At 34.8% G+C, this 72,089-nt stretch overlaps 4 protein-coding genes and 1 long non-coding RNA gene across 8 annotated transcripts; 3 read left to right on the plus strand and 2 right to left on the minus strand.

Annotated features, from left to right (window-relative positions):
- Window positions 1-25,229: 25,229 nt before the first annotated feature.
- Window positions 25,230-28,203, minus strand: LOC148581535 (uncharacterized). Its single transcript, XR_015907654.1, has 2 exons — window positions 27,675-28,203; window positions 25,230-25,536 (listed from the first exon to the last, which is right to left on the minus strand). It is a non-coding gene; the product is annotated as an uncharacterized LOC148581535 (long non-coding RNA).
- Window positions 28,204-31,459: 3,256 nt separating this feature from the next.
- LOC107622942 (uncharacterized) lies at window positions 31,460-37,341 on the minus strand. 4 transcript variants are annotated; one of them, XM_088510006.1, is made up of 7 exons: window positions 37,144-37,341; window positions 35,478-35,571; window positions 35,321-35,404; window positions 34,161-34,229; window positions 33,126-33,410; window positions 32,933-33,040; window positions 31,460-32,173 (listed from the first exon to the last, which is right to left on the minus strand). In XM_088510006.1, the coding sequence occupies exons 3-7, from the start codon at window positions 35,387-35,389 to the stop codon at window positions 31,745-31,747; spliced, it is 960 nt and encodes a 319-aa protein (XP_088366132.1). In that variant the 5' UTR covers window positions 35,390-35,404; window positions 35,478-35,571; window positions 37,144-37,341; the 3' UTR covers window positions 31,460-31,744. The 4 variants fall into 4 exon arrangements, with proteins under 4 accessions (XP_088366132.1, XP_016180508.1, XP_020968885.1 ...); XM_016325022.3 differs by lacking the exon at window positions 35,478-35,571; XM_021113226.2 differs by lacking the exon at window positions 35,478-35,571 and having other exon boundaries at window positions 35,321-35,430.
- A 3,838-nt stretch (window positions 37,342-41,179) lies between these two features.
- LOC110268457 (glutathione S-transferase T2-like) lies at window positions 41,180-42,099 on the plus strand. Its single transcript, XM_021114638.1, has 2 exons — window positions 41,180-41,782; window positions 42,067-42,099. Exons 1-2 carry the CDS (start codon window positions 41,180-41,182, stop codon window positions 42,097-42,099), a joined length of 636 nt encoding a protein of 211 aa, XP_020970297.1.
- A 12,084-nt stretch (window positions 42,100-54,183) lies between these two features.
- LOC148581536 (uncharacterized) lies at window positions 54,184-54,792 on the plus strand. The gene is made up of 2 exons (XM_088492448.1): window positions 54,184-54,405; window positions 54,508-54,792. The coding sequence occupies exons 1-2, from the start codon at window positions 54,184-54,186 to the stop codon at window positions 54,790-54,792; spliced, it is 507 nt and encodes a 168-aa protein (XP_088348574.1).
- Window positions 54,793-54,831: 39 nt separating this feature from the next.
- Window positions 54,832-55,885, plus strand: LOC107620934 (uncharacterized). Its single transcript, XM_088492452.1, has 2 exons — window positions 54,832-55,472; window positions 55,831-55,885. The coding sequence occupies exons 1-2, from the start codon at window positions 54,832-54,834 to the stop codon at window positions 55,883-55,885; spliced, it is 696 nt and encodes a 231-aa protein (XP_088348578.1).
- Window positions 55,886-72,089: the final 16,204 nt, after the last annotated feature.

Consider the following 72,089-nt stretch of genomic DNA (forward strand, 5'->3'; position numbering starts at 1 on the left):
CTCGTCCAAATGGTGGCCTTAGTCTCTTCAAAATTTTGAAAAAGTATACATATGATATATGTGTTTAATAAAATATAAAATATTTAATCATTTTATATATAATTATTTTTAATAATATAATGAATTTAAATTTTAATTATTTTTTCACTAATATTATTATTTAACTAATTTAATATTATACACTCAAATTTTTATACTTTTTATATTAATTTCTACATACTCATCTCTATGAAATTTATATTTTTTGATAATCACATGGTTTATTTTAGATATTTTTTTTGTAAAATATATTAATTTTTCTTCTAAATTTATAGTGTTAAAAGAAAAAAATTTTAATTTATTTTTTATGATAATTTATTTCGACTATCGTTTTATTTTGAGAATTGTATCTTGTATGCTATACAACTATCGGTATTTTTGAGATAATTAATAATTTATGATTTGTTTTTAAATTTTTAAAATTTTTAAAAGAATTAATTTTAATTAAAAAAATATGTAACAACATCTTAACTAAATACAACATATATAAAAGTATTGGTGTCTTATAATTTTATAGTATATATATTATTGAATATTATGTTTCTTTTATGTAATTCTCACGTCAAAAACAAAATTACTAAAAAAATTCTATGATTTTTTTTATATATATTAATAAACTTAAAAAAAAAACAACTCAATAGTTAAATATCATGTATAAATTATTTTTATATAATAAAAAATAACAAAAATAATTAAAAAAATCGTACAAAATTTGATCCCTGCATATTAAAATTTATAGATTTGTTCTTGTCCACAATCACTCGTATTGACGTTCAAATTTAAAGGCTAAGTCGTTTTCCAAGACCCCAATTTCTTTGTTAACGATATGCATGTTACGTTGTTCTATATATACACGACCATATGGAGCAGATTCTAAATCATATGCTGAAAAAGAAAAATAGCTGGAGAGACATTGTATGAGAATTGAAGTAAAAGATGGAAAATAAATGGCTGGAATTAATTAAGGGCATGCGGCGTATAAGGAGAGGACCGAAAGTGCACTGCATATAATATAATGATACTAACATAGTGGGATGTTCAACTAACAACTCTCTATTTTAGTTTATTTTATTATTTTATTCTGGAACGACGACTTTTATTTCCTCATCATTTAATTTTGTGAAGACACTGCCATAGGGGGACTTTCACATCAGACCAACAAAAGAAAAGCTTCATCATGTAACTATATACAGAAAAGTTTAGGGTTACGAAACCCATATTTTCTCTTATTAAAGATAAGGTTTTCTTTTGTGGGGTCTAGCTAGCCATAGTGTAGAAAGTGGCTAGAAAAATTTGAAATGAAATGTAATGACAAACGTATTCCTGCACGGTAGTAATTCAGTGTGTGTTTGGATTACGGTTTGCAAACTGAGGTTTGTATAAAATTGATTTTGTAGAATTGATTTTGATCAAAAGTGAGTTAGTATTAACGTGGTTTATGTTTGGTAATTCTTATTCAAAATGGATTATAGTAAACTAAATATTGTTTGGATTACATTATTCAAAATCACTTTTAGATAAAAAATTACAAAAAAGGACATGAATTTAAATAATTATTTTATGTTATCTTATAATTTTATTTTAAATATTTAAATAAATTTTAATATTTTTTTAGTACTCTCAATATTTTTTAGTACTCTAATAGAATTAATAGAATTATAATACAAAGTAAAAAAAATATTCCATACAAAAAAGAAATAACAATAACAGTAAAAGAACTCATATAAAAAAACAGAAATTTTATAAAAAATAATAATATACATAAGAGAGTATTAGAAAAAAGTACTATAAAAAAACATAAACATATGAATAATGAAGGACATAATTGGTACATAGAACCTAAAGTTCAATTTAACGTGAAAAGGTGAACGGAAAAGCTAGAATTTTTAGCTTTTGGTAAACCTGGGTTGAAAGCAGAAATCACTTCTGCGTTTACAGCATAAAAATATTGCCAAACATAAAGATGAAGCTTTCAAGAAATTCAAACGAGCTTCTCTCTTCTCCAACGCAAATCCAAACACACCCTCAGTTGCTGACGAAAATGTTGTTGTGCACAGTAGCCAACAATATGAAAATGCGAAATTTTTTATATAGGAACATTTTATTTCGTTTCATTTGTACAAAGCTAGAGGAAGAACGAAAGAAAAACACGGTAATAGACTTTTCCATATAACATTAAGTTAAATGTTGAGAAAGATTTTTATCTAAAAGAAGTGTGAGTAGTATTATATTCAATATACATCGAAAATATTTTTGGATATAACTTTTATATTACTCTTTAGAATAGGAATAGATAGATACTTTGGAAGCACTACATGTAACTCATATCTGTATAAGAGTGTAAAAAAGATACGCTACAAGAGAGGCGTTACATTGCGGCGGTTTTTTATGATTGGCGGCGGTTTTAAATTGCTGCAAAATCAGACGCCGCGGCTCAGTTGACCGCCCTGATTATGGGCGCCAGGATTAGGTTTTGCGGCAACTAGATTAGCGGCGGTTTTAAACCGCCGCGATATACAAGTATTAGAATTTACCTATTTAGTTCATTTTTTACCGGCGGTTCGTAACTGCCGCAATGTAATTACATTTTTAATTTAGGACGGTTTGCGGCGGTATAAAACCGCCGCTAATTTTGCTGCAAATTATTTTTTTTCTTTTAAAAAATTGCTGATTTTTTTATTTAATTTTAAAGATAATTTTTTTGGCTTTTTTAGATTTTTTAATACTATAAATATATATATTTTTTATTTATTCACATCTTTTTTTCAACTGTAGATGTTGTCCTCAGTCTAATGGAATGAGTTTTACAACTTCATTTGCCAAAACATAAACTTCTCCAGAGCAAAATGAAACGATAAAATTATCACGATCTTGAATACTTTGCACAAATCCAACACTCTTTGGTCTAGCACCTTGCCACTCATAGATAGGAGCTGTGATAGTTCCAATAAATTTTACCCAGTCTCTCACTTCTAATCTAAATACAGCCAATGACAAACACATTTTAGTGGATAGAAGTCACATGGTAGAAAATAAATAGTTAAATACCAATACCCAATAAAAAGAAAATTAGCTGAAAATGATGTCTTATACTCATTGTAGGAGAAAGATGAACTCCTCTATTCATGAGTGTCTCCATCAGATCTTCAGATATCCATTCTTGGGGAAGGGCCTCCAAGATGTCACGTAGTGTCTTGCCATTGTCACAAAACATAACCCTCTCAGTCACAGTAGAGCATGAACATCTTAAATGAATTATCCACAATTGATAGATACTAAAAGCAAAGATCTGACAAACAGCTTCTACTAAGAAAAGATAAACTAACCAACAAATGAAAACTTTAAACAAAAAACAAAGATCTAAAAAAAATTATTTTACCCACAAAGATGATCTTCAAGTAGCTCTAGATTATTGGTTCCAAGTGGAATATCTTCCAACAATAAGAAATTCAATATATAACAAGTTATAAAGAGTTATTGGCTTTACCTATCAGATTATCTTAATAAAGTCAAAATGAAATTAAGATAGTCAAGCCCTTTTGTGAATGACACATATCACAGTAGGTAATGAATTGAATAATTAAAAAAGTATATTAATAAAATATATTTTTCAAGGAATCCTAGCATGGGTAGAAATGCTTTAAATGCTTTAAACCAGATAGAGTATTCTCAACCTCCTCGAATAAGGTTGTTTCATCATCTTGATCATTGAATCAAGCAAAGCCTCAAATTTCCAATTATGAATCAACCAACCAAGAAATGAAAAAGAGCAAATACAAGTACACAATACTCAACAGTGCCTAAAACTATAAACCACTAAACCCAACAAAATAGTTGACCTCAAACGGTCAAAACAAGGAGTACATATTGACACAGAACAATACACAAACATAGACAGGACATAACTTCAAATTTTTTTTTTGAAATTGGCTCATTATATATTAACATATAAAATTGTTTTGAAAAATGATATCAATATATGTTGATATTTTTACCTGCCTCATTGATGATCAAAACAAAGAGAGACAAATAAGTGCAAATGATACTTTATGGTTATTATATTTGTGTCATCAAATTTTGTATTACCTTGTCCTCTGTTGTTTGCAAGAAGTCACCATCATCTTGCCAATATTTCAAATAAATCAGGAAGGAATATTGTAAGCTATGAAGTTAACAGCTGAATGTTAATAAATCACAGGAATAGAAGATGTGAAAAATGGGGAGGCATGGAGGACATACTGATGATGAATCCAAAGGATTCCATTGATTGCATACAATATAATACATGCACATTTGATCAAGGATGATAATAATAAATTAAAGGCAAAATCATATGGATCACATTGGTCGAGATAACAAAGCATCACAGATATAAATAAAGAAGGCCAGATATGTTAATAAAGGAAGTTAAGTTTAAAATTACTAAATTATATTCGTAGATCACAGCCACAAAAATACATTCGATTCAGAAATGGAAGAAATAAAACTTTCAGCACAAGAATTAAAGGTACACGTAAGTAATTTATTTTCAGTTCTAAAATCATGAAAAATAAAATATAAGTGATACACACAGAAGACCTTTATTGTAAGAAAATTAAATTTAATAGTGAGAATAAAAAGAATACATATGGAGAATAAATCTAAATGCAATCTCACCTCTTCATCAGTAAATCCATGGATCGTATCTGCAACGCTCCAATAGGATGAAGAGGTTCGCCTGGTTTGAAGCGCAAGCGGTGGATGTCAAATAGGAGCAAGCCCTAGATTTGAAGTCCGCTGTTGGAGGGGAATTGATGGTGGATCTCAACGAGTAGGCGGAGTAGCTGAGAACAGATGTCGAATAAGGAGAGAACACAAATCGAGTGGAGATCACTGCCGCATCTGCAACACGAAGCTTCATTTTAATCTCTGACTACAACAAAGATAGGGACAAACAATCGCCACTCGCTAGATGGAGCAGGTGGCTCTCACAAAGATGGGTAGGTATCAGGTAGCTCTCATTTGATATGGAAAAGAAGAAGAATAGGGATTCACGCTGGATGTAAAAAGAAAAAATGGAAATTAGGGATTTTTTTTGTCTTTTATCTAACATAATAGATGATAAATCGGCAGTTTATTCCAAATCTGCCATAAATCGCATAATATACTAGCTGGGAAACTAAACCACTACAGCAGCCACCACAAAATTGCTAGATAGCAGCACTTTTTCAAATCGCCAAAAATTTTCGGCCGCTATCATCCGCTTCTATTGTAGTGATACTACGTAGTTATTTTGAATATAGAATTTTTTTTCAAAGTATTGGCATGTGATTTTTTTCCAGCTTTAAGATTTTCTAAGTTAAATATTAGAATAAGATACTATTCTTTTAATAGTTCTTGTGTAACTATTCATCGTACGTATACACATTGTTAAGTCGTTACTTGAGGTCGTTGGAGATAAAAAGAAGACTTTAGCTGTAGTCCGAGAAATGAGAATGTTGTTAGTAGAGCGGCAGCAGAGGTGGTATCTACAAAACTCCTTTGACTCCCAAGTTAGTATTTGATAACGAGGTAGAAAATGTTAGGGTAAGGTTGGTTACTTATAGGGAGGTCGACCCCTCCCCCATATTTCTGGCGTTCTATTGTGGGCCTTCTAGGGATCGTGAGCGTCTCACTATTCCTAGATTATCGCATCTCCTGTATTCATCATACTCTAAAAGCATTTGGTACAGAGGTCGATAGTTTTGCCAAGTGGCTAAGAGACTAGCCGGATGGTGAATATAGGGTCTGATCTTATATAATGGGGCAGTTTCAAACAATGCCCCTAATGCGAGAAGCTACAAGGATCGTGGTTGTCGCACTCGTAGATCATGCCGGCCCATTGGGTTATATAAGTGAGTCCTCTCTCCTAATGTTCCCGTAGGTTGGATTTTCTCACAGGAGTTCCATTGGTCTCGCACTTTCAATGGGATGTTATTGTCCCTCACGATTCTCAAGAACATCGTCTCGATTTACGTGCACATTAGTAGTGGGTTTTAAATGTATGTTGGAAAGTCGATTCTGTCCTTGTTCCTGCTCTTTCTTCTTACCAGTATTTATAGAAAACACAAGATCGCATTCTCACTTCTTTTGGATTTTCTCTTTTCCAATCTTCCTGCAATTCTGTTTCCATAATTGCTTTCGTGCATGACGTAGCACCCTTCATTGATCTATTTCCTTCTTCACCTCTGTGATTTCAAGTAAGCATTCTTTTTCTTTCTTTATGGATTTATTGCATTATCTTTCCTGCTTTCTAGTTCATTAGGGAGGAGCACTGTCTTTTAGGTGAACCTTTTTAGGATTAGAAGGTTGTCATTGCTACTTCATTGCATTAGATAGGTGATTTAGCATAGGGGTTGAAGTAGGATTTTTCTTATTTTATGTTGATTAGTAGAGGTGTTTGCGGTGCAATTTGGTTTAGTTATTTAAAAAAAAGTTATCCGATCTAATTTTATATTAATATTTCAGTTTGGTTTGGTTCAATTAATTTTAAAAAAAAATTGTCCTACTTATATCCGATGTCCTAATAAGAACAATTAAAGTGATGAAAGGTTCAATAACAACACAGGAAAAGTAAAAAACTAAATTCCTTTATTTTTCTAGCAAAAAACAGTCACATTTTGATGTTTTCTCTAGCAAAACAACTTTAAGCAAAAAAATTGAAATCAAAAGGGAAATATACAACAACATAGCACCAGCAAAAAAATCCTAAACAATCAAAACATAATTTGAAACACAGAATCATTAAAATAGACTTTTAAAAACCCTAAATAAATCTTCACTAATAATTTCAAAAAATAAAAGCAGAAGCCATCAATGAAGAAATAGAAGATCAATAATCAACAACAACAACAACAACCAGAAATAGAACCAACCTAACTCAGAGGATCTATTCTTAAGGAGTTCATGATGTAAACAGAGAGTGGCTGATTGTAGGGAGATCTTGTTATGCATGGAAGACGATGGCGTCTAGTCCGTGCTACTACTGTGGGTGGAAGACGATGGTGGCTATTGGTGCAAGGTGCCATGGACGAGGACGGAGAGAGAAGCGCCATGAGAAAGGGAGAGGAAGAGGAAAGGATCGCATCGCCGCTGGATGCAAGTCAGGGTTGGTGCTGTCTGGTGGCGTCAATAGCAGAGAAGAAGGAGGAGTATCGTTGCTTTGGAGGCTGAGAGAGGGAGAGGAGATTCCACACTATTGGAGACTAGGAGTGGGGTGTTTTTATTTGGGCTGGGCGCTGAGGGGTTGTTAATTTAGGGTTTTTACTAAACACCAGTTTAGTTTGGTTTGGTTAGGGTTTTTCCTATTAGAACCGACAATTAAATAGAACCACAAAAAAAAAACTGCAAAACATCTTTTTTTATTTTTTGATTTTTGTTATTTCGGTTGTAGAATTTTTTTGTTTGCTTCATCGCTTTTGTTTGGATTGGATCCATTTTGAACACCTCTATTGATTAAGGTCCTAGCAAGGCTAACAATGGTGTTCCCCATTGTAGGTATGGCGAGGCGAAGACCTGAGCCCATCCTTGCCTGCGGTCTGGTGTTTCCCACTCTAGGCGTCCCGAATTGGTACCACTAGTGTACATCTGACGTGACGAGAACACCATCCCGACTTACTGTAGAGGAAATCCAACAGCTCTGTGATAGCGGATTTTCTGTGAGGTTGGCCCCCGAGGAAGCACATTACAAGCTCTCCCTCCTCAATAGTCAGGAGTGAATTTGCTACTTAAACATGGAGGAACCACAAGTCCGTGATTGGCTCTGGGTTTACAAACCCATGTTTTTTGTGTTGGGGGTTTGATTTCCCTTCTCTAGTTTTGTGCAGTCCCTTTTAAATTGGTGCAAAGTTTTCCTTTCTCAACTACATCTGAATAGCTGGGCTGCTATTTGGTTATTCGTGTAACACCCTAATATTCAAATCCTTATGCTCGAGTCATAAGTCAATGATAATAAAGTGGTATGACTCTCAAAGTTGATTTTTAATATATAGTTATAAGTGTAATTGAAAGGAGTATTAATCGAGAAGTCTGAAAAGGAGTAAAATAAAATCGCGAAGTTGTAGCGCTCACGAATTGACAAAAGAATGTGAAGCGTGAACTGAGATGATATAAAGATAATTTCATCGAGAAGAATAAGATAAAACAAAATATAGATATATAACATAAATAATTAGCCACTAGTTGCGACCCGCGAAGTTTAGGCCAGCTAGGGTACAGTATAAACGCAGTTTGACAACCATATCTCCTAATCTCTCCCAAATGATACACAAGGGCCTCTATAGGCAAGTTTTCAAAAGGATTAAATATATAGCATGAGTTCTTTAAAAATGAAGGCGGAAAGAATTTAAGCAAAAGTAAATAAGAGTTCTTAGAGGTCTCCGCTGTCTTTCAGACAAACCATAGCTCACTGCTGAGCACCTGGACCTACATCTGAAAAACAACAGATATATACAGAATGAGAACCCCCCACCATGGGTTCCCAATACGGTAAAAGTGCCAAATAAATACAATGCATTGTAATAAAAACTCACTAAGCATCCTAAACTTCCTTTCACCAAATATTCATCCTATGTTCTCGCTAATCTAAAAATAGGCAACTGTCATAAAGGAATGCTAAATCTAATTCATCTTCCTCGTGCTTCCCAACTTTCTAACTCTCTAACAAATCTGAATCAAAATCATAAACAAAACCATCACTAGCTATTCTGTCTCAGCGATCCTATATCAATACCTCATATCCTCACCTGGAGCAAGTGAAATCACTTCACTGCGTCTACCCAGGGAGCTCAAATTACCTCATTCAATAATCATCATTTTAAATTAATCATATCATTATTCTATTTCAACAAGAACAGCCCTCAACGTCAGCCGACACCAGCATGAAGGACCTCTCAGTTGTACAAACACAAGCAATGCAGACAAGTAATACACAAGTAGATTCAAGTAAGGCAAATAGCACATAATCACATAGTATGGCATATACAATAAGGCAAACCAATACAAATAAGCAAACCCAAATAAATTAAACATATGCAAAATGATGAATGCCTGTCCTATGGCCGATGATATCATCTGTCGGTTACAAAGCTAACCCGATATGCCCTGGTAGCTAACCATTGGACAGTCCCTGCGAGCGCGCATCCCAAAGCTCAAAAATAAAAATAAAATACCCATGGGAGAGAGCTCATCCGGAAAGGTATAAGTGTCCGGCCACATCTTACGACGCAGGGTCAACAGAATCTCGGATCTCAACCTGGAATAAGTGGAGCCGACCCACTGCATCTACCCAAGAAAATTCGAAACTCAGATAATTTCACAAATCTCAATTCAAACTCGACTGGGAGCAAGTGGGGGCTAACCACTGCATCTACCCCAGGAATTTCAAACCAAACCCGGAGCAAGCGGAATCACTCCACTGCATCTACCCAGGCAAGTATATCTCACCACGTCCCGGAGCAAGTGGATCAATGCCACTGCATCTACCCTGGCAGGTGTATCACAATCAGGTTCATATTCAATATCAATCTCTTAATCGTTATCATTCTCATAATCATCATCATTCTCTTTATCAGTCTCATAATCATCATCATTCTCATTAACAATCTCATCATCATAATCACTCTCGCTAACAATCTCATAATCATCATCATTGTCATGATTCATGACATTCATCATTAATTCTCTTCTTATTTTATCCACGGAACTTACCAAGCTTAAGTCACCGTCCTCTAAACTCATAACCACAATTACCCCTTTTATTCTTTTACTATTCTCACCCTTGATTCAATACCTTAAAACTGAAAAAAAAGGTCTTAAATAAGTGTTACGGAAGGTTGCAAGCTTGTCAAGAAGGTAAAACAGTTAAATAAAAAGTTTTCTTTGAAAAACAGGGCAGTGTGTGATGAGCGGATATTTTATACGCTTTTTGACATCATTTTCATATAGTTTTTAGTAGTTTTTATTTAGTTTTTATTGAGTTTTTATAGGTTTTAGTATTAAATTTATATTTTTGGATTCTACTATGAGTTTTGTGTTTTTGGGCAATTTCAGATATTTTCTGGCTGAAATTAAGGAGTTGGAGCAGAAGCCTGATTCAGAGACAGAGAAAGCACTGCAGATGCTGTCTAGATCTGACCTGCCTGCATTCGGAAGAGCTTTTCTGGAGCTATAGAAGTCCAAATGGAGCGCTTTCAACGGATATGAAAAGCTGACTTTCAGTTCTTTCCAGAAATATATAATAGTCCATACTTTGCTTCGGATTAGAAGGCCCAAAACTGGCATCCAACGCCAGCTACCTGCCCCCTTCCAGGCATCCAGCGCCCAAAGAGCAGAGACCAATGTACAAATGCCTAAAGAGGACCCCCTAGCTGGTATTCCACGCCCAAGAGACCTCATATCACGTGGATCTCATCAAAACTCACTCCAAACACTCACCAAGTGGGCCCCAGAAGTGGATTTTAGCACCAAAAAGACTATTTTACCCTTACTAGTAATTTGTTTAGTATTTAAGGGATTTTATTTATGTAATTCGAACACTCTCTTTACCATTCAGCATCATACATGTTTTTACTTTGTATTTTACTTCAGTATGAGTTTCTAAACCTCCTAGGTTGAGGGGAGGAGCCCTGCTGAGTCTTATGAATTAATAAAAGTATTACTATGTCTTCTTCAATCCGTGTTTGATCTATCTCTAAGATGTATATCCGATCTTCATTGTTGTGAATAGGATGATCTGAAAAATTAGCTCTGTTCATCACATTAAGATGAACGTGCCTGATAAACACCCACGTCTACTTGGGTTCGTGTTAATACTTGGAAGGAAAGCACGAGCCAATAGCTATGTTTATACATCTCTTAGACGGTTAATCCACGACTTCATTGGGGACTTCTTGAGACACCAGTTCAGCCGAAGTATAGGCTAGAATCCAAAGAAGCAGTGTTCTCTGATCCGGAAGATTTGACCTTGTCTCTGGCATTTTGAGTAGGATCGCCAAGAGAATGACATGCTAGAGCTTCACCCTCTGTCAAATTGAATGACCATGGGCAATGGCGTTTGACCTGTAGCAGAGGAGATCAATGACCACAGGAAATGGCTTTGATCACTTACATCCTTCCATAGAAGAAGATCATTCACAAGCAAGGAAGACAGTAATACCAGAGTTCATTCAGAAAGACAAAGCAACTCCGATTCTCAACTCTATCCCTATCCTTATTTAAACTTAACATCAAAATATTTAGGACATATAATCATTCAAGGTTTACATAAACTATCTGATTTCGCCTGACTAAGACCTGCAAGACAACCATTGTTTGCTTCAAGCCACAATCCTCGTGGGATCGACCCTGACTCGCTCAGGTATTACTTGGACGACCCAGTGCACTTGCTGGTACTGCTGCTTTACGAATAGTGTGGGGTTTGCGTACATGTGCGCCAGTATCAGTGCGCACAGGGTTGTACGTACGCATGTCCAGAAGAATTTTCAGAAAGTGTGCGTGCGCACAAGGCTATGCGTATGCACAGAAAGTAAAATTTTCATTGTTGAGTGTATGCACAGAACGTGCGAACGCCCCTAACAGAACGCACTTCCCAGAGTGTGCAGGTGTAACACCCTAATTAGTCTAAGCTTTACCTCGCGTTGTAAAGCAAAGGTTAACCAGAGATTACGATAGTTCTAAAGCTCATACGTATAATATATAGAAGAAATAATATTATCTAGAAGCCCGATGAAAAATATAGCTCAAAACCAGGATTTCAAAGCACAAATCGTACTATTTTAAAACACAAGAAACAGAGGTGATATAAACGAGGGAATAGTATCATAGTATAATATCATAAGAAACTAGCCTCGACTCACGGAGTTTTAAGCCGGCTAGCCATATACAGACCATATAGAAACCTGACAGTTTAAAAACAGCTTATACAAGTTTTTCTCTCAAATACAAGCCTCTAGGCTAAACAAAATACAAAAGTGAGAGACATAAAAACAAAATAAACCAAAAAGATTCCAACGAAATTCAAGATCCTCCGCTCCTGTCACCATCCAAAACAACTCACCAAGGTGGGTTGCGACCTGCATCTGAAAAACACAACAAAGATATGGTATGAGAACCGGAGGTTCTCAGTATGGTAACAGTGCCAAGTGATGTAAGATATAAGACCCCGGGACGCTAAAGGCAATCCTAAGCTCCATATCCATCACAAGATTCAAGCTTAAAGCATTCTAAAAAACAATTAAGCATAGTAATAACCTCATTACAAATAAACCGGGTGATCTATCTTAAGGATTTTTACTCTAACCATACACCGCTGTCCCACAACCTTCACCAACCTATCCTCCATGCGATCCCATTGCCACCGCCTTCCAAACCTCCTCAATCCCAGAAGAAAACACATGTAATAAACAATGGAAGTAAAACACAAGTAGAAGCATATGAGACAAATAATTCAGATAGCAAGTAAGCATGTTATTCAATTAGGCAAGCCATTACAAGTAAACAAATCATACAAACAGATAGAAAATGCATATGATGAATGCCTGCCCTACTGGCTGTGATATCACATTGTCGGTTCAACTACCAATCCGACACATCTCCATGGAGACATCGCCCTTCGGATTTCTCATATGGGAACCCCCGAGATATAGTGCCCGGATCACTGTCCAGGTACTGGCACCTGCACGCTCTATAGGTCCGAAGGGATGCGAGCGGGATACTCTTGCCACAGACCTCACATCTCAATGCAAGCGGGACGAACCACCGCCCTTACGCCACCGTCGCTACCTCGACAGGCGGGATCCAACCGCCATCCCTGTCGGGCGCATAGCGTCTCATATTCTTAGTAAAAGCAATATTTCAGTGGTTTTCAGAAAATATTTTCAGTATACAGAGATCCATCGTCTCAATCTGAGTCCTCGACTCATCTCAACCACTATCCATTCATAACTCAGTTCCTAATGTCAAAGTTCATCATTTCTTATCTCATATATCACTTATCCTCCACCCAACGTCAAATCATTCTCAGCACGCCAGAAACCTAGGCCTCCATTTTCTAATTTATCAAAAAACCATGTTCTAGAACCCTTAAGTTATATCCCATGTTCTAATATTCAAAATTTAGCCCAAAACTCTTAAAATGGTGTTTTAGAAGCTTACAACCTTGTTGGGAAGGTAGAATAGTTGAAAAACAAGAAAATTTTAAGAAATAGGACGTGTGCAGCCGCATAGGGGTGTGTGCATGCGCACACTCCTGAGAGTTTTGAAATGTGTGCGTACGTGCTGAAGTGTGCATACGCACAGGTGTCAATTTTTATAAGGATCTGCGTGCTCGCACAGCGCCCCCAACAGACTAGCCTCCCCAACGTGTGCGTCTGCACAAGTTGAAATTTTTCCTTGGATATGTGCGCGCACAAGCTGTGCTAGCGCTGCGACCAGAACGCACTTTCCTGCCTGTGTGTGCGCACGAATGTGTGCATCCACACAGGTCAAAATTTTTGCAGCGTGTGCGTCCGCACGAGTGTGTGTGCCCGCATATATCAGAAATCATGAAATTTTGAAACTTTGCAGAATTTCATATTTTTAACACCAACTTTGAATGATTATAACTCTCTCTACAAAATTCTAATTTTTACGAACTTTATATCAATTTAAAGGGTTTTCAAAGATCTTTCATTCTAAATGAATTTCACTCAATTTCGAAAACCGAGGCAGAAGTTATGATCGTACAAAGTTCATCAAAAACCCAATTTTACCAAACTTCACAATTTCCAAAATTTATTACCATACCCATACCAAATCACTTCAAGCCATTCAAAACACCACTTTTCATCAAAATGTACTAGTTATACCATAATACACCAACCTTACCACATTCTCCTTCTTATTTCATTTCTCCCAATTCCAACATCAATTATATAACACTTATGATCAAAATCACCATCAAACCCACCATTTCATAAATCATAACACTACAATTATCATAAGGAATCAATTTCCAATCCATACAATCATTCAACATCATCACATCATTAAAATTCATCACAATCAACCCAACATTCATCAATTTTATCAACATTTAACAAACCAACCATCATTTTAGTTCAACCTATCTTATTGGTCACTAGCCTATGTGTCCATGAATATTATATACTACATAGAGGAAACCGAAACCATACCTTGGCCGATTCCCTTTATGCACCAAAACTCAAATTGATCACCAAATAGCTTTTAACCAATTTCCAAGCTTTCACTTCCACTCCAATAAGCACAATTAAGTTCCAAGAGCTCCCAAAGCCACAATAATCAAACTATATACATATAAATCACCTCAAATCAACCTAGGGTTTCAATTAAACATAATTTCACAAGGATTTAGTGGCTCTTACCTTCTCCCACAGATTTACTAGCAAGAATCCAAGGCTAAGCAAGGATTAGAGCAAATCTAAACACCAAGAATCACAAAAACTCATTTAATCAAAAACCCTATATACCCGAAATTTTGAGGAGAGAAACTGAGAGGGATTCGTGCTTTCCTTACCAGTTTCTTACATGGGATTTGTAGAGCTCTTTGCAAGAAATGCGTAGCCGCTGACGGCACGCAAATCGGAGCACCGTAGCTCAAGATATTAGCTAGAGAAGAAGGAGATGAATAGTGTTCCTTCTTCCTCTCCTCCCCTTTCTCTTTTCAGCATGAGTGTTGTGTTTGTTTAGTGTTGTGGCTGATTTGGTTCATTTAATGAGCCTTTTATATGTTGGGCTTGGGCCCAACTTGGGCCCGGTCCAACCCGTTAGCGTTTTTAGTCCGTTTGGCCCAACTTCGGGCCAAACCTTTAAAATTAACGCCCGATTTTCATTTCCAATATTTTTCTAAGGTTTTCGCCGGTTTTCACTTTTCCTCATGCGGTACCGGGCAGACTTGAACCGGTTTAACCGGTTCAACTGCTGGTATGCGGTTTTTTATGGTTTTTTACAGAAAGCACATTTTCTGACTCAGAGAGACCTACTGAATTCGAAAATCACCTTTAAATCCTCAAATTCTCTCTCTAACTTTTCGGAATCTAATTTTGGGTAATTAATCACTTAGTTAACCGGTTGATTAGTTGTGGTTCTTACAGCAGGCGCACAGGTCTGTGCGTGCGCACAGCTTGCAAAATTCGTTGGTTGTGTGTGCGCACTGGGCATGCTAGCGCTCCCAACAGCAACCATATCTCCATGTGTGCGTGCACACACAAACCAGAAATCATAAAATTCTGCAACATCACAGAATTCAGATTTTGACACCAAACTTTATACGGTCATAACTTCCTCTACAAAATCCATTTTCTACAAACTTTATATCAATTTCAAGCCCTTAAAGCCATCTTTAATTTATAATAAGTTTCATTCAATTTTAAGCTTTGAGGCTCAAGTTATGATCCGTCAAAGTTGGCCTAAAACTCATTTTTACCAAAACTTTGACAAACCTCAATTTTCAAAACATACTCTTTTCAAACCTCTTCTAATCCAACCAAAAGTTTACCAATTCAACCTGAACCACATTCCAACTTCTTTATTCAATCCACCACACATCAATTCTCTATTTTCATCAATCTTAGCTCAATAATTCAATTCAAGCAACATCCAAGCTTTCAAGTTCAATAATCAACAAAACCTCATACTCAAACACTTATATATCACTATCATTCATTCAATCACCAATCACCAACCATATACCTACCGTCCTTACCTTTTCTGGCCTCCGACTCAAAATCCACGGCCTCCGGCCCAAATTCACAATTCAATACATATTCCACAAACCATTAATCATTATCCAATTTTATCAAATTTCTCAACTCACCAAACATGCAAGTTCACACAATTCTCAACTCAATCATTAATTTACATAACACATTAACTATGCATATTAATACCAACCATTTACATAATCCAAACCTAATCCTAAGAGCATCTAGCCTAGGAATTCTCATCACATCACACGGTACTTAAATGAAACTTAAATCTTACCTCTTGTAGCCAAAATAATTGAGCTTCTTCTTGGAAGTCTCCACCAACTCTTAGCTCCATGCCTCACCAAAGCCCCACAAGTGATATCAATCTTCCAATTGTGCACCAAAATCACCCAATACTCTAAAATAATCAATTTTCACACTTATAATCAACCTAGGGTTCATGAAATTGATAAATCACAAGGGTTAGAGGGTTTCTTACCTTAACCTATGAAATTGGTTGATGAATATCACCCATGGCTCATACTAGAGCACTCCTAAACAACCAAAATCATAAAATCACTCAACACCCATAACCAATCACATTTTTAGAGGGAAAAATCGAAACTGGGCAGAGAAGAACGAAATACTCACCATAATCCCTAGATAGAATTGAAGAGGAGGAGAAGCGCAACGCGTGTCCGCAAATGGCTCGTCAATTGAAGCTTCGTAGCTCAAGTTATGGTGGTTTGAAGTTTCAAGGAGGGTTAGGCTTTTCTCTCTTCTTCCCTCTCTTCTCTTCAATGTGAAACACACAAAATGGGGGAGTTGTGGCTACTGAATGGCCTTAATAAGGCCATATATATGTTGGGTCTTGGGCCCTCACTTGGTTTAGCCCGTTGGCCCAATTTTGTGCCAAAATCTTTAAGATTAGAGTTTTAAATCGCATTTTAAATATTTCTAGCTTCTCAAATTATAATTTCTAATTTCCTAACCTTATTCACTTATAATTAATTTATTCAGCTGTTGTACTAGACAGATCTTAGCCGTTACTGCTTGTCAAATTCCAGTGTTCGTTTTTACGCAGAAAACTATGTTTTCCAACTCAGAAAAATCCACTGAGTCCAAATATCATATTTAAATTATCAAATTCTGATTGATAAATTTTCTAATCATATTTTCTCATATTTAATTTATTATTTACTTAATTACGGTTTGACCAGGTTTTACATCCTACCCACCTAACAGAAATTTTCATCCTCGAAAATTCGCTATCAAATCTTCATATAAGCTCTCTCATATTCAACCGATCTCTTGCCATTCTTTTACCATTATTTAACATCAATTCTAACACCCTATTCCCGATTCCAGCTTAAGCTATATTTATCCGTTATACTCTTAGCTTCTTATATGTTTCTCTCAATAACTAACCAAATGTTATGTTCATCTCACCCTTCATAAAACTTTCTAAGCTAAAACTACCGATTGATATCATAACTTAAGATTTCTAAACTCTTCAAGTTCCTTCAGAATTCCATCAGAACCTCCCCTATAAATTTGGGTTTACTGCCCTTCACGGTTTCCCTAAAATCAATCTCTGTACACCATCAGCATTTCAATTTAATGTTTACTAAATTCGTCTTTAAATCCAATCATTATACATTTTAATCTAAATCTAAGGTCATCATGATCAAATCGTAATACTTATCTCTCAAAAACATCAATTGGTACGTACTTATCACCTAAATCTAATTGCATACCAATAATAATTTTCGTATCCACTCCGAAATTAGTCAAAACACAATTAACTTCAATTATCTGATAATCATTACTTGCATTAACCCTCGAAACCCTTCGAGTATTTCAAGCTTAAGACATCTTAGTCGACTTTACACCTCCTATACATAACTATCCTGTGTTACTGCTTCCGCTGCGTCACTCTGATTATTAACCACTAAAAATCTAATCATGAATTCATGTCATATTCCCTTATCGAATCACAAAACCTAGGCCCACTTTTAAGCTTTCTCAACCTGATAGAAATAATGCTTACGCTCATCGTGAGACTCAATAACAACCTCTCAAAAATCCCTTATCTCTATACTCACATTACCTAATTGTTCAAAACCTATAATATCAACTGCCTAACAATTTGTCATCCTCCAAATTCTACACAAGTGCTCGATTTTTACAAAATTTCATCCCAATTCAAATTCCACTATACCAATGTCAATTACAAGCCCCATCTACTCTAAATCATCAAGTCACAATCAATTCAAGCCTAATTAAACAAATCATCCAATCAACTATCCGCCTCCAAGTATCTCACTCAAGAATCCAAAACCAACGCACTAATCTCATATACACCACTGCCAAGATTCCTATCTCGCGTTCCCTCATCGGTTCATCCTAGGAAATTCCTCCCCGAGTACCTCGCTCATGTCCATGAGATACTATTCGGGTCTTGTGCATACCAGACAAGCAATATCGAGGTGATTAGACTCAATATCTTAAGTTAAGTGCTTCAAATTACCAAAGGTACACTCATGAACTTCATGCTAGATGTATCGGTTAGATACCGTAACTAGCATAGGCATAAACTCAGAGTATGCATCGAAGCATAAGCAGTCCATCTCTCAGGCTCACGAGGACGAACAGATCTGATACCATAAATGTAACACCATAATATTCAAATCCTTATGCTCGAGTCATAAGTCAATGATAATAAGGTGGTACGACTCTCAAGGTGGATTTTTAATACATAGTTATAAGTATAATTGATAGGAGTATTAATCGAGAATCCTGAAAAGGAGTAAAATAAAATCGCGAAGTCATAGTGCTCACATATCGACAAAAAGAAGGTAAAGCGAGAATTGAGACGATATAAAGATTATTTCCTCAAGAAGAATAAGATAAAACAAAATATAGATATATAACAGAAATAATTAGCCACTAGTCGCGACCCGTGAAGTTTAGGCCGGCTAGGGTACAGTATAAAAGCAGTTTGACAACTATATCTCCTAATCTCTCCCAAATGATACACAAGGGCCTCTATAGGAAAGTTTTCAAAAGGATTAAATACATAGCATGAATTCTTTAAAAACGAAGGCGGATAGAATCTAAGCAAAAGTAAATAAGAGATCTTAGAGGTATCCGCCGTCTTTCAGAGAAACCACAGCTCACTACTGAGCACCTAGACCTGCATCTGAAAAACAAGAGATATATACGGAATGAGAACCCCCAACCCATGGATTCCCAGTACAGTAAAAGTGCCAAATAAATACAATGCATTGTAAGAAAAACTCACTAAGCATCCTAAACTTCCTTTCACCAAATATTCATCCTATGTTCTCGCTAATCCAAAAATAGGCAAATGTCATAAGGGAATGCTAAATCTAATTCATCTTCCTCGTGCTTCCCAACTTTCTAACTCTCCAACAAATCAGAATCAAAATCATAAACAAAACTATCACCAGCTATTCTGTCTCAGCGATCCTATATCAATACCTCATATCCTCACCTGGAGCAAGTGAAATCACTTCACTGCGTCTACCCAAAGAGCTCAAATTACCTCATTCAATAATCATCATTTTAAATTAATCATATCATTATTCCATTTCAGCAAGAATGCCCTCAGCGTCAACCGATACCAGTATGAGGGACCTCTCAGTTGTACAAACACAAGCAATGCAGACAAGTAATACACAAGTAGATTCAAGTAAGGAAAATAGCACATAATCACATAGTATGGCATATACAATTAGGCAAACCAATACAAATAAGAGAACCCAAACAAATCAAACATATGCAAAATGATGAATGCCTACCCTATGGCCGATGATATTATCTCGATTACAAAGCCAACCCGACATATCCTGGTAGTTAACCATTGGACAATTCCTGCGAGCGTGCATCCCCCAGATCAAAAATCAAAATAAAATATCCATGGTGAAGAGCTCATCCGGAAAGGTATAAGTGTCCGGCTACATCTTACGACGCAGAGTCAACAGAATCTCGGATCTCAACCTGGAGCAAGTGGAGCCGACCCATTGCATCTACCCAAGGAAATCTGAAACTCAGATAATTTCACAAATCTCAATTCAAACTCGATTGGGAGCAAGTGGGGGCTAACCACTACATCTACCCCAAGAATTTCACACCAAACTCAGAGCAAGCGGAATCACTCCACTGCATCTACCCAGGCAGGTATATCTCAGCACGCCCCGGAGCAAGTGGATCAATGCCACTACATCTACCCAGGCAGGTGTATCACAATTAGGTTCATATTCAATATCAATATCAATCTCTTAATCATTATCATTTTCATCAACAATCTCATAATCATCATCATTCTCTTTATCAGTCTCATAATCATCATCATTCTCATTAACAATCTCATCATAATCATCACTCTCGCTAACAATCTCATAATCATCATCATTTTCATGATTCATCATTAATTCTCTTCTTATTTCATCCACGAAACTTACCAAGCTTAAGTCACCGTCCTCTAAACTCATAACCACAATTACCCCTTTTATTCTTTTACTATTCTCACCCTTGATTCAATACCCTAAAACTGGTAAAAAGGTCTTAAGTAAGTGTTACGAAAGGTTGCAAGCTTGTTGGAAAGGTAAAATAGTTAAAAATAAAGTTTTCTTTGAAAAACAGGGTTGTGCGTACGCACGCCCAGAAGAATTTTCAGAAAGTGTGCGTGTGCACAAGGCTGTGCGTATGAACAAAAAGTAAAATTTCATTGTTGAGTGTACGCACAGAACATGCGAACGCCCCTAACAGAATGCACTTCCCAGCGTGTGCGGGCGCACAGGTCTGTGCATGCGCACAGCTTGCAAAACATCGTTGGTTGTGTGTGCGCACAGGGTGTGCTAGCGCTTCCAACAACAGCCATATCCCCGTGTGTACGTGCGCACAGGCCTGTGCATGCGCACACAAACCAGAAATAAAAAAATTCTGCAACATCACAGAATTCAGATTTTGACACCAAACTTTAAACGGTCATAACTTCCTCTACAAAAATCCATTTTCTACAAACTTTATCTCATTTTAAAGCCCTCAAAGCCATATTTAATTTAAAAATAGTTTCATTCAATTTTTAAGTTTTTGACGCTTAATTTATGATCCGTCAAAATTGGCCTAAAACTCATTTTTACCAAAACTTTGACAAACCTCAATTTTCAAAAATATTCTTTTCAAACCTCTTCTAATCCAACCAAAACTTTACCAATTCAACCAGAACCACATTCCAAATTCCTTATTCAATCTATCACACATCAATTCTCTATTTTCATTAATCTTAGCTCAATAATTCAATTCAAGCAACATCCAAGCTTTCAGGTTCAATAATCAACAAAACTTCATACTCAAACACTTATATATCACTATCATTCATTCAGTCACCAATCACCAACCATATACCTACCGTCCTTACCTTTTCCGGCCTCCGGCCCAAAATCTACGGCCTCCGGCCCAAATTCACAATTCAATACTTATTCCACAAACCATCAATCATTATCCAATTTTATCAAATTTCTCAACATACCAAACACGTAAGTTCACACAATTCTCAAATCAATCATTAATTTACATAACACATCAACTATGCATATTAATACCAACCATTTACATAATCCAAACCTAATCCTAGGGGCATCTAGCCTAGGAATTCTCATCACACCACACAGTACTTAAAATGAAACTTAAACCGTATCTCTTGTACCCAAAATAATTGAGCTTCTTCTTGAAAGTCTCCACCAACCCTTAACTCCAAGCCTCACCAAATCCCCACAAGCAATATCAATCTTCCAATTGTGCACCAAAATCACTCAATACTCTAACATAATCAATTTTCACACTTATAATCAACCTAGGATTCATGAAATTGATAAATCACAAGGGTTAGAGGGTTCCTTACCTTAACTCACAAAATTGGTTGATGAATATCATCCATGGCTCATACTAGAGCACTCCTAAACAACCAAAATCATAAAATCCCTCAACACCCATAACCAATCACATTTTCAGAGGGAAAAATCAAAACTGGGCAGAGAAGAACGAAATGCTCACCATAATACCTAGATAGAATTGAAGAGGAGGAGAAGCACGACACATGTCCGTAAACGGCTCGTCGATTGGAGCTCCGTAGCTCAAGTTATGGTGGTTCGAAGTTTCAAGGAAGGTTAGGCTTTTCTCTCTTCTTCCGTCTCTTCTCTTCAACGTGAAACACACAAAATGGGGGAGTTGTGGCTGCTGAATGCCTTAATAAGGCCATATATATGTTGGGTCTTGGGCCCTCTCTTGGTTTAGCCCGTTGGCCCAATTTTGGGCCAAAACCTTTAAGATTAGAGTTTTAAATCGTATTTTAAATATTTCTAGCTTCCCAAATTATAATTTCTAATTTTTTAACCTTATTCACTTATAATTAATTTATTCAGCTGTAGTACCGGACAGATCTCAGCTGTTACTGCTGGTCAAATTTCAGTGTGCATTTTTACGTAGAAAACTATATTTTCCAACTCAGAAAAATCCACTAATTCCAAATATCATATTTAAATTATCAAATTCTGATTGATAAATTTTCTAATCATATTCGCTCATATTTAATTTATTATTTACTTAATTATGGTTTGACCGGGTTTTACACTTCGAGCAGGTTTGTGGCAACCTAGAGATCCCTGCCAGAGTTGAAGTGTTTTTATACTTTTTTCTTACAAACCAAACCCGGGAAAGCAAACATAGGAAATGGTAACTTTCCATCTGAGTAGTATAGAACCGGAAAATCCTTGGAATCTTTAAGGGTAATTTTCATGGTTTCAAAAGAAGAGTATTTTAAGGTGAGGCTGGCTTGAGGTCGTCATCTTTTTTTGTTGACCCTTGAAGGAAAACATCGATTCCCAACGTATTGGACCTTTGGTTTTGGGGATAATTATTTGATCAAAGTTACCTACGAAGGTTTAGGTAGGACAACAGAATCGAAACATTGCCAATGTGTTATCGGTGATTTTTTGTTCTAACCCTTTGAATCCCTATTTGGTTATGGGTAACTGAGAAGTAGGTTGCACACACGTTGACAAGTCGATGCTTTATTACTACCTTCATCAATACCTTTTTTCCCTATGTTAACAATAATTCCTCTCCTTTTTTAGTTGGGATGGCCGGCGAACACATAACCCTTTCTCGCTTGATGAGAAACTTGCTGAGGAATAGGAAGAGGCTACACTAGAGGTCGAGATGGCCTTTCATGTCAAAATTCCTCACGTGAATGGTCACTCTGCAAAAGGATTTTAGACTGATGAAGATTACACTATCACTTTGGAAAACTTTGAGGGCCAGACCTCGGGAGGTCCTAAGGGTGATAATGGGCTGCAGGAGATTCCTGACCGGAAAAAGAGGAAACGGGAAGGGAGAAAGCCCTCTCTATCATGGAGAATCACTTTGATGTTACCACTTTCATCGATACCCACAAGTTGTCAAGAACTAGAGATTTTATCACAGACTGTGGCCTTGCTTGCCCAGGCCAAGTGGGCCTATCAAAGCCTTCTACATTCAACTGCCATAGCTAGGAGGATAGAGTTGGTCTTGGCTCAATGCCACACTTTGAATAGTAAGCTCAGACAAGCACATGCTGACATGTCTTTGTTGAAGCACTAGAAAGAGGCAGCTGAGGAAGAGAGACTCGATGTTGAGAAGAAAGTTAAAGATGCAGGCGACGAGATTCAGCGCTTGTCAGACTGGGAGACTGAGCTTCAAGGGAAAGTTTCCCATGCGCAGCGTCGTGTAACCAAGGTGGAAGAGAAGCTGAAGGACTTAAAGAAGATGTTGATAGAGGCTATGAAGTTGGCAGAGGTAGCTCGCACCGAGGTTGCCAACTTGAAGAAGAGGAACAAAGATTTCCATATAAATATATTCATTGTATTTTTTGTCCAATTTTAAAATTTTTCACCTTAAATATTGGTACAAGTTACTAATTTTGCAATAATTTCCATATAATTCTATTCATTGTACATGTATAATAGTATTATTTGCCTTACGTATACAAACCAAGGTTCTGAAAATCGGTTCAAATCGGCTGGTCGAACTGTAAACTGACAAGATTTGCAATTCGGTTAGAAGTTATAACTGCCATATTTAAAAACCGTTATTAAACCACCAAATTGGCTGGGAATTGGTCGGTCAAACTCCCAAAACCTTTCAAACTCCTCCCTCACTCCCACACTTTTCCCGTCTAGTCACCGCCACCGTCGCAACTGCTCAAAGCCTCCTTCCCTGCTACGGTCATCTCTGCCACTACTCGAAGCCTTTCCAAATCGTCTCGCATCGTTGATCGTTCCTCCATCGTGTAGCCGCTTCTTTGTTCCACCATCGTCAGTCGTTCCTCCGCACCGGTTCTATTCCATTGAGCTTTAGCCCTTCTCTGCTCCAGTTCTGTGATGCTCTACCCTCCTCTGCTATAGTTCCGCGACGTGCCACCCTTCTCTGCTCCAGTTCCGCCACGCTCCACCCTCCTCCTGCTCTAGTTCTGCGGCAGTCTGGGCCACCTCTTTTCCAGTCCTGCAGCGTACAGCCTTCCGATGCTCCCTTACTTCTGTGCTTCCAGTTCTACCGCGAAGGTATTCTTTTTATTTTTTAGGATTGTGAATATGTGATTTTTTGCATTTTCTTCCTCAATAGTTGTTGACTTATTCTCATTATGTGATTTGATTTAGGATTGTTCTTAGAATCTTGATTTTAATATTCTATGATTTACTTGATATTATGTTGATGATGTTGAGGTTCCAGTAATTTACTTATTCTTTAATTTTATTGTTTACTGATTTACATTAATTTGGTTGTTGTAATATTGTTAATTTGTTATTAGGTTACTAATAATTTTTAGGTATGGATAAGAGCATTAATCAAGAAGCATCTAGGGATAATAATGCATCTGCTGAGAATAATTTAGCTTCTAATCCTCTTTGTTCAAATGAAGCTCTTCATCCTCATAATTTCAATGATAACTAATCACAAACTTCTTCTAATGCACAAAAAAATAGACCCAGCTTGGAGATATGTTCCTTTATAAATAGTGAATGGAAAGCCGCATTACCAACACTTGTTTTGCCCCCGTATTTTTTGTTATTTCTTTTGTTATTTGACTTTTGAGTTTGTATTTGGATGAGATTATTGTAACATCCTACCATACTTAATCTTATGCTTAAGTCATAAGACTGAGATAGTAAGGTATTACGACCTCTAAGAATAGTAATATATATATATATATATATATATATATATATATAATAATAATAATAATAATAATAATAATAATAATAATAATAATAATAATAATAATAATAAAGAAAAAGATATTTAACTAGGAGCCTTAAAAAAATGGGTAAAACAAAATCGCAAAATAAAAAGCGCAACGCTCAGGAAAGGATTACTTGCGTGCTAAGAAACCTAATAGGAACAAGATAAAGATAAGCAAAAGAATAAAGGACAACCAAGGAAGCAGCATAACTAGCCCCTGACTCATCCTGCGAAGCTTAGGATGGCCAGAGGGTATATATATACATATAAACATACATAAGTGTTCTCAAAATATCCCAAAATACCAAAATAAACTCCTAACTCTCCCTCAACCTCTAAGAGGAGCAGCATACATAAGTTACTTGGAGAGTAAGCTAAACATATATATACATATATACAGCCATAAGCCAAAATACACCCAAGGACTACTTCGCTTTCCAGGATCCAGACGCCTAACGAGGAGCCTCTTGACCTGCATTTGAAAAACAACAATACAATATGGAATGAGAACCGGAGGTTCTCAGCATGGTAAAAGTGCCACGCGTATAATAAATAGGGTCCTGAGAATGCCATAGGCAATCCTAGAACTCCGTTATACAATTATCCAACTTAATTACTAAACAAAAACCATAAACAGGGGTAGGTATTCTAAATCTACCTAACTTACTCAATTTCAATCTACACCTATCACCAAACCATTTCTCCATTTCCTCCATCCCTCCATCATCCATAATGCAACAGGAACAAACAACCAAACAAGTTCAAGTACAAGTAATGAACAGATAATACAAGTAGCAAATATACAAGTAGCATGTGATATATATCAATTAGGCATTCCCAATTAAGGCATAGCAAACAAAGCACACATATACATATGATGAATGTCTATCCTACTGGCCGTGAGCTCACGTGTCGGTTATTTTGCCAGAACCCAACACATCTGGTAGCTAACCCAGACATTGGTCTCTAGGTTGCGCATCTCCAGAAGGATCATAAACGAAGGAGAGTGCCTTTCCACATCGAAGGAGTGTGCCTTTCCACCTTGCAACCAGAGAAGAATGTGGGGGAAACAATACGAAGGAGAGTGCCTTTCCACCTTCCCCACATCTGCATCACGACAAGAGAGGGAACTTTCGTCCTCTACTTGCCATATCGACCATTTCGGCCACACACAGTCATTCCCAAATCTCATCATTTATCATCATCATTTCCTTACATTCGTTCTTTATAGTTATAACAACATGTGTTCATTTAGCTTTCACATCATTCTCTTATAATTCATCACGTTTACCCTTTTCGGGTCCCGACCAAATCATTTATCAAACTGTTCTCAACCTTTTTAATATCGAATAATCTTAACATCAACCCAACTCTAACATTAAATCAATCACATCACACGAAGATTAAACTTTAACTTCTCGAACTCATGACTATCACTAAGACATCCTCGACACTCTATTTTCTTTTCTGTTTTTAATATAACAAATGAACTAGAAATTGTGCAAACTTTATGTCCAGGCGTTCATCTTGAAATAAGATTTCTAACAAACCAAAGATCATAATTTTCTGATTTCTCTAGCATCAGGAATAAAGGAAAAACCGTGACTACTCTGCAGTGCATAAAACCAGAAAAACAGCAACAGCATGTGATATTCAAAATTCAATATAAAATCCAAGTTAAATCCAATGACTTTAAAAATTAATGTAGTTAAACTTTGCTCATCCAGGTTTCTTTCTCAATTAGTTCTGAGTTAATACCATTTTTAATGAAGAAGTTACATTACCTAAAAGTTAAGTAAAAATGAGTCAAAATCTATTTTAGAAACCAACAAGTTTAGTACCTTTCAATTTGAATAACTTTTATTACAAAACTCCAATTAAGCTAAATTTTGGTTTGGAAACTCCTAGCTCATCTAGAAACAAGTGTGTTTTAGTTGCAACCCAATTTCTATTCAATTCTAAGAGTTACAAGCATTGGAAGTTGATGCATAGCTTGCTGAAATCTGTTTTTTTCAGCTTTGATAACCAATATTCAAAAATTCACAACTCCCAATCCTCAACTCTTAAAATTCTGAAGTTTTAGAGAAATAAATCAAGTTAATCAAATTTTATAAAAAAATTAGTTTCGCTCCAAAAATCAACTCGTAGAAGTCGCAGCAAGACAAACAAGTTGCTGCCCTGTTTGACCTTTTCTGCTGCAGGACAGATTTAACAACCTAACTTTAAAAATTTGCCATAAATTGTATATTTAACAAAAAGGTCCCAAATTTTCCAGTTTAGTTCCTTATATTCCTGAGTTTAGCCCAAAATTAGTCTCATGCAATTCCGATCATTACATAATTAGTTACAGTATATGCAATACCACCATAACACAACTCTACATCCTTATTAACAAACACCAATCCTAATCCATCATAAATAAATATAAGAGCACACCATTAATAACTTCCACACCTCATAATTCTAATATATATCCACCAACAAATATATTCCAACAACATTACAAGGCTAATCATTAAATACAACCAACAATTCAACTTATCCTATGGTTCCTCTAACCTAAGTTTTCACAACACCGTAAATATTAAACGTGCGAAACTTAAACTATACCTTGGCCGATCACTTAATTCACCCAAGGCAACCTCTCAACACAAAATTACAGCCCCTCCAAGCTCAATTAAACAGCCCCAAAGTAAGCCTTGGTCACCAACAAACCTCCAAGTAATCCTAAATCAATTCCAATGCATAAACACCCACTTAACCTACACCTAGTACATATATATATGTTCCAAATTAGTTTTCTATCACAATTACAAGATTGAGCTAGGGTTACAGTGTTCTTACCATACCCATATGCTCAATAGCTTGAGCCCACATGTTCCGAAAGCTAACTTGAACCTAGAACATAGAAATTGGACAAGATTCACCATATGTTTTCAAGTTTACCCAAGAAAGAGGGATAGAAATTCTGAACTTAATAGGAGGCTTTCCAGTGAAATTGTTCAGATAGAAAGGTAGAGCTCGACGCGCTAAGCGCGTGGCCGCGAACGGTGCGGCGATTGGAGCCCGGACGGAGGAGTTATGATGGTGAGAAGGAAAGGTGAGGGTTAGGTTTCTTCTCCTCCCCTCTTGCTGTGTGTTTCGTTGCTTTTGTGAAATGGAGAAGATGAAGCTGCTGCTTCATTTATGTTATGGGTCCGGTTGGACCAACGGGCTCGGTTTGGGTTCCGGTTCAACCGGTTCGACCCTTCCGGTCCGATTCTGGGCCAAATTTTCGAAATTGGTATCAAAATTCTCGTTTCGACGAGCTCTATCCTATTTTGATATTAGTTTTGTATTTTAGCTTTCCTAATAAAAATTCAATTTATTAGCTAATAATTTACCGATTTTAGCGGGGTTTACAATTATAGCATTGTGGTTGTGTATTATTTTTAGGGAGCCACTCACATAAACACGTCTAAAACGTCTTTTTTTAAAGATGTTTTTTAATAATTAAAATTTAATATATATAATCGATTAAATTGTGTTATTTTTGTCAAAATTAGGCCAGAAAAATTAATTTAACTGAAAAAATGGTGAATTAAATTTTAAACTGGTATAAATTAATATTATTTTTTATAAAAAAAATGACTACAATACCTCTAAATTCTAGCCTTTTTCTTCACTGTCGTCATAGGGTTAGGATTTAGAATTTTCAATATATATATATATATATATATATATATATATATATATATATATATTTTATAATAGAGATATTGTAGTTATTTTTATAAAAAAATATTAATTTTGACCGATTTAAAATTTAATTTATTGGTTTTTCGACTAAACTGATTTGTCCGGTCTAATTTTAATAAAAATAACACAGTTTAATCGGTTATGTGTTAAACTTTAATGACTAAAAAAATATCTTTAAAAAAGAACGTTTTTGACATGTTTATCTGAGTGGCTCCTATATTTTTAATTTGGATAATATTTTAAAGTTTATATTAGACCATGGTTATGCTTCATTGTATTTATTTATATTTTATTTGTTATTTTATTATTAAATAATTTTTTATTAAACCATAATTAAACTAATTAAACTAATAAATCAATACATTAGTAACTAAATTACTTCGATGATCGGTTCGATTTTTTGAAACTTGATACGAATTGTTAACAATATAGTACTCTATTAAATTTGTACATGTATGCACTATGCAGTACTATTTACAGATACAATTTCTTGTCAAATGTATTTCTCCATCATTAAGATTGATTTTCACTAAAAAAAAAAAAAAAAATTAGTGTTGTATTTTTTCCAACATTTTCTCAATTTTTTTAGAAAATAAATAAATAAATAGCAGAACGTAAATTTGTGGAAACAACTGCAGAAAAGTCTTACAACATATGTTATATATTGATAGCAGTGACAAGAAAATATGAGATATATGCATCATGGTATGGGTTACACATACCAATTTAAAATACCATTTTAACTAAATTTGTAGTATAATTATCCTATAGTTATTAAAATCAGTTGTTTCCATAACACTTCTTTTGAATATGCTTTTTTTATTTGGACTTTACTACTTAGCACACATTTTTTTTGGTTCTTGGTACGATACTTGGCACACTTTGGATTTTTATCAATCTTAAAAATTAAATCGGTCAATAAATCGATAGAGTTAAAAAATAAAAAAAAATGGGTAATATTCAATAATTCTAAAAAATAATATCAAAATTTATTATTTCAAACTAAATTAATAAAAAAATAGCACTAAGTTTTTTAACTAATAATTTACATATTTAAATCGTAGTGTAATATGGTACATTAAGATAAAAGGTAGCCATTGCAATTCCACATGTGACTGCTACTATATACAATTCACATTTATTTCAATGTACACATTAATTAAACTATACTTTATTGCTTGGTTTTACATTTTTAGAAAAAATGATATTATATGTTCAGGATGAGATTGATATTCATAATCGAATGTGAATCTTCTTATTATTATGTTCGTCATTTGAATACTATCCAGAAACAACAGTTACTTTAAGTTCAGAATATTATTAGATAGCTATATAATAAGTATCTTTTAAATTATGTAATGCATAAAAGTATATCTTTGGATTTATCTTAAAAGTTAAAAATTAAAGTTAAATGATATTAATTCTTTTATTAAGCACAGAAATAAACATCAAATTACTCAACAGTAGGTTCAATTAGAGAATAAAATATCCTATATTAAAAGAACGACTTAAGCTAAAAAATGCATAACAGAATATGATGTGTCTCAGCAAATATAAAATGCCATGAAAATAAAAAAGAAACTTCAATCTTTTTGCAGTCGTGACTATTTTTGTAGTATATCTTTCATATATGCATGTGCCTTATCCATAACTTCTGACTTCTTCATATTGAATTCGTTGCTAACCAAGTCGATTGCTAGCCTCATCCTATCATTGTCATAGACCTAATAATTTTAAAAAGTATGAAGCAAATAGAATAGGAAGCTGTTCTGGTATGACAATGTACTAAATGGAATGTGATGTTCCTCTCATTTTGACCATAGAGATATAACATAAATTAATGTGAACGGTCAAAATCTTGATAAACTATTTTGAGTGTACGTGAAAGGCAAGAGTTCACGGTGAATTTGCAACAGGTTTTATAGTTGACAAGTATATACACGCACACAATGTCCTATTTATCCATGACCCATGTGACTAATGTGAGAAAAAAGGTAGATGTGTGAATGGCTGAATGCATAACTTTTAAGCGAAGCCATTTTATTAGGTTAACTAAACATATCATCATCATTATTAAAAAATTGTTTTCTATTTCATATACATCAATTTCCCTCTATCACTCCCCTTCTTTGTTTCTTAAATTAATCAACTCATAAGTTTCACAAATTAAAATCATGTTACATTAAATTCAGTTGGTATTAGGAAAAAAAATTAAACCACTACTAGAAAATGACTTAATAAAGACAGATTTATAGACAGATTTGGTTTATATTACAGACGAATTTTTGGTTACCGACGGAATTACCGACGAATTTTGTCCCTCTGTAAAAGCCTTGTTGGAAATTATTTACCGACGGATTTTTTCCATCGGAAAATTACCGACAGATTTTTACCAGTTACCAACGGATTTTCCCTTTGTAAATTTTCCATCCATTTCCTGAAGACGATGAACTTTCCGACGGATTTTCAGACGAATTTTCCGTCTGTAATTTTTTTTAGATTACAGACAGAAAATCTGTCTGTAAATCTGTCAGTAAGATAAAATGGAATTTTTTTAGATTTTTTCATTGTAAAATAAACCTGTTTTATACAAAATAATATAAATTTAATAATTACAATTTTTTATCTAATTAGTATTCAAATATTTATAATATTACAAAAAATAAACAAATTCATCATATTATAAAGCTAAAAGAAAAGTATTATAAACAAGCAAGTCAATATAATTCAAGACATAAACAAAGTGTATTATCAACTATAATCCTTAGTATATTGTTCAACCATACTAAATTTATCAACTATAGTCCTCAGTGTCATCTTCATCCCCATCATCATCATAGTCTTCATCCGAAGAGATTGAAGGTGGCGGCAGTGGCAGTGGCGGTGGAGCAGTAGTGGAACTACTTGACGCTCTAACCTTCTTGTAATAGCTAACATAAGCCTCATTCCATCTCTTCTGTTTTCAGCTTTTCCTTCTTGGCCTTTCCAATTGCCCGTTCTAACTTTTCTAACTTCTTTTGAGTCTTTTCCAAAAGAGCCAAGCGTGTATCTAACAACTTACTAATACACTCATCTGTTTGTTGAGTAACACGTTGAAAAAGCTCTTCATTGAGATTATGAATCTGTTCTCGCAAATCAGGAACAGAATTTTGATTTGTAGATGCTCTTCCAGATACAGAGTTGGCAGAAGTGATTCTAGACTTAATAGAGCTAGAAAAGAATGCTCCTTTTCCGTAAACTCGATTCTTCTTTTGCCCACCACACACTTCCTCCCAAATCAAGTCTTCATCAATTGGTGGTAGCTCCATTCCTTGTGCTTGAGCCTCGACATGTTGGGCCTGAACTTCTGCTAACTTTTTTATAAACTTCTCCTGTTGCACAATGATTATTATCAAAAGAAAAAATACCAACAAATTTTCATCCTTTCCCAATAATTCAGATAGAATAAGCTCTAAAATATTCATGATTCTCATTACAAAATACAAAATAATATTCTCACAAGATAGCAACAGGAACAATTGGCGAAAGGAACAATTAACTAAAGTAGAAGAATAAATGACATAAATCAAGACATCAAACAGCTGAAAATATCCCAATTAGGTGGCATGCATTATTAACAGCATTTGTTTGCCACACACAAAAAAGGTTTTTAACAGCATTTGTTTGCCACACAAAAACTCAATTCATTAACATATCAAATACTCATTGATTAGAATCTCTCTCTCTCTCTCTCTATATATATATATATATATAATAATCTATAATTAGGTGAGCCAATTCAATATTCTTATATTCATGCATAGTTAGTTTCACATTCTTCAATATTCTTATATTCATGAATTACTGCAACATCTCACTGAAAATGCAGCAAAAGGAACAGTGAATCCATCTTTTTCAGATATGTAAATTAAAACACATGTTTCTTTGCTCAGATCTGGAAGAAATTAGAGTTTTATTTTGCTTGAAATGTTAAAAAACAAAGGTACTATAACTCTGGTTTTTGGATGTAATTCTGTTATAAAAAACAAAGTTAAAAAACACAACTACTACTAATAATAATAAGTAACAGAGAAGAAACTAAATAGTAGTAGTGAAAAATCTATCTACTTAATATTTATACTATATCTCACATGAGTGTCTTGAGAGCGTTTGTCCACCCATTTAGACTTGTCACTTTTAAGTGTGTGGGTTTCCTTGAAGACTTCCTCATGAGTTGGTGTACGGTCTAACTGCTTCTTCTGTTTCACATAAACACAGAATAAAAAATTTTTATATAAATAAATGTCTATTAAATAAGATCTAAAGCCACTTAAATTATGTTACCATCCTCTCTATAGTTGAGCTCAGTGGAATAGAACCACCGCAATGGACAGAACCACCTAAGAGTGACGCTCGATTCTCCCTCGCTTTTTTCCTTATATTTTTCCATTTCTCATCCATTTCCCAGTACTTTTCCAACACCTTTTTGTAAGCAGGAATTAGCCATTCGTGGGTTGTATCCACACCCTCACGAATATCCGACATCATTTGGCTAAATCGCTTACTTGTCCTATATTTAAAAGCCTTCCAAAAAAACTCCTCATCATCGTCATCAATAAGAAAATGGCTCTGCACATAAAAAAGATACTATAATATAAGATAAGACAAGAAAATAACCCAGTATTAAGCTCTTTTTGGATACAAGAAAATAACTCCAGTTCATGATTCATTGTTACCTCTTTTTGGATCCTGTATGTTCCTATTTTCCCACAAATGCATCTTAATAATGTTCAGCTCTTTATAATTTGTGCATCTACACTTAATACATGGGCATCTACACTTTCCTTCTGACTTCACAACATCTAACTTACTAATCATTTCTATAAACTCCTCAACCTTGTCATAAAACTCAGGTTTAATACCCCCTCTTGTTGGATTCAACCTATCATACATCCACACTCGATGGTGCCAAGACATATCTTACGAATTCGATATTTTTAGTACCTATAAATCATCCAACACAAGTAACATTTCATCTCTCATACAACACCCTATCAATATTTAACCATATCAATGTTTTCAATGCAATAAAAGCAACAACACAACATAAGCAATATTTCTTTTATCATACAATATCCTAGAAATCAATGAAGTTTATAATACAAGAATTGCACTAACCTGAAATCCAAGCAAAAAGTTGAAGAGAATTTAAAACATGTTAGGCTAAAAACAGTTAGGTGAGGCTAAAAACATGTTATAGTAGTGCAGAATTTAAAATATTAAGCTTCAGCTTCAGCTTCCACCAAATTTATTTTAATGTAGCAAACTAAATATTAAGCTTGTGAATAATCTATCAGGATTTGCTTTTTACAAAAATACCTCTTTGATTGTGGCTTTCACAGGGACACCAAGAATGGCAGTCTCATTCAACCGTCTATCTTTAAGGATCTAAAAACACAGCACAAGTGAGTAGTCTAAGTTAAATTGTAAAACATGTTAGGTGAGGCTAAAAGTTGAAGAGAATTTAAAACATGTTAGGCTAAAAACAGATATATTTTCCATTGTGTTAGACAATGTGGTTGTCTTGAGAAGAAAATCTCCTGCAGTGACAATTTAAAAAACATGACAAAAAAATATATGTATAAGCCTCATGGATGGAGAACAGTTCATATTTCTAGAATAAAAAGATTATAAATGAATGTATCCAGAGCAATATAATGAAAAAGGTTTCTATACATATAAAGTGGATGGATATAAGAAACAAAAACAGTCATATGAAAGGTCCATATTTGAGCAAAATATATGTGGCCAAATTAGAATATTAATTTGATTTCTGTTAAGTACTTAAGGAAAGTGAGAACTCACACCTTAAAAATCAGCTGTTAAGTGGGAAGAACCACTCTCTTTAAATACAACATCAAGCATCCCATACTATCCCTAACAATTTCTTATTAGTATCTATCATTATAAATCAAGGAATCTTCAATATATCTTTGTATTCCTCTGCCATCTAACTTCAACAACTCTTTCACAATTAAAAATTTGATAGAGGATTGTGCTTTGTAAGAATTTGCTTTGTTCTATAATGGAAAATGATGGTCAATTTGATTATATCGTGAACCTTTGATTCCAGGGATGCTATACAAATCCTAAGTATTTCATGCAATAATACTTATTTGTGGGACCAGAGCAAGTCAAGCATTCCTAATTGACTACCCACATGAAAGTTTTATCAAGTATATTAAGCCAAATACTGAACATGTGATAAATCTTTAGCTATTAAGTAACAAAAAACTAGAGGGATCAAATGAAAAAAGGAGGATGCAAGAAGATAGATTTAAAATAGCACTAGACAAAAAACCACAAACACATAATTGAAACATTTTCGAAACATTTCCAAAACTCTAGTGAGCAAATGCTCAATCAATAACCATGAAATTTTAAATACTATGACAACAAAAAGAAATGCAACACGATGACATGCTAGACATTATACACAGGTGCAGATTTAGTGGTATAAAATTTTCAAGCATACAAACCTGTATTGGCAACTTTTGAATTGAAGACGTTAAATATTTCAACCAAGCAATGAGCATCCATAGCTGCATATGTTATCTGCTCTTCTGTAAGAGGACGACATGACCAATCACTACATTGGAGTTCCTAAAGTAGTTATAAGTTTGGTTGACAACTTACGTAATTGAAAAATGCCATGGACCAAGTCCTTAAACATGGAATTCCAGCGGATAACCAAACCAGATCCTTATACAAACAAGAGATTCCCCATTCCCTTTCATATTATGAAATCTAAATTCTATTAAAACACACAAATATAGATGGCAATAACAGTCAATGAACATTACTATCTATAATTTGCAATATTTGTTTTGTGATGAAACAAATTGATTCTTCAGAAATCACTTTGCATAGCTAAGATATTCTAATCAATATAATCCTGCAAATAGGAGAGCAAGTATGTTTTCTTATTAGAAAGCACATAACAAGATAGAAGAATGTTTCCGTTTAAAACTAAATATATCTGGTTTGTCTTATTAAAATAAGATAGAAGAATGTTTCCGTTTAATAATGAGAAAAATAAACTATTTTTATGAAGACAAACATTAAAATCTGCATAATAAGAACAAAAATTCAGCAACTTCATCATCATCAATCAAGCACATATCTCATCAAAAATTCCGTTTAATTTCTTCTCAAGGATTATCTTTACTTTATCTTTAAAGAACCTTACTAAAAGTATTATATTATTTGTTAATTAACCAAATTTTAATTATTTATTTATTATATTTTCTATCAATTATTCAAATTTAAAAGAATAATATGGGTTGAGTATTCTTGGAAAGATTATGAAAAACCTACTAATTTTTTTGTTGCCTCTAATAATAGATTATTTTCTAGAGAATATTGCAATTCTTAATTTCTTAGAAGTGCATTATCATTTTTCATATTTCTTAGAAATATTTCATTAATAGTATCAAATAACAAATATATTTAAACTAGAAAAAGTAATAGAGCACAAGAAAAATAAGCATTGAGTCTGAGCCTGAGGGATGAAGGGTCCCACTCCCACACGGCAAATACTAAGTGCAGCTATATCCTCCTCAAAAGTTTACAACTGGCAACTGCAGCTTCTTCCCATTTTCATTTCCACCCAACTTTCAAAACCAACGCGCACTCACAAACTCTCATCACAGCCACAACACGGGTCAACTTTTCTCACTCACACTCTCGCATTATAAACAAACAATAAGGACAGAAATAGATCAATAATTTTTTTATGTTTAAGACATCCATGATCCATAAACAGCATCTACTTTAACAATGTATAATGAATTCTTATCAGATCCAGCAAAATATATAATAAATTGACCAGACAATAAATTGATGGAATAATAGGAATGTTAGTCCAGATCTGTGACATTAGAAATGCAAGCGGCTAAAGTTCTTCCAAATGAGCAATATTTAATTCTTGTCTCGGTCTAAACTAAGATTTCACTAAGAAAAAAAAGAAAGAAAATAAAGATCAACACATTCAAGAACCAACCTGAAACAAAACCATTGACAAGCACTAGCAGAACTAGTACCAAAACACCATTCTGAGGCTTTTCATCAAACAGCTTACATGCATCATTCGAAATGCTTTGATTAAATAAAAAATTCATCACAGCAACCAAATAAATCACAAAATCAAACCCTAGCTTAATCCCAAATCGGAAATGAAATCAAGCAGCAATTAAACTAACTGGAAGAAAATATAGTCACCATTGATGTTGGGTTTGAAGAGAAGAAAAAGTCACTGAAGGAGGATTAAAATTTATACTCATAAAAGTAGAGTTAGGTTTACCGAGAGTGATGATTGACAACGACGAGAGTGATGGAAGTCCCAAAGGTGTTGATGATGGAAGAATGCGGTGGATGACTGTGGTTATGGAACAGCGGTGATGGAAGAATGTGGCGCTGAGGAGCAAGATTTGGAGTGTGAATGGAGTCTGAAGCTGCTTGTGAAACTCGTTTGGAGTGTAACTGTGGAGCTCGAGGTATAGAAGTAGCGTTTAGGTTTAAGTCAATATTACCGACAAAAATTTTTAAATTACAGACGAATTTTTCCGTCTGTAATAATTTAAAACGCACCGTTTTTGTCCATTTAATTACAGAACCATTTCCCACGAAAAAAATTAATTTTTCTGACAGAATTATCGACAGATTTTCTTTTCTGTTTGTAATTTATGCTAATTCATTTTTTTTATTTTCCAACAAAAAATTCCTCTGAAATTTCGTCTGTATTTCCGTCGGATAAAATTCGTCGGAAATATCCGTCTGTAATAACTAGTTTTCTAGTAGTGAACTAGAAGAAATCAATGATTAAACAAAAACCATTTGAATTTCAATTAATTGGATATAAATCAAACCATTATTACAAATTTTAACATTTATATTTATAAATTTAAATAGTATTTAATTGTAAACTATAATTGAGTGTATGATAATAAATTATTTGTTTAATTTATTAATTTTAGATATTAATATTTAAAAAAAATGAATAATTATTTTTAATAACAGTAAAAATTTTACCACTAAAAGTAATATACTAATATGATAACATATCATAAATATGACTAAATAAGAATATTATATTTCAATCTCAATAAAGGTTAACAAGTATATCACCAAGATGAATAAGTCATTAATTTGCATAAATTTTAAATCATGATATTAAAAAAAATTTATTTAATTTTTTCTATAATAAAAATTTTTTTATCACTTTTTTTTAAAAATAAATATTTTTATGATTAAAAAATTAATTATAAAATAATTTATTTATAAGCTATTTTTAATACAAATCTTTATGTTTAAGGTCAATTTTAAATTTGTATCTTTTTAATGTTTTTAAAAAATAACATACATATTTAAGTTTTTTACTATTTTATATATTAAAAGATCAATAACTGACGTACATTATTAGTAAAATATATAACTTGTTACATTTTTATGTGAGTCTTGTGAATTTTTTAAAGGCATAAAACAATAAAATAGGTTGACTTTAATATGATTAGAATCTAAATATAATTATTCAAGTAAGCACCACTAATTATGTTAATAAAAAAATTTTGTAAAAAAAAAATGTGATTTACATTTTAAATTTTTCGAGTAAATTCATTTCAAAATGTAGGAATTAGACTCAATTATACTACATTTTTAAATGAAATATAGAATTTCACAACAAAATTAACATTCAATAAGAAAATAAATTTTAGGGGTGGCAAGTGGGCATGCCTACCCCGCCCCATTCTGTCCCACCAAAAGGTCACTATTTGGCGGGCTAGTCCCCCTTTCTGTCTATTGAAATGGTCCTAAATTTCTATCCCGTCCTACTTAATGGCAGTTTGGCAGGCTCTTTTTCGCTTTTTGAAAAATTATTAAACCATTATAATAAAAAATTATATAATTTCATGAGTATTTCAATAAATTTATAATTTCTAAAGACATAAAAAAATTATAATTTTTAGATTCACAAACATTAAAAAGTATTTATAATTCTAAATATCTAATATACATAATGATTAATCAAGTTTTTTAAAACAAAAAAATAAAATCAATATTGTTTAAACAAAACAAACATTGTCTAAAATGTATGATTAAATATTGTCCAACTCAAAGTAAAATGAACAAACATTCCAAATAAAAACACAAAAGTTCTAAATTCAATTATCATCTTAAAATCAAAAGTCCGTCTCGCCCTAGCAAAACCCGTGAATTTGTGAATTAGGCAGTGTGGGTTCGGTGAGTTTCTTCTATTATAGAGGACTTAAATTTCTAGTCCAACATGTCTTTTTTTTTCTTTGAGATACGCGAGCCAGTCCGACAAGTTTCAACCTGTTTGCCACCCCTAATAAATTTATTTACAGCTTTTTTTTAATTATAATTAATAACAAGACTTAGGAAAAAATATTAATATCATGATTCTCATTAACTAAATCTTAATATTAAGTAGTTGATAGTTTCATAAGTGAAAATTGTTAAGTAATAATATACAAATTAATAACGGACAAACAATAAGAATTCATAAAAAATAATTAATAAATTTTGAATCGTTAATATTATTAATAAAAAATATTTATTAAAAATATATGATATGTTAAGTCATTAATTAATATTTTTAAGTTTTATATATATATATATACCCAAATAAATAAATATAAAAAAAATAATTCATAAATAGATGATAAAAAACTATAAAATAAAAAAAATTATAATCACAATAAAATATTTTTGAAGTTCGGCTATCATTAATTAGGAAAAGATGCTAAGCATACAAATAAAGGTAGCAACCAATCACTTTAATGATAACCAATATTCACATGCATGTTATACTAGAATTTAATTTTCATGAGAAAAAAAAACAATAGAAACTTGTTTAATATTGTCCTTATTACATATAGCTGGAAAAAGTAATAATATTCTTATTATAAATTAAAAATTCTGAAAATGATAATCAGGAAGGAAAATTGTTTCAATAAATTATTCAATAAAAAAATTCCTAAAAAAGCATTGTTGGAATAACTAACACAAAAGTTCTCCTTGACTCCTCGTCAATCTCTCAGAGCAACTCCAACGGTTCAAAAATTTTGAACCTCATTTACTATGTGTCAGTAAAAAGTGAGGATCTACCATTGAAACAAATAAAAATAGAGTTCCTTCACAAAGTTCGGAGCAACAGAAGCCCTGCTCAAAGGGACTCTATCTCTCTAAAAAAAAAAGATATTTTATTAATAAAATTAATACTTTATATATATATATGTATTGAGCTGACCGTTACATATATAGTATACTTCATATACATCATACATATTAACGTTATATATATATAGTATACTTTACATAATTAATTAATTATTATAATTATTAATAAATTAAATATGATTTAGTTATTTAATATAATTATAATTATATTAAATAATTAAATTATATTTAATTTATTAATAATTATAATAATTAATTAATTAAATGATTAAATTTTTATTTAATTAATAATTTATATTATTATATTAAATTAGCCGTTGCAAAACTAGCCATTGTAAAATTAGCTGTTGGAAACTAGCCGTTACTATGTTACTATTATTATTAATAAATTAATATTTTGTTACTCTATATATACCACTTAGATACACTTCTATTCTCACACTCTCTACTACTCTTCCTCATCTTCTTCCAAGTTTACAAAATCAAAGTTCTACTACTATTATTTTTTGTTCGAAAAAATGGATCCAAACTAACTCAACTCTTTCTTCAATTACTTACAAAACTTTTCTCAAATTCCAAATACCCAACAATCTCAAACCTCAAACACTCAAGTTCCAAATCAAAACTTCACACTACCAAATACATTTCAAAATCCAAATCCCCAAAATCTTTCTAATTTCAATTTTCAAGCTCCTTATAATAATCAGTTTCCTATATTCCAACCGCAAAATCAAAATTTACAAACACCCCATTTTCCATTTTCATCCATATTTAACCCCTCTATCGGAAATGTTACTCCAACTTCCTTGCCGTTTCTAACTCAATTCAGTGCATCAAGACGTAACTCATCTGGTGTTGGTGGCTCTTCTAACCCATCCTCTCAGACTCCTATACAATCTAGTCCAAATTCGAAATATTCTAATTTTGCCAACCCTCGTGGATTAGATGCTATAGACCTCAATGATGATGATATTGAAGATCGGAGGCAAGATAGTATTCAACACTGGCATTGGGAAGAGGATGAGATGTTGATCAGTGCGTGGTTAAATGTTTCAACTGACCCTGTAGTTGGTACCGATCAAAAGGGAGAAACATTTTAGAGTCGAATTCATAGCTACTGTGTAGAATTTTGTTCCGACATGACAAGGGGGGTAGTTGCATGTAAGAAACGATGGTATAAGATCAACAAGGCTATTGCACAATTTGCTGGTTGCTACGATCAAGCTAGTCGAAACATAAGGAGTGGTTCAAACGCTGATGAAATAAAGGAGTTGGCTTATAAACTTTATTCCACAAATTATGGTCAAAAATTTACTTTTGAGAGGCATTGGAACATGCTTCGGTTGGAGCAAAAATGGAGAAGCCAACTACCTACACAGAGTGGCGGCTCAAAGAGAACCAAGGTTAGTGTAACTGGAGCATACTCATCCTCATCAAACCCAGAAACACTGTTGGCTGACGAACCCGTTGTGGACTCTCCCGTTCGCCCACAAGGATTGAAGAAGAGCAAGCGAAAAGGTAAGGGAAAAGCACAGATGTCTGAAGATTTTAGTGAAAGAAAATCATCGGTTGTCAAAAAATTATCTCTCATGGAAGATATTAAGAATGTTAGAGAAAAGGAACTAATGGATAGGGAAAAAGAAAGAGAAGAGGAGAAGGAACATAGAGCAAAGATTATGGCAATCAAAGAGAAGGAGTTACAAATTCAAGCGGCAATGGAAGAACAAGAATTACAAGCTCAAGTAGCAATGAAAGAAAAAGAATTACAAACTCAGAGGTATATTAAAGAAATGGAGATAAAAGCAAAAGAAAGGAAAATGGAAAGAATGGCCAAGGAAAGGGAAAGGGAGATGGATATGCAAATACTTAATGCTGACACGTCTACAATGAGTGAAAAACGACGAGCTCTTCATGAGATTGCATGTGAGAAAATAATCGCCAAGTGGTTTACTTAATGATTCCTTGTATTCGTAGAGTTATGTAGTATGTTCTTATTTTTATTGCGTATTACTGGTTTATGATGTAGTTTGTTTTATTTACTTCTGATGTAAGTTTTTAAATTAGTCAATATTGTAACATCCTAACTACCAAAGCTCCCTCTTCCAGCTGTGCGACTGTGATAGCTCGGACATTACGACGACACTTATATTATTTAATACTAAAATATGAGCCTGTTTAAAACTTTAAACCGCAATACCGTTCCCAAAAATACTTTCGTTCGATAACGTACATTCATAAATACCATACAACTTACAACAACTCACAAAGAGTACATCCATATATATACATAAATATATATAAATAACTTTACAAGCATTACCCAACACAATTCCTATCCCTCTTACAGATTATATCAAGATAAAGGCGAGGGTACAATAAACATAACTAAAACAATACAGAGCATCTCAACAACAATTAAATAAACTCTTCGTAACTTCTGCGCCCATATCCTGAAAGGGGAAAAATGTAGGGGGGGGTGAGAACATCATCCTCGAAAGGGTTCTCAGTAGAGGGTTTTTGGGAATTACTGTAATATGATACATGAAGATAAACCGTACCAGTGATTAATAACCGTCTTATGCCTCTTTTCAAAAACAACGGTTTACAATAAAAGTAAAGTCGGAAATCTTTTCTGAAAGAGGAACCGTTCAATTTTCAAAACATCAAAAATCCTTTCAAAGAGGTTTATCTAACCTGAACCAAAATAGCCTTTCATATTTTATTCCAAACCAGAAACAAAAAAAAAAAAAACCAAAATCAACCATTGGTTCATCTCATTCCAACCACAGCCCTAGGCCCAAACAATCCAACAATAACCAAACACCACAATCCAACAGAGTCCCAGTAGCAAACACAAATAGGAAGATGCAAACACAAACAAACAGTTATTTCAAGTAGAACAATTAGCAATTAATCACATAGGCAAACCGAGTACAATATGCACACCCAAACAATGTCACATAGATGCATATGGTGCATGCCTGTCCCTAGTGGCTGATGATATCATCTGTCGGTTATATAGCCAACCCGACACGTCCTGGTAGCTAACCATGGACAGAAACACCCATCGCGGAGCAAGTAGGTTTGAGCTACAACCCCCTTGCTACTGCCCGCTCAACCCAGAGCCAGTGGAATAACCACTACTGCGGCTACTACCCAAGCGGGTGTTTAAAAAATCAACCTGGAGCGAGTGGAATCACCACTACTACCGCTACTACCCAGGCGTCACAATCTCTGACCTGGAGCAAGTGGGACAAACCACAACCCTTGCTACTACCCAGGTATCTCAATCATATATTCATTCAGTCCCAGCCATGGATCAACATCCATCTCAGCCATCCGGCTTAAATTCATAATTCATAGTCAGCCATACGGCCCATAACTCATTCAGCAATCAGCCATAAATCAATATCATACACAGCCATTCCAGCTCACGGTTCAATCCAGAACCAGCCAATATTCATAATCATACACAGCCATTCCGGCCCATAACAAAACAGCACTTCCACCATCCAACATCATCAAATTCATAAAACTGGCATTTAAGCCATAAATCACTTTTTCTCAAATCGCTTCACTTTGAAATCAAGTTTCAACTCTTTTCAGCCTTGGCTGTAGAAATCTCGTTTCTCAAATCATCTCAGGCTCATAAGCCAAATTTACTCAAAGTGAGTTCCCTTTTTAAAACAAAGCCACTCTCGGCATTCTCTTTCCAAAACTTCCAAAACCATGGAAAGTTAAAGATTCATTTTGGAAACATTCAAAATCATCCATCCAACAATGGGATGTTATAACAAACATTCCTTGGCAGAGTCCCAAGTCTTTAGGGAAGGTCAACCTATATCAATTCCTTAAAATTTATTGAAACTCTTAAAATCATGGATTCTCGGTTCAAGTAAATAAAACTGAATTTATTATGAAACCGACCATACAAAATCACAAGTTCCATCCCGGTCCAAAAATCAACTCATTTGAAAAGGAACCGGTTCATTTGAATCAAACCACTTTCAGGTTTCTTTTTGGAACCTATTTTTCAAACTCTTCCAAAATGCCTCAAACTTAATTACTCAATCAAAAGTCTAGATTCCTTTGAAATCACTAAAAGCTCCTTTTTATATTGAAATTAATATTAGAGCATCATTCTTTCCTTCAGTGATTCAAACAGTAAAATAGTTCATTTCTAAATAAGTCAAACTCAAGGCATAAAGTTCACTAAATAAATTAAGCTTGAAAATATAAATATTCTCTTAATAAATCAAATAATACAACTTCTCAAATCCAATCCTTTTTAAATAACTTTTTAAACAAGACTCGGATTTTGTAGAAATTTCGGCAGCACCTCCCCTAAAACTTGGACTTTTGCCACCCGGTTCGGGTCCCAACTAAACCGTTTCTCATTCCTTTTCAACAGCTCAAAACCAGAAATCAATTCAAAGCAAGCTAAATCCAACAGTAGCCTCAGTGGCATATCTCAAGAAAACCATTTCAAAGTCAACTCAATATCAACCGATTTAACTCATTTCCAAAGCTTTAAAGAAACGGTTCAGTAACAAATCATTTGTCCAAGATCAAGTCAATTAAAGTAAACCAGGCTGAATTCAAAAGTGCATTCGACTTTTCACATCATCAAATAATTGACTCAAATCAAATCAATCTTCAACGGATTAAACTTAGATTTCAAATCTTTAAAGAATCACTTCAAAACATTACATTTCACAAGCCGCACAACAATTCAGCCAAACCAACATCCATAGTCATTCGAGTCAATCAAATAATACACAAGGCAGATACGATCACCAATTACACAATATCTCGCACCAGTATCCATATGTAATAATTCCAATACACAAAACATAGTTTTTGGAAAAAGCCCCTACCTCAAAACGCAAATTCCATAACTCAAACGTGTCAAAGAGTCCTTTCCGCCTCGACCCGAAGTCAACAATCAAAATCCCGGCTACCAACACCTCAGCTCCAAACCGTTTTCTCAGCAACCACAACGACTCTAATCGTAATATATAATAACCGAGATTAACTCTCATAACAACAAATGCTACAACTCCTCAACGTATAATAGAGCAGTAACTAGAGGGCTTTCAGATCGAAACGCTTACCGAACCGAAGGAACGACTGAACCGAAACAGCGACGGTCTCCGAACCGGTTCGGCAGCAGCCTCAGAAGCCATCTTAGGCGACAACGGTGATCAGACTCCGGCGACTGAAATCAATATACAGTGATTGTAACGTTTTCGAAAACTCAGGAGAAACGAAACCCAATGCTTAAAACCTTACCGGCAGGATTCTCTGGTGACCGCAGAAACAGCCAGAGGCTTCGGCGGTGGTCCCAGAAGTCACGGAACCACTCCCGGCTACCAGGAACACAGAGGCGCAGCTCCCTTCTCCAGCGGCGACACCTGCAGCGGCCTGAACCCCTTTTTGCCAGCGGCGGTTTGGGCTTACCATCATCAGCAGCAACAAGCTCAGATGGTGGCAGCGGCATCCTGATCAGATTCCAAAACCCAGGAGCAGAGGCAGAAAGGCATCTCCTTTCTTTGATTTGCACGGCGATGCCCTTCTCTGTACCCAGCGGAGGAGGACCTCGACGGTAGAGAGGGAGGCAGTCACAGTGGCTCCTTGACGGCACCAGGGAGCACGATGCTGACAGCGGCGCTCGCGACGGGCTTCACGGCGAGGAGCGACCGCAGCAACTCAAGCCCCACGAAGACGGCAGCAGCAGTGGCAGTTCTCGGCGACCCATCATCTACGGCGGCGCTGGGCAGAGACGGCGACGACGCAACTGGCGGTGACGAGCTTGGACGACGACGGTAGCACGGACAGCAGAGGCGGCGCGACGAGGCTGGACCCTTCCTCCCCCTGCGCGCGCGTTCTCTCCTCCATCCCGTGGCAATGGGTCGCGGCTTCCTTTCCTACAACGGCAACACGACGGCGCGGCGGCAGTGATGCCCGCCGGTGACGTCATTCCTTTTCTCCTCTCCTCTTCCCTGCTTTTCCCCTTCCCCTTCGTTTATTTTCTTTCTTTCTTTGATTCATTCTTTCAGGAACACAGAGGAAACTCAGCGTGTGTTGCCGCTACTGAGAGCAAGGAAAGGTTGGGGTGTGGCTAAAGGGAACCGGGTCATGGGTTAGGGTTTCATTTTCAAAAATTAGGGTTAAGGGCACTTTGGTAACTTTACTAAAATTAGGGAATAGAGTAATTGAAACCCAAATTAAATCCAACACTAGATGTATATAGAAAATACTATTTGTTCTTCAATTTTTACAAATTACTTTCAATAAAATGCCCAAATCAAATAATTAGAAATAATATACTTAATTTCTTCATTTTTCCAAAATAGCAATAGTAACATTTAAAATATTACTTATCTAATCCAAATCATATAAAATCCTTATTATTTCATAACTATCAACTTTATAATTCAAATATAGAAAATAATCCAATAATTATAGAATTGGATAATAATTATAACTCATCTCAAATTCAATAAATCAAAACTTGCCTTAATTATCTTTAATAAAATAATTTCTGAAATTAAGGCTATAAATAACCATATGATTTGAGACTTGATCATAATAAGACTTTTCAAAAGTTCTGGGTCTTACATCCTACCCACCTTATAAAAATTTTCGCCCTCGAAAATTGATACAAAATCAAAGAAATTCCATAACAGTTCACCCTTGAACACATTTAAGGAAGAAGCAAAAATATCTCAAAATATAATCATATATATACGATTTTCAAATACTTTGATCGTCATATGCATAAGGGTGCAAAGGTAGGAGTGTGATTGCAAAGCAAACATTACAAGGTAGGCTCGATGCAAAAGATAACATGGGTCAATCATGTGATAGTAGGGCAAAGCATCAAAGGCTATAAAACAGGATGGGGTCAAAATGAAGTGCTTAACATCCGCACACTAATCTTGTACCAACCTCAAAGTTTCAGCTTTCCAACTCCATCAAGCACTTTAAAATCCCCATACTCGGTCACAAGCCTGACAACCACAAACCCGTTCGCAAGGAACAAAACACCCACAGCTCATAACGTTGCACATCTACCGCTTCAACTTCCGTATACACATATCACGTCTTAAAGAACTAACGCATCGCGTTACTACATCTACAAGTCGCACGTGATATCAAAACAATTCTCGAGTCTACTCAGAGGGATACAAGATTCTAGAAAGGAGAGTCAAATGTCAAAGATAGTACTCAGATTTTGAGATAATGTATCCAATTCCAGATAAACAAGGGTGCTCAAGCAAGGAAGTTTGCTAGACACAATTCAATTGACAACTTCAAAGATAACCCTTAGATCAAAGAAGTTCAATAGGATCAATAAGAAGAAAACCAGCGCATCAGTTTGAAACAAACTCAAGCTGAGTCGAGGAAGCATGAGGTTTACAGAAGAGAATATTTCAAACCCAAGACAAAGCTCACAGAACTCAAGAGCATGGTTAAAAATACTTTCGAATACATTGTTCATGAAAGAGTCAAAAACTTGTGAAAAAACCACTTTGCAGTCTAGAAGAAAAGTTAAGCAACAAACATTCTTCAAGAGAGTAGCAAAAGCATAAATGTGGCTTCACTTCAATACAATTTCATGTTGAAATAGATCATGTAGAGTTTTAAAAACAAGATGCACACCGGCTTGGCCAAGAGCTAAAATATTTTCATCAAATATTTTAGAAAATTAGTTAAGCACACAATCTTAACCAAAAGTAATTCACAAAACTCGGGAGAGAAATCAAATGCTTGTTCAGAAACTCCCAAAGTCCATATTCAAACAAGCGTGTATAACATTTATAGTAAGTATGAAAGAGGAAGTTAAACTCTTTTTAGAAAAGAAACTCAGAAGTAAAAATTTGCTTACAATTTGGTAAAGGAAATAAGTGATGCGTTACAAACGAACCGATTTCCACTAAAAAAAGGAAGCTCTCCAAGGCCTCATTTAAAATAGCGCATGCCGATTTTTAAATTAACTTCATCAAAATTGAACAATGGTTTTCAATCTCAATCAAGCAACAGAAAGTAAATTCCGTTTAATATTGCTTCAAAGAGAATTCAAAACTTCCTTAAAAAGTTCAGAACAAGACTCCCAAAAGTGTTCTTGAAATCACCATCTCAGAAGGATATTCAAGGAGATTAGAATGTACTTAAAAGGAGTCAAGCCATACCAGAAAGGATCTTAAATCAAGATAGTTCAAACAAGATCCACTAGGCATGAGGCATCAAACAAGCTTTCAATTGATTCAAAAGAATACGAAAGTCATAGGAAAATACAACCCAATCATTAGTAATTTCCCAAGGATAAATCTTTGACTAAAAACTCTTGTAAAGACAATGAGAGAATAAATGATGCACTATTTTGAAACGAATCAAACTAACTCACATAAGAATGAGATTCACAAGGTTGGAAAAACCAAGATCAATAGTAATGCTCACAAGATGTAAGAGATCAGTTATAAACAAGGTCAAGCATGACATTCATGGAGATGGAAAGCTTAAGAGAGAATGAGTTCGCTCATAAGAAGAAAGCCATGAGTCCAACATTTTCAAAAGAACAACAATGGCATAAGCCATGTAGTATGCTAAATCAAACTCAAATCAAAATGAATTAAGTAAAGTTTATCAAACAAAACTCAACCGAGACAAAAGTGGTAAATCCTTTCTTTTCAAAATTTTGAAAAATATCTAAATACATAATCAAATGAAGATATGCACTGGAGCTATAGTAGAATTACTAGAAAGTCAATTTACTTTTAAAGTAAGTGTAGTTTCGTAAACCAGTAAAAGCACGGGCGATGTATGAGAAATAAATAGTTGTTAAACTGTGTAAGAAATCTTCAAAGTTTCACATATAGATAAGTATATATCTATTCAACAGCAATTTCCATAAAAATCTCAAAATCGGCTGTAATTGCTGTCAATTAAGAGAAAGACTGAATCAACAATTTCTCTAAGAATGTACTCGGAACAAGGACTTAAAGAGTACAGCGCATCAAGACAGTCCAAAAGTATATCAAAGAATACGTGAATCAAGAAGAACTCAAACAGAGAAAGATAGATTTAACAAGGACTGCAATCAAGCATGTGCAGTTAAGATCAAACAAGAATGCATATGAATAGAGGAATATAGTTGAAAAATCAAACTACTCCTCAAAAGGATCAGCAATCAAGAACTTCAAGTTAGGACATGAAAGAACAGGTCGACTCGAATGAAATTCAAGACACACAATTGAATAGCCTCGAGAAATAGTTTCTAGCGTTCTCAAAACCCGCGATTCGCTGTACTCAAAACTCGTCTATCATCTATGATAACCCATTAGCGCTTTCATATACAAAATTCACTAGTATTAAGCCGGCCAAACTTAATACCAAGAATTTTGCAATGCAAGACTAACAGCGTTAATCAATAGACCGTCATGTGCATGAAACTCTAATTCTCATCATTCGACAAGACCTAATACATGACAAACGCTCAGAGTATGCAATTGAAGCATAGTCGGTCCATTCTTCAGGCTCTATAGGAAGGACTGCTCTGATACCATAATGTAACATCCTAACTACCAAAGCTCCCGCTTCCGGCTGCGCGACTGTGATAGCTCGGACATTACGACGACACATATATTATTTAATACTAAAATATGAGCCTGTTTAAAACTTTAAACCGCAATACCGTTCCCAAAAATACTTTCGTTCGATAACGTACATCCATAAATACCATACAACTTACAACAACTCACAAAGAGTACATCCATATATATACATAAATATATATAAATAACTTTACAAGCATTACCCAACACAATTCCTATCCCTCTTACAGATTATATCAAGATAAAGGCGAGGGTACAATAAACATAACTAAAACAATACAGAGCATCTCAACAACAATTAAATAAACTCTTCGTAACTTCTGCGCCCATATCCTGAAAGGGGAAAAATGTAGGGGGGGTGAGAACATTATCCTCGAAAGGGTTCTCAGTAGAGGGTTTTTGGAAATTACTGTAATAGGATACATGAAGATAAACCGTACCAGTGATTAATAACCGTCTTATGCCTCTTTTCAAAAACAACGGTTTACAATAAAAGTAAAGTCGGAAATCTTTTCTGAAAGAGGAACCGTTCAATTTTCAAAACATCAAAAATCCTTTCAAAGAGGTTTATCTAAACTGAACCAAAATAGCCTTTCATATTTTATTCCAAACCAGAAACAAAAAAAAAAAACCAAAATCAACCATTGGTTCATCTCATTCCAACCACAGCCCTAGGCCCAAATAATCCAACAATAACCAATCACCACAATCCAACAGAGTCCCAGTAGCAAACACAAATAGGAAGATGCAAACACAAACAAACAGTTATTGCAAGTAGAACAATTAGCAATTAATCACATAGGCAAACCGAGTACAATATGCACACCCAAACAATGTCACATAGATGCATATGATGCATGCCTGTCCCTAGTGGCTGATGATATCATCTGTCGGTTATATAGCCAACCCGACACGTCCTGGTAGCTAACCATGGACAGAAACACCCATCGCGGAGCAAGTAGGTTTGAGCTACAACCCCCTTGCTACTGCCCGCTCAACCCAGAGCCAGTGGAATAACCACTACTGCGGCTACTACCCAGGCGGGTGTTTAAAATCTCAACCTGGAGCGAGTGGAATCACCACTACTACCGCTACTACCCAGGCATCACAATCTCTGACCTGGAGCAAGTGGGACGAACCACAACCCTTGCTACTACCCAGGTATCTCAAGCATATATTCATTCAGTCCCAGCCATGGATCAACATCCATCTCAGCCATCCGGCTTAAATTCATAATTCATAGTCAGCCATACGGCCCATAACTCATTCGGCAATCAGCCATAAATCAATATCATACACAGCCATTCCAGCTCACGGTTCAATCCAGAACCAGCCAATATTCATAATCATACACAGCCATTCCGGCCCATAACAAAACAGCACTTCCACCATCCAACATCATCAAATTCATAAAACTGGCATTTAAGCCATAAATCACTTTTTCTCAAATCGCTTCACTTTGAAATCAAGTTTCAACTCTTTTCAGCCTTGGCTGTAGAAATCTCGTTTCTCAAATCATCTCAGGCTCATAAGCCAAATTTACTCAAAGTGAGTTCCCTTTTTAAAACAAAGCCACTCTCGGCATTCTCTTTCCAAAACTTCCAAAACCATGGAAAGTTAAAGATTCATTTTGGAAACATTCAAAATCATCCATCCAACAATGGGATGTTATAACAAACGTTCCTTGGCAGAGTCCCAAGTCTTTAGGGAAGGTCAACCTATATCAATTCCTTAAAATTCATTGAAACTCTTAAAATCATGGATTCTCGGTTCAAGTAAATAAAACTGAATTTATTATGAAACCGACCATACAAAATCACAAGTTCCAACCCGGTCCAAAAATCAACTCATTTGAAAAGGAACCGGTTCATTTGAATCAAACCACTTTCAGGTTTCTTTTTGGAACCTATTTTTCAAACTCTTCCAAAATGCCTCAAACTTAATTACTCAATCAAAAGTCTAGATTCCTTTGAAATCACTAAAAGCTCCTTTTTATATTGAAATCAATATTAGAGCATCATTCTTTCCTTCAGTGATTCAAACAGTAAAATAGTTCATTTCTAAATAAGTCAAACTCAAGGCATATCTCAAGAAAACCATTTCAAAGTCAACTCAACCGTTTCTCATTCCTTTTCAACAGCTCAAAACCAGAAATCAATTCAAAGCAAGCTAAATCCAACAGTAGCCTCAGTGGCATATCTCAAGAAAACCATTTCAAAGTCAACTCAATATCAACCGATTTAACTCATTTCCAAAGCTTTAAAGAAACGGTTCAGTAACAAATCATTTGTCCAAGATCAAGTCAATTAAAGTAAACCAGGCTGAATTCAAAAGTGCATTCGACTTTTCACATCATCAAATAATTGACTCAAATCAAATCAATCTTCAACGGATTAAACTTAGATTTCAAATCTTTAAAGAATCACTTCAAAACATTACATTTCACATGCCGCACAACAATTCAGCCAAACCAACATCCATAGTCATTCGAGTCAATCAAATAATACACAAGGCAGATACAATCACCAATTACACGATATCTTGCACCAGTATCCATATGTAATAATTCCAATACATAAAACATAGTTTTTGGAAAGCGCCCCTACCCCAAAACGCAAATTCCATAACTCAAACGCGTCACAGAGTCCTTTCCGCCTCGACCCGAAGTCAACAATCAAAATCCCGGCTACCAACACCTCAGCTCCAAACCGTTTTCTCAGCAACCACAACGACTCTAATCGCAATATATAATAACCGAGATTAACTCTCATAACAACAAATGCTACAACTCCTCAACGTATAATAGAGCAGTAACTAGAGGGCTTTCAGATCGAAACGCTTACCGAATCGAAGGAACGGCTAAACCAAAACAGCGGCGGTCTCCGAACCGGTTCGGCAGCAGCCCCAGAAGCCATCTTAGGCGACAACGATGATCAGACTCCGGCGACTGAAATCAATATACAGTGATTGTAACGTTTCCGAAAACTCAGGAGAAACGAAACCCGATACTTAAAACCTTACTGGCAGGATTCTCCGGTGACGGCAGAAACAGCCAGAGGCTTCGGCGGTGGTCCCAGAAGTCACGGAACCACTCCCGGCTGCCAGGAACACAGAGGCGCAGCTCCCTTCTCCAGCGGCGACACCTGCAGCGGCCTGAACCCCTTTTTGCCAGCGGCGGTTTGGGCTTACCATCATCAGCAGCAGCGAGCTCAGATGGTGGCAGCGGCGTCCTGATCAGATTCCAAAACCCAGGAGCAAAGGCAGAAAGGCATCTCCTTTCTTTGATTTGCACGGTGATGCCCTTCTCTGTACCCAGTGGTGGAGGACCTCGGCGGCAGAGAGGGAGGCAGTCACAGTGGCTCCTCGACGGCACCAGGGAGCACGATGCTGACAGCGGCGCTCGCGACGGGCTTCACGGCGAGGAGCGACCGCAGCAACTCAAGCCCCACGAAGACGGCAGCAGCGGTGGCAGTTCTCGGCGACCCATCATCTGCGGCGGCGCTGGGCAGAGACGGCGATGACGCAACTGGCGGTGACGAGCTTGGACGACGACGGTAGCACAGACAGTAGAGGCGGCGCGACGAGGCTGGACCCTTCCTCCCCCTGCGCGCGCGTTCTCTCCTCCATCCCGTGGCAATGGATCGCGGCTTCCTTTCCTACAACGGCAACACAACGGCGCGGCGGTAGTGATGCCCGCCGGTGACGTCATTCCTTTTCTCCTCTCCTCTTCCCTGCTTTTCCCCTTCCCCTTCGTTTATTTTCTTTCTTTGTTTGATTCATTCTTTTAGGAACACAGAGGAAACTCAGCGTGTGTTGCCGCTGCTGAGAGCAAGGAAAGGTTGGGGGTGTGGCTAAATGGAACCGGGTCATGGGTTAGGGTTTCATTTTCAAAAATTAGGGTTAAGGGCACTTTGGTAACTTTACTAAAATTAGGGAATAGAGTAATTGAAACCCAAATTAAATCCAACACTAGATGTATATAGAAAATACTATTTGTTCATCAATTTTTACAAATTACTTTCAATAAAATGCCCAAATCAAATAATTAAATAATATACTTAATTTCTTCATTTTTCCAAAATAGCAATAGTAACATTTAAAATATTACTTATCTAATCCAAATCATATAAAATCCTTATTATTTCATAACTATCAACTTTATAATTCAAATATAGAAAATAATCCAATAATTATAGAATTGGATAATAATTATAACTCATCTCAAATTCAATAAATCAAAACTTGCCTTAATTATCTTTAATAAAATAATTTCTGAAATTAAGGCTATAAATAACCATATGATTTGAGACTTGATCATAATAAGACTTTTCAAAAGTTCTAGGTCTTACAAATATTATTGTGTCCTAATTGTTCATGAAAATGACCGTTGCAAAACTAGCCGTTAACTAGCCGTTAAGGTACTTATTGCAGACACACTTATAAATATCAACTATCAATGACTCTACAACTCCACTTCAACTCTTGTTTCTCACCTCGAAAGAGAATTAAAAATTACATTTCTAAATATGGCTAGAAATTTTGATGATATGTTTAATGAGGCTTTGTATGGCAAAAGAAGACGGCAAGATAACACAGTCATAGATAATTGGATCGATGAGTGTTTACTCCAAGATTCAGAAGAAGAAGATATCAATAGAAGCTCTAACCCAATTACTCGTAGATGGATCAACAGAGATCGAGAAGCAGGACATGATCGCCTTTTTCAAGATTACTTTGCAGATGAACCGGTGTATAATGCTGACATTTTCTGACGGAGATTTTGAATGAGAAGACATGTGTTCATTCGGATAATAGATGCTCTCTCAAACGTCTATCCGTATTTCCAACAGAGGGTTGATGCATCTGGAAGAAGAGGCTTGTCGCCACTCCAGAAATGTACCGCTGCGATACGGATGTTAGCATATGGCATAGGAGCTGGTGCTGTTGATGATTATGTGCGCATAGGCGAGAGCACTACAATTGAATGCTTGGAAAAATTTGTTGAAGGTGTCATTTCGGTGTTCGAGGATGAATACTTGCAAAAACCCAAACCAAATGACGTACAACGCCTGCTACAAATGGCGGAGGGTCGTGGCTTCCCTGGGATGTTGGGTAGCATTGACTGCATGCATTAGCAATGGAAAAATTGTCCAAAGGCGTGGAAAGATATGTACATGAGTGGTTATCGTGGGGTTGCAACCATAGTACTTGAGGTTGTAGCATCTTCAGACCTTTGGATATGGCATGTGTTCTTTGGAGTTTCTGGTTCAAATAACGATATCAACGTGTTAGACGGTTCTCCAGTGTTCGATGATATTCTAAACGATCATGCTCCGGAGGTAAATTATACTATTAATGGTAATAATTATACTATGGGATACTATTTAGCAGATGGTATTTATCCTGAGTGGGCCACATTTGTCAAATCAATCTCAAAGCCACAAGGGGAGAAACGCAAGTTATTTGCACAATACCAAGAAGGGCAAAGAAAAGATGTGGAGCGAGCATTCGGAGTGTTGCAAGCACGCTTTGCAATTATACGTGGTCCAGCTCGTTTTTGGGAAAAGAAGAAGCTTGCCAACATAATGAGAGCTTGTATTATATTGCATAATATGATTGTTGAGGATGAAAGAGACACTTATGCAGGAAAATTTGCTCAAGGCTTAGAGTATGATGATGTCGAAAATGGCTTATCACAACCTCAGCTGGGAGAAGAAGATTTCGCACCATACCATCAATTTCTCCAAAGAAATGCCCAACTTCGAAATAGGCAGCAGCATAGACAATTGAAAGAGGACTTGATGGAACACATATGGTAATTTCACAATGCTTGTCGTCAACTATAAAGCTTAATTGTGTTTTTCTTTGCATTAAGTAATTTTACAAATTAGTGTAACCCCGAATTATATATTATGTATTATTATTATTATATATGAATTTATTTAATATTAATATCTTTTAATAGTGAACTATTTTTAAATTTAATAAATTTAAATTATATTATTAAAAAAATTAATTACATTAATTTCAAGTATTTTAATTAATTAATTAATTAAGTGGGACCACAACAGGGACTAAAGTTAGTTCCTCCTAATGGAGAAGAGAGAGATGTTTTGAGTTCCTATTTACTGTTTATGACGCAAAAGTTGATGTGGAGTTACTTTTTATGACAGGTGGGCCATAAACAAGAACTGGGATGAGTTCCCTGCTGGAGATGGTCTCATTTAATACCACCCCCAAACTTACACCTACAAGTTACCAAGCCAAAAAAATAGTTTATGTCCAACAACTCCAAACTCACTTTTACACGTTACTTTATCCATTACTCCTCGACTAGACAACTACGTTTCTGAGCCGGTTATTTGTGAGAATATATTCATAAAAGTAGGATTATTTTGGTCCTTCTATCATTCACTATAAGACAAATAGAGCATTGGTAACTTATTCGTACAAGACATACGATATTCCACTCATTTGAAAAGGTATACGGGATAATTTTCCAATAGAATAATATATATATATATATATATATATATATATATATATATATATATATATATATATACACTTAGACACATTACAATTTTTCCTAATAATAATAAAAAAATTTAGAAAATGAATAAGATTAGTTACCGTGATGCCAAAATTATCAGTTCACTCGCACTCTTTCATTCGTTAAGCAACCTAGATACCACAGTCATTACTGTTTAGTTAAATGTGTGATTGTACTACTTTATTAGTTTAACCGAACACATGATTCGGACATAACAAACTTAATAGACATGAAAGTAAAAACTTTTTTAAAATAATATTACTTACGAGCCTTTACTCTGTTGTGGCAGGTCAGACGGTTCCACGATACGAAACTTAGATATCCGAGGTACAGTGATTTCACTAGAATTGTAGAAAGTTTGTGTTCTAACATTTGTTCAATGAATATAGCCTGTGTGACATAAAATATGGTTGGATACTGTGTAGTGTAAGCAATGTAATGGGTTGATTTTTATTACCTGTCTAAAATGGTTAGATTATAAAAAATTTAAAAATTATTAATTCGATAGTGTTAACAAATGAACCTTAATTTCGAATTAAACAAACTACTAAATCACTTACAAATCGAATATAGCAATGATCTTAAAATACAAACTCAAATCGTAATTTCAAACGATGTGGTGTTTTTTTGTTCGTTATATACAAAACATTCAAAATTAATAAAGAATAAAAGTTGAAAAACTAATTTTACTTTTAAAAAAATAAAATTGGACTACTTACCATAGTTTCAACTGATAATAGCCTACCATAGTTTCTGTCTGGTATTTTACAAGAATCAAGTACAAAGATCTTTTCTTTTTTCATGTCTACAATCATCAGGAACCAATGCTCATTGAGGTCGTTGATGGGGACAAAAATCTACTTATTTACAAAATAATGAGGATTGTGAGTCTATGCTATTAAGATAAACATACAATTTGGATTAAATAAATCATATTTTATTTACTAAAAATTAAAGAACTTACCCATGACAAATACTCAATCTTATACATGTAGTTATCTGCATATTGTTCTCTTAGTTGATTGGGTGGTCTGGATCATGTAAGTGTTAGTTGCTGATTATATTGTCATAAAAAAACATGACATCAAATTATTCATATGCTTCTTGAAACTTAAACCAAACAAAATATCAAATACAAATTTTCTCGGGGTATTTTTGTTCTGAAACTTACCGAAAAGGTTGTTGGCAGAAATCATACGGATGACAATTTGTTAAGCTTTTTATGCTCTGGTGTGAAAATGCAAGTAAGAGAATCTATAACCTACAAACGAATACATTTGTATATTTTTAATCTTACGATACATAACATTAACATTTTGTACTTTTCATGTTAAATAATAAAAATAAATATTTACATCTTGGATGACTTGTTCTCCTGGAATTAACGTGGCTAAACTTTCTCTATTTACATATGAGGTACGAGTTGACACCAGTACTTCATCCCTATACGACTACAAATGCAAATATTTAGTTAAGAAAATTGTTGTTACCAAAGTATAAAATAGACTTGCATCAAATCGAATAGTGTTATAAGGATTTACCGATTAACTTGGAACTTTAAATCCGAGCAAAAAATGAGCGGCACAAGCAAGCTCATCTGTCGTTAGAATCATGTCCTTCGGTGGTCTAAAATTAATAGGCATCCACCGCAAACACGAAGTCATCATCATTTGTAATTAAACAATAAAATTAAAAACAGTAATACTAAACAATGTCATTACAATACAAGTTCATATTTTTTACACAAACCTGTGGAATTTTCAGGCCACATGAACATCGCGGCAACGCAAATGATGAGGTACCCTTTTTACCAATATATATTCCCATATTTGAATTCCAATCATATTCAGATGATCTTCGTGGGGAGACATTTGGTTTGAAGAGATCTTTGAGAGTAACATCGTTTGCGTGCATATCAGAATTATTGCTAGGTAAGAATTTGTGTAGGGTGGGTTGTACAATGGTTTTATGACATTCGTTGGATCGAATGAATTTGCTCATTATTTTATCTATGTCAACTTTTTATCAGTTTTTGAATTATTGATATTTGTCATGTTATTAATAGCTAAATTTTCTATGTGCGGATTGTCCGATCTAGTTCTATTAACAGCGTACAATGGATAAGCCATTTGTGTTTGTTTTTCGAGGATTTTCATCAGAGAGGTTATGGCTGTTGTCATCTTATCAACTGCATTAGTAAAAATAATTTCACGCTCGTGGTGGTACTGGTTGTATTTGGGTGGTGAGTGAGCTTCAACGTGTTGAGATTGGTTTTTGTTAAGGGGTGAGTTCACCTCCTTTTGTTTCTTGTTACCCGTATTTAAACTTTCATGAAAGCTGTATTATAAATGTTGCACATAACACACAAATTACGAACATATATTTAAAGCATCAACAGATACAAAATAATTAATGTATGATACAAGACATTTAAAAAGTCCTATTTTGCATGGTTCTGAAAACTGAACCGGACCGGTCAGTTCAACCAGAAAAATGGGAACCGGTCACCTAGCCGGTCCGGGTAAGGTCAGAATTCGCCTGGCAAAAAATCGATGAGAAAACCGGTCGAATCGGCGACTAACCAGTGAACCGGGAGAACCGTATGGTTTTTTAGCGGTTTTTGGTTTGGATATTAAACTGCTAAATGACCTCGTTTTAAAGGTAATTAAAAAAAAAGCTAAACGCAACGAAGTGCAAACCCTAATCCTAATCTCAGTCTCACACTCTCACAAGACTCCAAGAGAAAGCACAGCAATCAGCATAGCCACCACGGGCAGAAGAGAAAGCACCCAGGGGCCACGATCAAGCAGCCCCTCTTCGCCATCCCACAGCCCCTCTTCGTCGTCGCCGAGCTCGCCTCCTCCTTCGTTACCGTTACTCGCCGTCGGTAATCCTCTGTTCTTATTCGTTTTCATGATTTGTTATCTGTGCTTGATTTTATAATTTTTTTGTTCATGATTTGTTATCTGTATTCATGTTTTGTTATCTGGATTCATGATTTGGTATCTGTTCATGATTTGTTATCTGGATTCATGATGAGGTCATCAGAAAAATTATGTTTGAGTTGCTGTTCATGATTTGGTATCTGTTCATGATTTGTTCATGATGAAATGAGTTGCTGCTTCATGATTTTGGTTGATGAATTATTTATTTGTTCATGCTGGATTACATGATTTTGGTTGCTGCTTCATGATTTCTTCTTTTAAAACAGGTGGTTGTAGAATCGGTTAAACCTTCCATCTCCAAAAAATGAAGTTAAAATAAAAAAATATGGCGTTGTCACCATTTTGCCTTCTTGTTCTGCATCGGTAATTTCCTGCTCCTCTGGTATTGAGATAAGCAGATGACTAGAAGACCCAAATGTTCATTACATCATGGTACCATTGGCGGGTTCATGTGGCAAACATGTTTAATGTTTTATGTGCATAACATCCTTGACCAGCAGCCATTCATAGCCTCGAAAGCAATGACATTGTTTTGGAAATTTTTTCGTTTAGCTTGCTTTATGTTTCTAACATTCTTTGGTACGTTTCCACATGTAATTCATGGTTAAACCTAATGCTTAGTTGCAAAACCTCATTATTTGTGCTAAATTGTGGTCTGCAGGACGAGGTGGAATGTTGAATGCGTTCCATTATTAACAATCTATTATAACGAGTCACCTTCATTGTACTTCTGATTTGGATAATATAATCAAATCTCAGTTGAACAACAACGTGAGTGTTCTTAGTTGGAACACTTAATGATAATTATGATTTTTGATGAGTTGCACCTTTGATTAGTTGAAAACTTGCTAGTAATTGTTTCTTTTGAATGTAGAACATATGGGTTTGTCATTATGTGCATTTTTTTTGTTTAGTTATAAACTTTGATGTTTAAAGTTGTTTGTGAACCTCTAATATTAAGTAATGGATAATTTATGTGAAATTTTAAATTTTATTAAGTTAGAAATTATTGAATTTATATATTTAAAATTATTTTTAGGTTTTTTAATAATTTTATTTAATATTTAATTAAACCGGTTGAACCCCGGTTGAACCCCGATCGAACCAGTGAATCATTGAACCAGTGACCTCACCAATTTTTTTACCGGTCTGGTTCTTGCAACCTTGCTATTTTGAACTAATCTTAAATCATATATTTATTTATAGTTTAATGTAAGATACAAAACTTTTAAAAAGTCCTATTTTAAACTAATCTCAAATCATATATTTATTTACAGTTTCAATTTCAAAAATTCTTTTTAATGTAAGATACAAGACTTTTAAAAAGTCTTACTTTTGAAATTGAAACTGTAAATAAATATATGATTTGAGATTAGTTCAAAATAGGACTTTTTAAAAATCTTGTATCTTTCATTCCTAGGACTTTTTAAAAGTCTTGTATCTTACAATTAATAAACCCTAATATCATATTCTAAAGAGTACATAAAATTTAATGAAAATTAATTCGTATAAAAAATTTATCACAAAGAAGGTACTTTATTTTTTTCTTTTTAACTAAAAAAATACAGTTTATATCTTTTAAGCATTACAATATCGAAAATAATAAAATTAAAAGCATAAACATATAAATAGTTTTTATTCTAATATATGCATAGTCATAAACATGGAACATATATGAGTAGTGTAGCTTTTTGAAGTTGAAAAAATGATTACATCATTCTTCACGAAACATACGCTAAAATATTAATCTAATACATTTTTCAATGAGTTATGTTGCAGAATAATTATTACACAGGGATGAGTGATTCATGATTTAAAAATTGTAATTAAAAACAATCTACAAAATTTGGGAAAATGTTTAAAATCTTGTACTAAAGATATGTACTAATAAATAATAAAACGGTTTTTTTCTATTATATTAAATAGTACGGGATAATAATTAAGAATTAAATTAATGTTAAGAAAAATAAAAAATTGGGCTTAGATCTATTATTCACATAGACCTATCATAATATAACGACCATATTCAGTTGTAGAATAAAGTTGGATCGGTTACCTTGATGATGTATCTATTATTTGTTTTAGCATTCTTTTCCTCTGCTTTGTCCTATTCTTGTCCATGACATTTATACAAGGCTCTGTCGATTCGCTTGTGACATTGATGGTAGATCTATCTCTTCCCTTGCTCGGCCTCCTACCTCTCCCTCTCGAAGACATGTTTTTGTGATAACAGTTGTAAGACCCAGAACTTTTGAAAAGTCTTATTATGATCAAGTCTCAAAATCATATGGTTATTTATAGCCTTAATTTCAGAAATTATTTTATTAAAGATAATTAAGGCAAGTTTTGATTTATTGGATTTGAGATAAGCTATGATTATTATCCAATTTTATAATTATTGGATTATTTTCTATATTTGAATTATAAAGTTGATAGTTATAAAATAATAATTATTTTATATGATTTGGATTGGATAAGTAATATTTTAAATATTAATACTGCTATTTTGGAAAATGAAGAAATTAAGTATATTATTTCTTATTATTTGATTTGGGCATTTTATTGAAAATAATTGTAGAGTTGATGAACAAATAGTATTTTATATATTATTATTATTGGATTAGAATTTATTTCTAATTACTATATTATCCCTATTTTTTAGTGAAATTACTAAAATGCCCCTAACCCTAATTTTTGAAAATGAAACCCTAACCTAGTGACCCGCTAACCGACCCGGTTTCCTTCACTCACACTCAGCAGCAGCAGCTGCTGCCCCTCTACCCTAGACACCCACATGCAGAGGCAAAAAGGAAAAGAAAGGAAGAAACAAACGAAGCAAAAGGAGGGGTTCAAAGAAGAGAAGAGGGGAAACAGAGAGGGGACTCGCGGATAGAGAGAGATGGAATCGCGTCCGCCGTTGACCCACACCCTGCCGTTCCGCGTGACTGTGCTGACGTCGCCGTCAGTTTTCCTTGTCGCCGATGATGGAGAACCAAGAGAGGGGTACGTGCGAAGAGAGGAAGGCGCCGTGTCTGCAGGTTGCCACCGTCGAATCCTCCTTGTCACCGCCGTTCGGATCAAGAACAGGAGAGGAAGGAGGCGCTGTTTGACCGCCGCACCTCGCCGTCGATCACCTTTGAACCGCGCTGAACCCAGGACTGCGAGCGTGAGGGATGCGATGCAGGAGCCCGACACGAGAAAGAAGGAGCGCGCGTGCTCGCGCGAGGGGAAGGCGACGCTGCTGTCATCGCCGTTGCTGAGCTGCCGTCGCCGTTCCTCCAGAACCGCCACCGCTGGGTCGCTGTGAAGAGGGGTCCGCTGCTGCGACGCCGCTGCTACTGTGGCTGTCGCGGTGTTCATCGCGTCGCTGGTCATCGCCGACTGTTCTGATGATGTCAATGGGTTCAGGCCGCCGCCGGTGTCGCTGCCGGAGAAGGGAGCTGCATCTCTGTGATTCTGACCGCCGGGGATGGTTCTGTGACTTCCGGGACCGCTGCCAGAGCTTCTGGCCATTTCTGTCGCTTGAGACCCTGCTGCCGTCGCCGGAAAAAGTATGCCGGTAAGGGTTTCGAATTTGTTTTTCGTTTCTTATGAGATTCTGGAGTTTTATTGTTGCGGCATGTTGGTTTCAGTCACCGTTGCCGGAGTCGGGTCACCGCAGCCGCTGGAGGTGGCTGCCGGGGCTACCGCCAAACCGGTTCAGAGACCACTGCTGTTTCGGTTCAGCCGCTCTTTCTTTAGTTCGGTAAGCGTTTCGATTTGAAAGCCCTTTAGTTACCGTTCTGTTATCATACGCTGAGGTTTGTGGCGTTAATTGCTATAAGATTGAGTTTCGGTTGTTGTATGTTGCGATTAGAGTTGTTGAGACTGTTGCGAAAGTGGCTTGGAGCTGAGGTTTTGGTTGCCGCCAGTTCGGTTTGAGACAAAAAGGACTTGATGAGGCATTTGGGTTATGGATTTGCATTTTGAGGTAGGGGCGCTTTCCGAAAACTACAGTTTATTATTGGAATTATTACATATGGATACTGATGTGAGATATGGTGTAATTAGTGATTGTATCAGCCTTATGTATTATTTGATTGACTCGAACGATTATGGATGTTGGCTTGGCTGAATTGTTGTGTGGCTTGTGAAATGTAATGTTTGAAGTTGATTCTTTAAATATTTGAAATGAGTTTAATCCGTTGAGGATTGGTTTGAATTGAGTCAATTATTTGATGATGTGAAAGATAGAATGCTCTTGAAATCCAGCCTAGGTCGCTTTAATTGCTCTGGTTTTGATAAATGATTTATTGCGGAACCGATTCTTTAAAGCTTTATAAATGAGTTAAATCGGTTGATATTGAGTTGATTTTTGAAATGGTTTCCTTGAGGTATGCCATTGAGGCGACTGTTGGATTTAGCTTGCTTTTGAATTGATTTATGGTTTTGAGCTGTTGAAAAGGAATGAGAAACGGTTTAGTTGGGACCCGAACCGGGTGGCAAAAGTCCAAGTTTTAGGGGAGGTGCTGCCGAAATTTCTATAAAATCCGAGTCTTTATTGAAATGTTGTCTGGAAAATGATGAGTTAAAGACTTTTGCTATTTTATTTGAATTATCAAGAAAAGGATGATTCATGCTTTCGAAATGAGTTAGTAAAGAGGAAATTGTGATTTAGTCTTGCTTCTTAAGAAAGGCATTGTATCTCTTTCAAGAGAAAGTTATTTAGATGAAACTTGTGTTTTAAAGCTGATTGAATGCGAAAAGGGTTTATGCCTTTGAATTTGACTTGGGGGTTTCAATTAAAGAAGTTTCAATGACTTTGAAAGAACCTGAATGTCTATTGACAAGTTTTATTTTGAAATGTTTTGAGAAAGGTTTTAAGTACTCTTTGAACTCTGAACTTTTGCAAGACTAAAACAATTTTGAACAGTTGAAACGCTTTAGAATTTATCATGGGGGTTGAAGCTGGTTTTGCCTAAGTAAAGGAAACGGCTTTGAAAGAAGTAAATGATTACGTGACTCGGTTTGGCTTAGATCCTATTTTATTACTCAAATCGGAAAGCCAAGGTTTTAATGATTTTAAATGAATTCGGCGAAATGAGTTATGCTATTCTCCCCTAAAGACTTGAGACTCTGTCAAGAAACTTTGTTATAAAATCCCATTGTGGGATGGGTGATTTTGAATGTTCCCAAAATAAATCTTTAACTTTCCATGGTTTTGGAAGTTTTGGAAAGAGAATGCCGAGAGTGGCTTTGTTTTAAAAAGGGAACTCACTTTGAGTAAATTTGGCTTGTGAGCCTGAGATGATTTGAGAAATGAGATCTTTAAAGCCAAGGCTAAAAAGAGTTGAAATTTGATTTCAAAGTGAAATGGCTTGAGAAAAGTGATTTATGGCTTAAATGCCGGTTTTATGAATTTGATGATGTTGAATGGTGGAAGTGTTGCTTTGTTGTGAGCCGGAATGGCCGTGTATGCTATTGAACTATGGCTGATTGTCGAATGAGTTGTGAGTCGTATGGCTGATTATGAATTATGAACTTAAGCCGAAGGGCTGTATTTATTGATAAATTGGATGGTTCTGGATTGAACCGTGAGCCGGATGGCTGAGATGGATGGTGATCCATGGTTGAGTATAAATGCATGTATGCAATCGAATGAATTGTGAATTTAAGTCGGATGGCTGAGATGAATGTTGTATGCGAGTATGCTTGTGTTTTCTCTCTGGTTGTAAGGGTGACAGGGCACCGATACCCTCTAATGGCGACAGGGCGCAGATACCCTCTAATGGCGACAGGGCGCAGATACCCTCTAATGATAATAAAGCGCAACAGAGAGACTGTGTCCGGGTTAGCTACCGAACACGTCGGGTTGGCTTGGTAATCGACAGATGATATCATCAGCCACTAGGGACAGGCATGCATCATATGCATTTATGTGACATTGTTTGGGTGTGTATATTATACTTGGTTTGCCTATGTGACTAATTGCTAATTGTTCTACTTGCAATAACTGTTTGTTTGTGCTTGCATCCTTCTATTTGTGTTTGCTACTGGGACTCTGTTGGACTGTGGTGATTGGTTGCTGGTTGGATTGTTTGGGCCTAGGGCCGTGGTTGGAATGAGGTGAATCGATGGTTGATTTCACTTTTGTGTTTCTGGTTTGGAATAAAATTATGAAAGGCTATTTTGGTTCCGCATAGATAAACCGTTTTGAAAGGCTTTTGAGTTTTTGAGAATTGAACCGTTCTTCTTTCCGAAAAGATTTCCGACTTTACTTTCATTGTAAACCGTTGTTTTTGAAAGGAGGCATAAGACGGTTATGAATCACTGGTGCGGTTATCTTCATGTATCCTATTACAGTAATTCCCAAAAACCCTCTACTGAGAACCCTTTCGAGGATGATGTTCTCACCCCCTTACATTTTTCCCCTTTCAGGATATGGGCGCAGAAGTTACGAAGAGCTTATTTAATTGTTGTTGTGATGCTCTGTATTGTTTTAGTTATGGTTTACTGCACCCTCGCCTTTATCTTGATATAATCTGTAAGAGGGATAGGAATTGTATTGTATTATGTTTGTAATATTATTTATATATATTTATGTATATATATGGATGTACTCTTTATGAGTTTTTGTAAGTTGTATGGTATTTATGGATGTACGTTATCGAACGAAAGTATCTTTGGGAGCGGTATTGCGGTTTAAAGTTTTAAACAGGCTCATATTTTAGTATTAATTAATATAAGTGTCGTCATAATGTCCGAACTATCAGAGTCGCGCAGCCGGAAGTGCGAGCTTTGGTAGTTAGGGTGTTACAACAGTTAATTCAAGTTAAAATTAACTAAGATTTATCTCATACGAATAGCTAAATTATAAAAACTTTTGACTATCTATGATCTAGGTGCCCCGAATTTATAAGGGCTAATGATTGAGTATATTCTAGAAATTATAATTTCAAATATTGAATTTTGTACAAATCAATTTTAAAGTTACAAAATCCAATTTGTTTTCAATCTACATAATGTTGCCCACATTTGAAAAATACACTTAATTATCAAATTTAAGTGATATTTTTTTGTTTTAAATTTACTTAAAATATCTTATTCAAATATTGCAGCTTGATAAAAGTATGTTGATTATTATTGAAAGCTACGATTTATTTTCTGTTACAATATTTTTTGTTCAACCGGGAACCGGCGAATTAAACGATCTGGTCCAATGTATGAAACCGCCAAATTAAATAGCGTTTGAAAACTGTTGAACCGGCCGGTTACCTGCAGATTGGACCGGATCAGGAATCGACAGGTTCTTATAAAACGTTGTCGTTTTGAGTTTTAACAAAAAAAAGAAAAAAGAAAAAGAAATAAACGCTTAAACGCGTCACCCTAACCCACCCCTTTGCCCCGTGCCCCTTCCCCTAATACCCCCCTCTTTGTGAAGAATTGAAAAGCTTAGATTGAAAAATGAAAACATAGTGTTCTACATTTAACAAAAAATTAGGGTTCTGCCGCCACCGTCTATCATTGTCGGCACCTCCGTGGCCTCCTCCTTCCCTATGTCTCGAACCCAGCAATTCTCTTGTTGCTCGGCACGTTGTTTGGCTGAGGGTTGGATCTGCTCACCGTGTATTGTTAATTTTTTTTGTTAAAAATGGATTTGTTACTCCGCTGCTGCTCTTTTTAATTGATGAGGAAGTGAGTATGCTGCTTTTAAATTTTAATTGATATATTTACTGATTTTTGGTTTAAGGTGATTAATTGTTGCTGCTTTTTTATTTTTGTTGCTAATTGGTCTTGATTCTTGGATGTTGTTCAGTATGTTTTGGTGTTGGTAATGGTATTTTTGATTGGGACCTGTTGAGAGATGATGGTAGTGTGTTGCCTTATTGATTTTAGCTATGGAATTATGGATGACTAATTGATATTTGGCTTTGCTGCTGTTGCTGTTTTTAACTTTGTGAATGATTTATTGATTTCAACCACTCCACCTTCTCCAACCTTAGCCTCTCTTCGAGCCACTGCCACCGCCCGTCCGTCGATCTCGCCCGCCGTCAGTGCTTTCCAACTCCTGCTTTCTTATTCTTTTTTCCTGGGTTCCTTGAAAATAAGATTTGGTTGAATTTTTTATTTTTATTTATTTTCTTAAGCAAATGTAGATATGCTGCAATTTTTTCTAACTCCTATTAGTTAGTTCTGATATGAGGGTCTTTGTTTGTTCTACCAACAACAAAAAATATAAACAAAAAAAATTAAATACTCATGCCAAAAATACTCATGCTAAAAATTAAATATATCAATTTCTATTGTTATCGAATAATAACTTAATCGCCGTTTTGAAATTTTAAAATAATTAATTCGTTTCATTCAGTTGAAATTAGTTGACATTAAATTATTTGATTAAAAACATTTATGAAGCAGCTGAAGCTATGATTCTCTTCTAATTTAGTTCGAATGCCACTTGAATACAGCCATGTGTTCAAAACGTATTTAGAGTTATCATGCTCTTCTAAATATAGTATACACTTTTATTTTTCAACAGTGATTTTTTTTAAGCAATAACAGGTACATGATTTGAATGAATTGGATAAATAGAAAAAAGTTACAAAATAGAGTTCATTATAAAGGTCCAATAATTTGTAAACATAATATTAATATTGCAATTAAGTCGTTTGTTAATTAATATAATATATTCTTCTGAAATGATAAAAATTATAAAAAATGGATGTTTAACTTTTTTTTTATTAAATGATCAATTTAGATTTTAATTTACGGTGAAATTGATCAGTTAATTTATCTGAATTATATTTAAAATTTAAAATAAAATTTGAAAGGCAACGTTTTTAAATTGAAATTTTAACGGTTTGCCACCTTGTGCAAAAAGTAACTTAAATTTGAATATTGTTAAAGGCCACCGAAAAAATCTTGTAACAAATTTTGTATGTGTGGTCGATGTAATTTAAAAATAAAAAGAGAAATCTAACTTAAACCTCCTATTGTTTAGAGAGTATAACTTTTTAAATTTCAAACGAGTATGTAAAACATTATAAATAACTGTTAGAGTAATGTGTGTAATATTCAGCTCTTTTATTAACTTGTTTTATTTTTTCCTGTTATCCACTCCTTTTCAGCACTCACGTTACGAATAACGTGACACCATGACTGGTCGTGCAACTAGGAGTAGTTCAAAGAGGTCGTAATGTAAATTTTTTTAATAATATTTTTGGTGCCCAATTTTATTTTATTTTAATTTTTTTTAATTTATTCGTTCCATACCATACCTTTTTTTATGTCCACTTGTTAGCAATTATTTATAAAATTTTATCTGATTGTTAACTTATTTAATTATCAATCTGACATTATTTATGTGTTTTTATTTTTTTTAGATTAAATTCAACGCAAAAAAAGAGATGGAAAAGAAAACCGCACAGAATGAAATCATCACCGTGCAAGATGCTGTTTGTGATATATCTTCTAGGTAAATCTCAATTATGTATTTCTGATTAAAATCACAAATTATGTAAAAAGTATCTAAATTGTATATAATTTGTTCCAGGTAGCATGTGTAACCTTTTATTTTTTAAAACCTACACCATCGTGGCAGCGCGATTTATATGCAACTAATTATTCCCCAACCTCTACTATAATTAACATGTAACAACCTATCCCACACTACCAAAGCACAAATCAAGAGAATATGCGTACCTTTGTGATAAAAATAATCCTATTAATTTTAAATTAAAATGTCGTGGTTCTAAAACATGATAAAAGTATATCATATTCAATTCTAAGGTTACTAACGAATGTACTTGATTGCTTTCAAAATGATTTACAATAACATGAGCGTTAATGATAATTTCAAAATTTATTATTTTGAACTAAATTAATAAAAAACAGCACATAAATGTAAGTTTTTTAACTACTAATTTACATATTTAAGTCGCAGTGTAATATAGTACATTTAGACAAAAGGCCGCCATTGCAATTCCACGTGTGGCTGCTACTATATACAATTCACATTTATTTTAATGTACGCATTAATTAAAGTATACTTTATTGCTTGGTTTTACATTTTTAGAAAAAATGATATCATATGTTCAGGATGAGATTGATCTTCATAATCGAATGTGAATCTTCTTATTAATATGTTCATCATTTGAATACTATCCAAAAACAAGAGTTACTTTAAGTTCAGAATATTATTAGATAGCTATATAATAAGTATCTTTCAAATTATGTAATGCATAAAAGTTATATCTTTCAATTTATCTTGAAAGCTTAAAATTAAAGTTAAATGGTATTAGTTCTTTTATTAAACACAGAAATAAACATCAAATGACTCAACAGTAGGTTCGATTAGAGAACAAAATATCCTATAATAAAAGAACGACTTAAGCTAAAAAATGCATAACAAAATATGACGTGTCTCAGCAAATATAAAATGGAATGAAAATAAAAAAAAACTTCAATCCTTTTGCAGTCGTGACTATTTTTGTAGTATATCTTTCATATATGCATGTGCCTTATCCATAACTTCTGACTTCTTCATATTGAATTCCTTGCTAACCAAGTCAATTGCTAGTCTCATCCTATCATTGTCATAGACCTAATAATTTTAAAAAGTACGAAGCAATATATATATATATTACATTTTTTCCTAATAATAATAAAAAATTTAGAAAATGAATAAGATTGGTTACCGTGATGCCAAAATTATCAGTCCACCCGCACTCTTTTATCCATTGAGCAACCTAGATACAGCAGTCATTACTGTTTATTTAAATGTGTGATTGTACTACTTTATCAGTTTAACTGAACACATGATTCGTACATAACAAACTTAATAAACATGCAAGTAAAATCTTTTTTAAAATAATATTACTTACGAGCCTTTCCTCTGTTGTGGCAGGTCAGACGGTTCCACGATACGAAACTTAGAAATCCGAGGTACAGTGATTTCACTAGAATTGTAGAAAGATTTGTGTTCTAACGTTTGTTCAATGAATATAGCCTGTGTGACATAAAATATGGTTGGATACTGTGTAGTGCAAGCAATGTAACGGGTTGATTTTTATTACCGGTCTAAAATGGTTAGATTATAAAAAATTTAAAAATTATTAATTTGATATTAGTGTTAGCAAATGAACCTTAATTTCAAATTAAACAAACTACTAAATCACTTACAAACCGAATATAGCAATGATGTTAAAATACAAATTCAAATCGTAATTTCGAACGATATGGTGTTTTTTTTTTGTTATATACAAAACATTCAAAATTAATAGAGAATAAAAGTTGAAAAATTAATTTTACTTTTAAAAAAATAAAACTAGACTACTTACCATAGTTTCAACTGATAATAGCCTACTATAGTTTCTATCTGGTATTTTACAAGAATCAAGCACAAAGATCTTTTCTTTTTTCATGTCTACGATCATCAGGAACTAATGCTCATTGAAGTCATTGATGGGGACAAAAATCTTATTTACAAAAGAATGAGGATTGTGAGTTTATGCTATTAAGATAAACATACAATTAGGATTAAATAAATCATATTTTATTTTCTAAAATTTAAACGACTTACCCTTGACAAGTACTCAATCTTATACATGTAGTTATCTGCATATTGTTCTCTTAGTTGATTGGGTGGTTTGGTCCATGTAAGTGCTAGTTGCTGATTATATTGTCATAAAAAAATATGACATAAAATTATTCATATGTTGCTTGAAACTTAAACAAAAAAAATATCAAATACAAATTTTCTCGGGGTATTTTTGTACTGAAACTTACCGAAAAGGTTGTTGGCAGAAATCATATGGATGACAATTTGTTAAGCTTTTTATGCTCTTGTGTGAGAATGCAAGTAAGGGAATCTATAACCTACAAACGAATACATTTGTATATTTTTAATCTTACAATACATATCATTAACATTTTGTACTTTTCATGTTAAATAATAAAAAATAAATATTTACATGTTGGATGATTTGTTCTCTTGGAATTAACGTGGCTAAACTTTCCCTATTTGCATATGAGGTACGAGTTGACATCAGTACTTCATCCCTTTACGAATACACATGCAAATATTTAGTTCAGGAAATTGTTGTTACCAAAGTATAAAATAGGCTTACATCAAATCGAATAGTGTTATAAGGATTTACCGATTAACTTGGAACTTTAAATTCGGGCCAAAAATATGAGCGGCACAAGCAAGCTCATCCGTCGTTAGAATCATGTCCTCCGATGGTTTAAAACTAATGGCACCCACTGCAAACACGAAGCCATCATCATGTGTAGTTAAACAATAAAATTAAAAACAGTAATACTAAACAATGTCATTACAATACAAGTTCATAGTTTTTTACACATACCTATGGAATTTTCGGGCCACATGAACGCCCCAGCAATGCAAATGATGAGGTACCCTTTTTACCAATATATATTCCCGTATTTGAATTCCAATCTAATTCAGATGATCCTCGTGGGGAGACATTTGGTTTGAAGAGATCCTTGAGAGTAACGTCGTTTGCGTGCTTATCAAAATTGTTGCTAGGGGAGAATTTGTGTAGGTTGGGTTGTACAACTGTTTTATGATATTCTTGGGATCAAATGAATTTGTTCATTATTTTATCTATGTCAACTTTGTTATTAGTTTTTGAATTATTGATATTTGTCGTATTATTAATAGCTAAATTTTCTATGTATGGATTGTCGATCTAGTTCTATTAACAGCGTACAGTGGATAAGCCATTTGTGTTTGTTTTTCGAGGATTTTCGTCAGAGAGGTTATGGCTGTTGTCATCTTATCAACTGCATTAGTAAAACTAATTTCACGCTGGTGGTGGTACTGGTTGTAGTTGGGTGGTGAGTGGGCTTCAACGTGTTGAGACTGGTTCTTGTTAAGGGGTGAGTTCACCTCCTTTCATTTCTTGTTACCCGTATTTAAACTTCAATGAAA

Source organism: Arachis ipaensis, chromosome B10 (genome assembly GCF_059453495.1).
Source record: "Arachis ipaensis isolate K30076 ecotype BB chromosome B10, ASM5945349v1, whole genome shotgun sequence".
Lineage (NCBI taxonomy): Eukaryota > Viridiplantae > Streptophyta > Magnoliopsida > Fabales > Fabaceae > Arachis > Arachis ipaensis.

Bases quoted from the DNA above. Each gene is read 5' to 3' on its own strand.
- LOC148581536 (XM_088492448.1), top strand. From the start codon at position 54,184: ATGGCTAGAAATTTTGATGATATGTTTAATGAGGCTTTGTATGGCAAA. The intron at 54,406-54,507 runs GTGTATAATGCT...TATTTCCAACAG, and splicing joins ATTACTTTGCAGATGAACCG to AGGGTTGATGCATCTGGAAG.
- LOC107622942 (XM_016325022.3), bottom strand. From the start codon at position 35,389: ATGCAGCTATGGATGCTCATTGCTTGGTTGAAATATTTAACGTCTTCA. The intron at 33,041-33,125 runs GTAACATAATTT...TATGTGAAACAG, and splicing joins GCTCAACTATAGAGAGGATG to AAGAAGCAGTTAGACCGTAC. The intron at 32,174-32,932 runs GTGAGATATAGT...ATTGTGCAACAG, and splicing joins AACGCTCTCAAGACACTCAT to GAGAAGTTTATAAAAAAGTT.
- LOC107620934 (XM_088492452.1), top strand. From the start codon at position 54,832: ATGAGTGGTTATCGTGGGGTTGCAACCATAGTACTTGAGGTTGTAGCA. The intron at 55,473-55,830 runs GTAATTTCACAA...TTTTTATGACAG, and splicing joins GACTTGATGGAACACATATG to GTGGGCCATAAACAAGAACT.
- LOC110268457 (XM_021114638.1), top strand. From the start codon at position 41,180: ATGACAAGGGGGGTAGTTGCATGTAAGAAACGATGGTATAAGATCAAC. The intron at 41,783-42,066 runs GTAGCAATGAAA...TTTATGATGTAG, and splicing joins AACAAGAATTACAAGCTCAA to TTTGTTTTATTTACTTCTGA.